Source organism: Malania oleifera, chromosome 5 (assembly GCF_029873635.1).
Source record: "Malania oleifera isolate guangnan ecotype guangnan chromosome 5, ASM2987363v1, whole genome shotgun sequence".
In the NCBI taxonomy this organism is placed as follows: Eukaryota; Viridiplantae; Streptophyta; class Magnoliopsida; order Santalales; family Ximeniaceae; genus Malania; species Malania oleifera.
Window position 1 is genome coordinate 30,458,432 of NC_080421.1, and position 72,089 is coordinate 30,530,520.

The 72,089-nt window shown below is 37.4% G+C and overlaps 4 protein-coding genes across 4 annotated transcripts; all 4 read right to left on the minus strand.

Moving 5' to 3' along the window:
• Positions 1-284: 284 nt before the first annotated feature.
• On the minus strand, positions 285-17,486 carry LOC131155768 (uncharacterized). Its single transcript, XM_058109157.1, has 7 exons — positions 16,926-17,486; positions 15,721-15,875; positions 14,604-14,852; positions 10,231-10,365; positions 2,233-2,415; positions 1,331-1,492; positions 285-976 (listed from the first exon to the last, which is right to left on the minus strand). Exons 1-7 carry the CDS (start codon positions 17,290-17,292, stop codon positions 557-559), a joined length of 1,671 nt encoding a protein of 556 aa, XP_057965140.1. The 5' UTR covers positions 17,293-17,486; the 3' UTR covers positions 285-556.
• A 4,153-nt stretch (positions 17,487-21,639) lies between these two features.
• LOC131155909 (alcohol acyl transferase 1 allele GSa-like) lies at positions 21,640-24,097 on the minus strand. Its single transcript, XM_058109357.1, has 3 exons — positions 24,085-24,097; positions 23,258-23,697; positions 21,640-21,717 (listed from the first exon to the last, which is right to left on the minus strand). Exons 1-3 carry the CDS (start codon positions 24,095-24,097, stop codon positions 21,640-21,642), a joined length of 531 nt encoding a protein of 176 aa, XP_057965340.1.
• Positions 24,098-25,657: 1,560 nt separating this feature from the next.
• Positions 25,658-27,980, minus strand: LOC131155769 (methanol O-anthraniloyltransferase-like). The gene is made up of 2 exons (XM_058109158.1): positions 27,424-27,980; positions 25,658-26,839 (listed from the first exon to the last, which is right to left on the minus strand). The coding sequence occupies exons 1-2, from the start codon at positions 27,865-27,867 to the stop codon at positions 25,913-25,915; spliced, it is 1,371 nt and encodes a 456-aa protein (XP_057965141.1). The 5' UTR covers positions 27,868-27,980; the 3' UTR covers positions 25,658-25,912.
• A 41,605-nt stretch (positions 27,981-69,585) lies between these two features.
• On the minus strand, positions 69,586-71,614 carry LOC131155770 (methanol O-anthraniloyltransferase-like). The gene is made up of 2 exons (XM_058109159.1): positions 71,096-71,614; positions 69,586-70,691 (listed from the first exon to the last, which is right to left on the minus strand). Exons 1-2 carry the CDS (start codon positions 71,537-71,539, stop codon positions 69,765-69,767), a joined length of 1,371 nt encoding a protein of 456 aa, XP_057965142.1. The 5' UTR covers positions 71,540-71,614; the 3' UTR covers positions 69,586-69,764.
• Between the last annotated feature and the right edge of the window lie 475 nt (positions 71,615-72,089).

Here is a 72,089-nt window from a genome sequence, read left to right on the forward strand (position 1 = left end):
AGTTTGAATTTGAATAACCCACCATATCTACTCAACTGATTCAAGTACACCCCTACCTGGGCTTGTCTTTAAGCTTAAATTAAGCTATGAGATTATGAGTGTGGAAGGAACTTTGTACAAGTTTCTTGTAATGCAATTACCTTGTGAAGGTGGGAATGAAATTTCATCTTACCTCTTTTACGAATCCACAATATATATATATATATATATATATATATATATATATATATATATATACACAATTTCAAAGACAGTCTAAAACTTGTCCTAAAAATGCAGAGAAATAATTTAACGGTGCTAATTTCATGACTAGCAAAACATGCTCTCTCACAACACAGGGAAGTTTTAGGCATAAGATACAATACATCAGGAGCTTTTAATTACAACAATACCAGCGCATCTACTGTATAAATACACAAATTTAACCTTCCAAAATTTACTCAAGGGAAAAAAATCTGAATTTGGTATAGAAATCTGAAATTGCTTCCTACGTCAATAACAGGAAATTTTCTGGCGATTATTACCAAGGCTTTCAAGAGTTGTAGGTTATTTTAGGTTACCTCAGCTGCAGCTTTAGCCAAATCGTCTGAATCATTTCAAACAGTGAGTGCCGCACACCATGGATCAAACCGTGGCCGTCAGGTTTATGCATCCCAGCGATCAGCCACTGACAGTCTGACAATGCAGCATCTGACAACGGCTCCAAGAACTCACACTTGGACAAAATTTCAGGGGGAGGTGCTCCAGCAATTAGGTTTGTTTCTAGCTTTGGCTTACCTTTGGTGTGTTGGTGTGGCAATTCAACTGTAGCGTGCTCGAGGGCAGAGGGAGTTGCCCCTGGGATTACCTCCTGTTTGAAAGGCAGTGCTCGTGCACCTTGTAAACAGAACTCTATCCATTGATGGATTAAGGGAGAGGGGCCCCTAAGTCTCCCTCCCATTCGGCTTGTATCAAACTTAGCGGCAGCTGGAATTGCCTACAAAGAGGATACAACTTCCACATTTAAACTTAGAGATGACAAAATTACCATCGGACAAATTTCTCTATGGAACTGATGACTTGCGTGGAACAATCTGTACAAGATGTATGAGCATTTCCTAAGAAGCACACATTTAAATTCTTATTGTGGTGCGCATTTATACATCCTAACCCACCCCTTTTCATTTTGGATGGGTATACACAGACCTCAGGGATCGCACTCAAAAAAATGACAAAAAAACAAAAACAAAGCAAACCAAATTACAGAAAACATCCCACCCCTTTTTTGATGTTAAGATCACTAATATTATGGATAAGACAAATGTTATGATATGATAAGGTCAAAACATACCCATAGATCTACCCATAAGCTAGCTCCAGACTTCGGAACAATTACTGCAACATTAGACATGCGTTTGGCAGCTGGAAGAATATCACTACTCCACCCAACAGCCACCCATACATCGCCCACTCCAAATGCTTTTAGATAGTGTACACTGTCAAACAGTCGAACCTACACAAAGTCATTGAATGCAGCAGAATTGTTATAATGCAAGTGAAAAAGAACAGTAACAATGGAATCTTCGAAACTCAAATTACTATTTTATAAGGATCATAATATATATTCAATATTCAATTACTCAGCCCAGGACATGCTCATGGTCCCATTGAGCAAGACTGCAAATTGTATGCACCATTATACAAGCAGCAACTAGACAATTGTATTAATCTGAATGCCATAATTAGGAAAATAAATGCTCAATTCAAACTCAGTGAACTCTAAAAAATGGGGATCAGTAATGCTACGTTATCAAAGGGAGAAAATTGTTTTGTCATGTCAAGTAAATTACTAAAATGTTCCATTACCAATGAATAAATTTATTTTCTTTTCTTTTGCCTTTTTTTTAAAATAAAGAATACCGATGGATATCTTGAGCTCCTGCATCAGACTAGATATTTAAAGTTCTTCACAAACGCTTTTGTTTTGAGTGAGATTTTTAAATCCATACGGGCACTTCAGACACAGAACGGCATATGCATTTGGATGATAATGGGCCTGAAGCTGGGCCAGGACTAAAATTTACGAATAAGTAGGGCACCAAGAATGGTTGGTCCATGTATATCAGCATCATGTAGTGGTTGCCAATCTCAGCTCCTTTGCTAGTTGTTAGACATACCCAGCAATGAATTTTATTATTCTCTCCCAGTTGAACAGCTCACAAAAACTCATATCATGAGTTTTCATCACAATACCTGCTTTCTGAGCAATGCAAGATTCTTCTGGACTGCAGCCCTCCCACCAGCAACTTGTGATTCAAAATTTTTCGTATTGTATGATGCCCCCATATATTTCAAAACTGCACCAACCACCTCTCTGGGAGAATCAACCATTGAGATCCTCCCAGCAAGCTCTGGTCTCCATAAATCTGCCCAATCCTACATTTTATACAATGACAAAAACATAGACAAGCTTAATATAAAACACATCTGTAGAAAATATATTAAAATATACACATGCACAAACGCACATATGCCAAATGTAAAATACACCATAAACATGTTCAACATCATAAAAAATCTGAACCAATTCGCCCATTTATGAGGAACTAAAAGCCGAAACAAGGTGATCCTTATAGAGAAACACCTTTCTTAATCCTTCATTTTATTTATATTGATTTTTTTATATTTATGTCTAATGTAAATGTTGGAAAGTTTCAAATCTGTTTAGTCAACTTTCCTATTTTTCTAAGAGAATCTCGGCTGTAAATGTGTGAATATCCTAGAATATTTAGTTTCCGTAGAAGTGAGCATCTTTGGTTCTTTCCTTCTATTCTTCTCCTGTACATCAATTTATACAGACTTGTACCTATGTTACAATAATGAGAATTATTTCCACAAGAAGCTATCTCATTCTAGATGCCAAATGTAAAATACACCATAAACATGTCCAACATCATAAAAAATTTGAACCAATTTGCCCATTTATGAGGAACTAAAAGCCGAAACAAGGTGATCCTTATAGAGAAAGACCTTTCTTAATCCTTCATTTTATTTATATTGATTTTTTTATATTTATGTCTAATGTAAATGTAGGAAAGTTTCAAATCTGTTTGGTCAACTTTCCTATTTTTCTAAGAGAATCTCGGCTGTAAATGTGTGAATATCCTAGAATATTTAGTTTCCGTAGAAGTGAGCATCTTTGGTTCTTTCCTTCTATTCTTCTCCTATACATCTATTTATACAGACTTGTACCTATGTTACAATAATGAGAATTATTTCCACAAGAAGCTATCTCATTCTAGATGGTATCAAAGCTAGGTCCGGCTCTTGGCCTTGTGTAAACCCTTGTTTCCCTTGGCGGCTCCAATTTGACCCTAATCTTTATAGGGTTTTCTTCCTTGTTCAACTCTACCCTAATCTCTTCTGTTGCTGTAACCATGGCTATAGCCAAACCTGAAACCAGACCTACCCATTCTGAACCTTACTCTATCCAAATTACCAATATACGATTGAATGAGGCCAACTTCCTGCGGTGGTCACAATCTGTCAGGATGTATATTCGTGGAAGAGGGAATATAGGGTACTTGACTGGTGAAGCTAAGGTGCCCGAGAAGACAGACCCATCTTATGCTATATGGGATGCTGAAAATTCCTTGGTGATGGCATGACTCGTGAATGCTATGGATGAAGAGATTAGTGCTAATTACATGTGCTATTCTACTGCAAAGGAACTCTGGGGCAATGTGAGTCAGATGTACTCTGACCTTGGGAATTACTCTCAGATTTATAAACTACAGCAGAAGATCAGCAATACTTCTTAAGGAGACAGCAGTGTAACAAGGTATTTCTATGTTCTTAAGGGCCGATGGCAAGATCTAGATTTATTCAATGATTATGAATGGAAAAATCCTGCTGATTGCAATCACAATAAGAAGATGGTAGAGAATGCAAGAATTTTTTAATTCTTGGCTGGACTTAATGATGAGTTTGATGAAGGGGAAGAATCATAGGGAGACAGTCTCTAACCCCACTCAGGGAAGTATTTTTTGAAGTACGACGAGATAATTGTCGAAGGAGAGTGATGATGAAGAAAAAGAAGGATGAGACTCTGGAAAATTTTGTTCTACTTGCTGCCAATAATCCTGCTCCTCATGCTGCTAGTAACACAAATTTGGCTACTGCCAATATTTCTGCACAACGGCCTTACTCTCATCAAAGGTGGTTGGAAGATAAGCCTCGAGTATGGTGTGACTATTTCAATAAGCCTCGCCACACTCGAGAAAATTGTTGGAAGCTTCATGGAAAGCCAGCAAACTGGAAGAGCAACAAATTTGAACCCTCTGGTAGCAATCATGCAGTCCCTAAAGCCAATGAAGCTAATTTCCTAAGTGCTCAGCAAATGAATCTTCTTCAACTGCTGAAATCTACTTCTGCCTCTAGTCTTTCTACTGGTTCATTGGCCCAAATAGGTGATAACACTAGTGCCTACCCTTGTTGTTTAAATCTGGCACCACGGATTATTGATTTTGGTGCATCTGATCACATGACCAATACCTCACAATTGTTTCAATCTTATTCTCCTTGTTCTGGTAATAAAAAGATTAGAATTGCAGATGGAAGTTTTTTATCCATTGCTGGAATAGGTTCTATCCAAATCTCTGAAAAACTAGAACTCAAATTTGTCGTTCACATCTCTAAACTTGCTTGTAACGTGTTGTCTGTTAGTAAACTCTCATGGGATTCTAATTGTTGTGTCATTTTCTTTGATTCCCATTGTGAATTTCAGGACCAACTCTCAGGGAGGATGATTGGCAGTGCTAGGATGATTAATGGACTCTACTACTTTGATGAGACTTTATTCAACAATAAACAAGCTCAGGGTTTGAGTAGTACTACTTATGTTTCTGCACGTGAACAAATAATGCTTTGGCATCTTAGACTAGAACATCCTAGTTTTCTCTATTGAAGACATTTGTTTCCTAGCTTATTTAAAAAACTGGATTGCAATTCTCTTCATTGTGATGTTTGCCATATATCCAAAAATCACCGAAGCACCTATCAATCAAAAGCTTATCATTCTTCCAAACCTTTTTATTTAATTCATAGTGATGTTTGGGGTCCCTAAAAAATCACTACTACTTCTAGTAAGAAATGGTTTCTTACGTTTATTGATAATCATACACGTTTGTGTTAGGTGTACTATTGATTGAAAAATCTAAGGTTGAAAAATTTTTTAGGATTTTTATAATATGGTTGAAACCCAGTTCCAAACGAAAATCAATATCCTTAGAACTGATAATGGTACTGGATATTTTAACAAATATTTAAGAACGTTTCTTTCAACAAAAGGTACTCAACATCAATCTACTTGTCGTGACACCCCACAACAAAATGGCATTGTTGAGAGGAAAAATCTCCATTTGTTAGAGGTTGCACAGGCCCTAGTGGTTTCAATGCAAGTTCCTAAATATCTATGAGGTGATGCTATTTTAACTGCATGTTATCTCATTAATAGGATGCCTACTTGAGTGCTAAAATACATCACCCCATTAGATTGCCTAAAAAAAACTGTTTCCTACATGTCAGATAACATCAGACCTGCCACTAAAAGTGTTTCAATGCACTGTTTTTGTTCATATACATACCAATATTCGATCCAAGCTTGATCCTAGGGCAGAAAAATGTGTTTTCCTTGGATATGCTCCTAATAAAAAAGGGCACAAATGTTTTAACCCTCTGACCAGAAAAATTCATATCAGTATGGATGTTGTTTTTATTGAAAACTAGCCCTTTTTTGGCCATAACTATCTTCAGGGGGAGAAAAAGGAAACTGAAGATGAGTTTTGGCAAACCTCTAAGCCTCTTCCAAATGTTTTCCTTGACATTGACATCCCCTCTTTAAAGGATCAGGAAACCGATACTTTAACTGGCGAAAATAATGGAAATCCTAGTCTACCTATACAAGGCATACCTGATTCACAAACAAGGGGAGAAGTACTATCAAATATTCCCTCATCTGAGCTTCGTGTTTATACCAAAAGAAGAACTCATCAGAATAATAGAGCTCTTTCTTCAAATCTAGAGCAAGGCCAATCATTATCACCTACACAAGTTGGTCCTCCTTCACATGCTCTAGGTACTTTTTCTTCTCCAAATCCTTGTTTTGATAATTCTTCTGATCTTGACTTGCCCATTGCTCTAAGATATCATAGACTCTAAGATTCTCATAAGGCCTTTACTTCAAATGTTTCTTATCTGTTTATTCCAAGAACCATTCAGGAAGCACCAAATCACCCGGAATGGAGATTGGCCATTCAAGAAGAGATGCATGCACTGATTGCTAACGGCACTTGGGAAATTGGTTACCTAACGGAGGGGAAGAAGACTGTTGGCTGTAAATGGGTATTTACAGTAAAATTCAAGGCTAATGGGAGTACAAAAAGGTACAAAGCAAGACTTATGGCAAAGGGGTTCACTCAAACATATGGAATTGACTACTAGGAAACATTTGCTCCTGTAGCCAAGATGAACACAATCCGTTTGTTGCTCTCTCTAGCAGCTCACTCTAACTGGCCCTTATATCAACTAGATGTGAAGAATGCCTTTTTAAATGGAGACTTAGAGGAGGAAGCCTTTATGGATCTACTGCCAGGATTTGAAGGGAAAGGTGGCAAAAGCAAGGTGTGCAGCTTGAAGAAATCATTGTACGAATTCAAACAATCTCCTAAAGCTTGGTTTGAATGCTTTGGGAAGGTAGTAAGGAGTCATGGCTACAGCCAAGGTCAAGCCGATCATACTATGTTCTATAAACACATGAGTGAAGGTAAAATGGCTATCCTTATTGTCTATGTAGATGATATAATTCTAACAGGTGATGATAGCAATGAGCTAGAGAGGTTAAAGAAGATCTCTGCTCAGGAATTTGAGATCAAAGACTTAGGCAACTTGAAATATTTTCTTAGTATGGAATTTGCAAAAGGTCAAAGAAAGGAATTTTTGTTTCCCAACGCAAGTATATGCTTGATTTACTTGGAGAAATAGGTTTGCTACGGTGCAAAGCAGCAGAAACACCTATAGAGTTGAACATAAAACTCCAACCAGCTAAGGCTGAAGAAGTGATCAACAGAGAGCAATACCAAAGATTGGTAGGGAAACTCCTTTATCTCTCTCATACACATCCTGACATAGCCTTTGCAACAAGTGTGGTAAGTCAATTTAAGCACACACTAGGAGCCGAGCATTTTAATGTCGTGTACAGGATTCTAAGGTACCTAAAAGGGACTCTAGTTACTTGGAGAGCATGGGAATTTATAGGTTGAAGTATACACTGATGCTGATTGGGCTGGAAGTATCACTGATAGAAGATCAACTTCTGGAATTTACCGGTTTAGTATACACTGATGCAGATTGGGCTGGAAGTATCACTGATAGAAGATCAACTTCTGGCTATTGCGCCTTTGTTGGAGGAAATCTAGTAACATGGCGCAGCAAGAAACAAAATGTGGTGGCAAGGAGTAGTGCGGAGGCAGAATTTAGGGTTGTTGCTCATGGAATTTGTGAAGCACTATGGATCAAAAGGTTGCTGGAAGAATTAAAGATTACTAATTCACTACCAATGAAACTGTATTGTGACAATAAAGTTGCAATAGCTATCGCTCACAATCCAGTTCTTCATGATAGAACTAAACATGTGGAGGTAGACAAGCATTTTATCAAGGAGAAAATAGATGAGGGAATAATTTGTCTATCATATATCTCGACAATTGAGCAAGTAGCAGACATACTGATAAAGGGTCTGCGAAGAAATAGTTTGAAAACTTCAGTAGCAAGCTGGCCATGGAAGATATCTTCAAGCTAGCTTGAGGGGGAGTGTTGGAAAGTTTCAAATCTGTTTAGTCAACTTCCCTATTTTTCTAAGAGAAACTCGGATGTAAATGTGTGAATATCCTAGAATATTTAGTTTCCTTAGAAGTTAGCATCTTTGGTTCTTTCCTTCTATTCTTCTACTGGACATCTATTTATACAGATCTGTACCTATGTTACAATCAATGAGAATTATTTCCATAAGAAGTTATCTCATTCGAGAGTAACATAGTAATTATCCCTTTTCAAATGGGAGAGATGACTGAGCAGCCTAAAGAGGCAGTTTGCTAATCCGCTGTACGAGTTATTTGTACCAAGGGTTCAAACCCCTCTCTTTACCTTTTCATCATGTGTAATAATGATGCTGTGAAATCAAGATGTGATGACCTCTATGCATTGTCAAGGACCGATTTTGCAACTACCATGTGCTTCAGTTGCTAGTAGACTTTATACTACTGCAATTGAAGTCCAAATGGCTTATCAAATGGAAGACGAGAGCATAAACTTTTTTCATGCAAGAAAATGACATTGAAAGAGCTTCTTAGAGAATACAACCTAATGTGAGCAAAATGTTGCAGAAATAAATCAAGGTAGACCTCAACCAAATTCCCATGTTTCCATTAAACCAACTCCTCTAGGTATTTTAATTGCCAAGTCTACTTTCTCCCGATGAAAGAAGAAATATTATTAAGACTAAGAAAGAAGTGCAAGATTTAGAGGACAAATAACCTGCATACAAACATCTTTAAAAAAAGGAAAGAAAAGCAGAAAAAAGAACAAAAAAGACTATTATCCTAATAAAGCCCTCCAATCAACTAGCTACACCACGTGGACAAATACATGAGCACTAGAGAGAAGCCAAAAAGATCCCTCTACCCCATGCCAAGAGTCAAGATATCTGCTTAAAAATTCTAGAAATTCATTCAGCTAAATACACCAGAACACCACACAAAATTAGCACACCTCCAAAGCATCCTCTTTACTTACCACAAAAGCCCTTAAACTTCTAAAGAAAAAAATCCTCCAAAAGAAGGTCACAAGCTTCATAAAACACCATCCTCCAAATGCATTAGGAGAAAGAACAATGCAAAAACAAAATGCATTTGTCTCACCACTAGACAACACTTTAAAGGGCCTTCTAGCCTGAATTTATCATTTATGTTGATCCTATAAAATATGTAGATCAAGTTGTTAAGGCTTGACATGCATTGTTGGCTCACAACCTAAAAGATTAAACTTTTAGGCAAAGTGGTAATCTAACATGGTATCAGAGATATGGTTGCCAAGAGGTCATGGGTTCTAGTCTTGTTGCCCGCGCTTACTGTTTCTTCATGAAGAATTACCTAATACCTTGTAATGGGTATTGTTTATCATTTGTTTTACCTCTCCACATGCAATTTGGCTGCATGAGTGGGGAGTGTTTAGGGCTCAATGTATATTGTTGGCCCACAACCTAACAATTTAAGCCTTAAGGTAAGTATTATCTAACACAAGTAAAGGCTTGGATTTTGGAAAGAATTATAGCTATTCCAAATAGGATAGGCTAAAGGGAATTAATTACCATCTAAATCAAGAATAAGATGATCGATGAACAATTTATTGGAAAAATCTCTCCAAGAATTTAAGGTCTAAATGCTATGATCATGCCTTGTAGAAAGAGGAAAATAATTAAGCATCCCTACAGTCGAACAAAGTCCACTATTTCTCTCTCATTCAGATTTCTCCAAAATAAAAACTGCTGGAATCTATATGCCATTAGAAATCATAAACTAGAAATAGAATCTTTACAACAATACAAGGAAAAGTAGTTCAAAAAGACACATCCCCAATCCAATGCTCCTCCTAAAACGAAATACCCTCCCTATCACTATTGCAGAACCTCACCAAAGAAGAAAGAGAGAAAATCTAAGAAATAAACTTCATATGAGTGGCATTAGCACCAGTCACATCATCCCAATCATTCTATTCAACAGTAAGATGAATTTAAAACTCCAACAACAATTTTCACTTCTTTTTTTTTTTTTTTTTTTTTTTAACAAGAAAAATCCACCTGCGATGTTGTTTTATTATTGTTATATTGAATATCTCACAAGTCTCCTAGGAGTCATTGAACATGGGACTTTCATATCGGAGGTCCCGTGTTCGAATCTTGGGATGGATGGGAAGAGGTGTAAATATGGAATAGAAGATGAGGTACCTCTCATAGTGTAGCCCAGCCCAGTGTGGGGTGTGGGCCTCCAACTGAAGCATATCCCACAACATTTAAACAACTAAAATAATAAATATTTTATGTTACAATCAAACCAATAACATAGGATGTCATCTTGGCTTTAATTTATAACATAAAAAATAGCTTAGAGAATCATCACAGCTTTAAGAACAAGGTACCTCTATAGGTGCCAATTTATACTTCTGAAATTTGCTTTTCTTGTATGCTATAACCATGCTTCCCCATCGATATGGGGCAGCCCATATTTTACCCTCAGAATCCAGTTCCCCCTTATCATTCCTGCATAAATACACCTGAAACTGTTTTAGTGGAAGTAAAACAGTACTATCAACAAGATGATAAATGGAACAAAAAATAAATAGCAAAAGATATTTCAGTACAATATGAACACAACAAGACCCATTAGAGATTAGATCATTCTCATCATTCAACAGCATTTGCATAAAAAATATATACAATTAGGCACACGGATTGAGAAGTTCTAAGAGATGGGTGCATAAACATTTAAAAAAGGTGTTGGGCAGTCTATAGGTTAAACTATATGCCTATAGAATGAGTGTAGATGAATGAGTATTCAAAAAAATGGGTAAAATTCAAAATGGATGTACCCATGAGAAGATAGCATTAGGTGAGAATTATGTAATTTCAGCTTATGAAAAAACCAGCAGACAATCCTATCTAAGCAAGATGATATACTTTAGTTCTATCCCCCTCAGTTGGGCAGAGTTGGACCAAGTAAGATCTGTTTATCTTATGCTAGCTCATTGTTATTGACCAAGTTGCCATCTTGTAAAGATAACTGTTGAGTAATTGGGTAAAACGGAAGACCTAAACTCAATGATAGGTCTCTCCCTCTATTTATAACACATGTAAGTGCAATAGGAATGACCATAACACCCTTACTTACTCACACTTATTACTAACAAAACTCTAACACAAAATAATAATAATGCTAAAAGAGTAAATAACCATTAACACTCCTCAAACTGGAGCAAATATATCATATGCTCCTGGCTTGCTACAAATGAATTTCACATGAGCACCTCCAAGGCTTTAGTGAACAAATCAGCAAGCTGAAACGCAGATTTCACATGAGTGGTCGTAATGAGCTTCTATACAAGTTTCTCTCGAATAAAGTGGCAATCAACTTCAATGTGCATTGTCCACTCATGGAAGACAAGGTTCGAGGCAATATGAATAGTAGCTCGATTATCACACATCAATTCTATAGGCTGAGAATGTAGAAAACCTAGTTCTTTCAACATGTTCAAGTTCACATGTAGTGTGGGCCATAGACCTATACTCTTGCTCAGCACTCGACTTAGAAACCACAGTTTGTTTCTTACTTTTCCAAGACACCAAATTACCATCGACAAAGATACAATGCCCAATTGTGGATCTTTGATCAAAAGGTGATCCGACCCAATCTGCATTTGTATATCCCTGAATATGAGTGTGACCCCGATCTTGACATAGGAGACCTCTCCCTGGTGTACCTTTGAGATATTTTCAAATGTGAATTATTGCATCCTAGTGACTTGTTCTTGGGGAATCGAGAAACTGACTCACAACACTTGTTGCGAAGGATATATCTAGTTGAGTGACTGTGAGCTAATTCAACTTCCCAACAAATCTCTGGTATCAATCTGGGTTAGGCAACAAATCACCCATATCTGACATTAATTTACTATTGGGATCCATGGGTGTATCAATAGGTTTGTATCCCAACAACCCCGGCTCATCTAGAAGATCAAGAACATACTTCCTTTATGATAAGACAGTTCTCGTACGAGATCTCGATACTTCTATACCCATGAAGTACTTCAATGGTCCCAAGTCTTTGATCTGCAACTTATTCCATTAAATAAGATTTAGACCCTGGATGCCATGATCATCATCACCATTGATCACAATGTCATCCACATATAAAATAAGCAAAATACTTCCCGATGGAGTATGACAATAAAATACAGAGTGATCTACTACACACCGATGAAGGCCAAACTCAAGTACTACAACACTAAAACAACCAAACCATGTTCTTGGAGATTGTTTTAACTTTTAATCTATACAATGACTTCTAGAACCAACATACTAAGCCTGACTCCCCATGAGCAACAAACCTAGAGGGTTGCTCCATATATACCTCCTTATGAAGATCACCATGTAAGAAAGCATCTTTCACATCTAGCAGATGTAGAGGCCAATGACAAGCGGTGGCTAAAGAAATGAATAAACATACTGAGGCAAGTTTAGCAACCGAGGAGAATGTGTCTGAATAATCCAAACCATACACCTGAGTATACCCCTAAGCAACAAGGCAAGCCTTCGGACGAGCCATAGAACCATCAGGATTGACTTTCACATTGTACACCCAACGATAACCAACCATAGACTTATCAGGAGGAAAAGGTACCAAATCCCAAGTATCATTATCATGTAGTGCACACACCTCTTCAACCATTGCTTCCTCCACCCATTGCTTGCATAGTCTCAGCCACACCGCTTCAAACCCATTGTCACCTTGGTCATTTGTCCTTGGACAAGTTGAAACAGCTAGTTCCTACATTGAGTTATGTCTCTAATCTTGAGTGTGAGTCCTGTCAATTGGGCAAGCATCATCGTGTTCCATTTGCTCCCCGCGTCAACGAACAGGTGATTAGTCCTTTCATGCTTGTTCATTCTGATATTTGCAATCCTAGTCGTGTGACATCAAAGTTGGGGTTTCGGTATTTCGTTACATTTGTTGATGACTACTCTAGGATGACTTGGTTATATTTAATGAAAGATAAGTCGACTCAAAGTAGTAAAGTCCACGAGCCTCACGTCCTGTGCCAATTGTCTTTCCCGTCTTCAAATCCTAAATAACCTCAAAATCAGGAAGGAATGTGAGAGAACAATTTAGTGACTTCATAAGCTTACTATTTGACATAAGATTGAAAGGAGATTTAGGAATGTCTAAAGCAGAAGAAAGAGAGATAGAAGGAGTAGGATTTACTATTCCTATCCCTTTAACAGCAATAGTGGACCCATCAGCAAGGGTAACTTGAGGGAGATTTTTAGGATATTGGAGATTAGAAAAGAAGTTAGTTGCACCTATTATATGGTCAATGGCAGCAGAATCAATAATCCAAGGACTAGTAGGAAGGATACCAAATGACATGCATACTGTAGGACTACCTTTTTAGGCAAAAGAAGCAATGTGATAAGATGCTTGTTGAGACAATTGATACTATTGAAACCTTGAATACTCCTCTAATATAGTCACAATAAGCGGATCACTCAAACGAGTGTCAAACGAAGGAATCATTTGGGATTTGCAAACGTCATCCAACATTCACAAACTCAAACCAATGATCATAAGATTAATTGCTAGAACAACTAGAAAACCCACGAACAAGGTGACCCACCATGAACAGGCCACCAACAACCTTAGATGCAGCACCAAGAAAGCAACACTTCCACAACCTTGCATGAAAAAAAAAAAAGGAACAAAAGAAAACAGCTCATGAGCACTACCACTGCCCCATGAAGGTCACCAATGACCGTTACTAACACCGAACAACAACTAAAGAATTACCATGAGTGCATTGTCACAACAAAGATTGATCTTGGAGCAAAAACACATGCCTAATAGCTTGATATTTTGGTATATAAAAGGAATTAGGATAAGGAAAAAAAAAAAACCAGCAAATCCCACTGTTTCAGACCCAATAAACTCATTAAAAATTGATAAACAGCTTCACGAAGCATCAAACAACCATTCCTTAGGTGCCGCACCGCCACGGCCAAGGTGAACAACTCACCAACAGATATAGCACTGCCACAGCCTCACAACTGAACATATGAATGCCACCATGGCTCCAAAAAACTCACAAAGAAGCCTTCACAAGCCTTGAACAGACATTAACGGAATGCCATGAGCGCATAGTCAGAAAAGGTTGAATTTTTTAGCAAAAAAACTGACCTACAACTTGATAATATAGTCTAGAGAAGGAATCAGAGCGTGGCAGAGGAAAAAAAGAAAAGAAAAAGGCGGCCGGAAATTCAATCATGCGCTGGAGCGTGGGGTCTGCTCTGCTGGCATTTGACCGGCGCATGGGGACGCCTCCGGCGATGGGGTTTTGTGGGATGAGTCGTCCGGGGGGGGGGGGGGGGGTAGCTATTTATTGGTGGGATTTATGAAATAATATAGGATGGAGGTGAAAAGGACAGCCACAGGAATGGTGTTTTCCTACAACAGCTGAGGAGAGTAGGGTTTAGTTTGGATCACGCTCTGATACCATGTTGAGTAATTGGGTAAAATGGAAGACCTAAACTCAATGATAGGTCTCTCCCTTTATTTATAATATATGTAAGTACAATAGGAATGACCATAACACCCTCACTAATTTACGCTTATTACAAACAAAACTCTTAACATAAAATAACAATAATGCTAAAAGACTAAATAACCATTAACAATAACATATGAATAACTTCAATAACCACTTATAATAACCAGGAACAAAAGAATGAGTTGTATAATTACCTTCCATTTATCACTTAAACCTCTAAACCAATCTTGGTCTTCAAGCCCTTTTATAGGCTCAATCATAGCCCTCTCAATGGCAAAGTTGAGCCAGGAATCACCAATAGTAATGAGGTCAGCAGCCACCACAGACTTAGGATCAACTTTGCATTTACTACAGGGCACAGACAACTTGGAAAAGATGTCCTCAAGACTTCCACGATTCTCTAAAGACAACTTTAATCTCTTTCCTTGTGATTGCATGAAATCCTACATATCAAAAAACAATGTCCAAGAAATGTTTGCATAAATTCAAAAAAAATTGATTACAAATAAACAACTAATAGTACCGACAAACATTGCTAAATTTGTGGGGAACTGTTTCTAGATATAACGAAAAACTAACCCAATGTATCATTCATATGTCAAAAATAGGCGCCCCTAAGGGTTGGCTTAAGTGAACACGGGTAGGTTGCCAAGTTTTCTAGTAATAGGAGGTTGTGGATTCGATTTCACATGAAAGACAATTTTTTATTTATTAAGAGGGAGCTGTGGGGAAGGTCACATCCTCCCCTAGTTTGGTGCCACTTGGGGAAGGGGGGTTCCGAAGGGTTCGTCTAGGTTGAAATTCCGAGTGATTAAAAAAAAGAAAAAGTGCCTATGGGCAAACATAAAGGAAGACTTCATAGGTTATCATCACGTGAATCATGATGGAAGCTAGTGACCACCCAAAGCACGTAGGCATGACTATATGATGATGGCCTACTAATTCAAAGACATTAATTTTGGAAAAGAAGGAAGAAGCCCTTACTAAGTTACAACTAAAAACAAGTTTTCCTATGATCTCAAAAAGTTTATCCCCTATGTCCTTTCTATCAAGGTCGAAGATATGACAAGATGCTCTATCTCTCCCCCTCTTAATAATACTTTTCATTATTTATTCAAAATGATCATATGGCTTTCTCTTCTTAAAAAAAGCTTTAGAATCCATAAATCTATCAAAAAAATTAGGCAAATACACAATAAATTTCTTACATGTATAATTTATTTTATATTGGGAGGGGGAGGCAAAAAAAAAGAGTCAGTCAAGTCATGGAAAAAAAAGGGATACTAAAATTAAACATTACGTGCCACAGACCTTGACCCATGAAGGAGGTATGGAACCATGCAAACTGATGATTCTTAAAGGAACAGTCAAAGCAAATGTTTTAGACTTCCAACTTTCAAATGCTGCCTTCAATTCCTCATCCTCCAATTTTTCAACATTCCCCAATTTTCCCACATTTTGGTCATCTGTATCCACAAAACATTGATTGATTACACCAAACAAGCACATAGGTAAATCCTTCTTGGTGAAAATCAAACATACAACAACAACCAAGCCATAAGTACCACCAGGTAGGGTTGGCTATATGAATCAATCCACAAGTTCTAGGAGGAAAAAAAGAACTGTAAATTTTGGGAAGGAAAACCTATAAATGAAACTAAAACAATATCAATAACTCCATATTCTGCTCCTTAACCATGAAATCAAAACCAAAAAGGCAGTAGTTCACACTAAAAATCACCCAACATAAAGGATAACCACACAATCAATCTTGGAGAAAGGAACATGGTAGAAAATTTAAAAGTGCTAGTCATTGTACTATCCTCATCAGATTTTTCTTGTATGTTATCCTTTGTAGTTTTCCAGGAGTTGGATTGAAAAGGCTTAAATTAATAGCACAACTACGCTTTATGACCAGTCTAATCTAAATTGGCCTCTTCCAAATAGGCATGTCAGTTCAGCTTCAGCGCGATACTGCGACCTAGAAAAAAAAATTTTAAATAGAAAACACCCCAAACAAAAGATGAAAGACCAGCTAACAGGTCTTACCCGAATCATGAGTATTAAATCTTTGTATATTTTTCTAATTTGCCCAATCATTGCTAGACAATGTAAAATTTTTTAAAGCTCTTAATCATAGCTTTTAAAATTACTTTTTTCTAATCTGCCCTATAATATTTAAATGCTTACAAAAAATCCAAATAGGCCAAGGGCTAGTTATTTTCTAAGCAAAAGATTTCGGATTTGTAGTTTAAAAATACTGCATGCTCTCTTTCTCTTATTCATTAATATTCACTTCAAATTTCTGTTCATGTAAACAGTATTTTCATACGCAAAAAAAAAAAACAAGAGAATATTATAAATTAACGAAATAAAAGAAGAGAGAAAGTAGCTAATTTGTATAGTTTACCCTCCAACTATAATTAGCTAATTCACAACAACAACAAAAGCAGCTACCTCGCACACACCACACAAAGTGATCAAATTAAATTTAGAAGATAAGGAAAATTAATCACCATTGAGGTTGCTTTGAATTGTCTCTTCCTGCACAGTCTGACACTGGGCAGCGGAGGCCAAGACACGGGCCGAGGCAACGGAGCAAGAGCGAGCGCCAAAGCCAAGCAAGACCACGGCAGAGATGGCGAGCTGAAGCCAAGCGGAAGACAGCTTGGGCGATGCTGCAGTTGCCGGAGATAAACCGGCCGGCGAGCGTAGGGTCAAATTCGGGCCGCTATAAGAGCGGCAAATCGCCAGGGAGAACCTGGGTTTCCGGGTTAGGACAAAATGGGGTCTGCGGAAGCAGAGGCGACAGGGGTAAGGGCCAGGGTTTGGGAAACGGAAACTTTGGTCCGGAAGACAAGGGAACGACGATGGCAACGACATTATACCGCCGAGGGAAATGAAGAAAGCAACCTTCACAGTTCAGTCCACCGACGTCCTGCGAAGGATAATAAGGGCTGAATCGGCTGATTCACTCAAATTCCTGCCATAATGAAACTTGAGTGATGCAATTAGAGATTAGCTAGGGAGGTGAAAGGATGAGTTTAACTAGCTTAAAATTTGAGTTTGGGAAAGATTTTGGTAGAATCCAACTGAAAGCATTCAATGTGATTAAGAATTACTAGTGCTCTTCTTCTATTTGGTTCAATAGTAAATGATTTAATTTACAATAACTGAAGGTGTATTTAATATCCTTATTATTTTCTGTTTTTTATTTTTTTCTCACTCCACAATGAATAAATAGATTATAAAAACACCTTTATTTATGTTATCAATTTTTTATTTATGTTTCCGATTTCCAATTATTTGTCAAAAACTAAAAACCATATTTTATGATTTTCGATTATTTTGACAATCTATTGCCAAAAATTTTAATATCCAGAAATAGATTTTTTTATTAAATTATTATTTTATATATTTTTAAATTAAAATCAAAATTAAATTATCATATGAATTTAAATATAATTAAAAAAGTACATAAATTTCAAAAAAATAGTAATAAAGTCAATTACAAAGTAATTTTACTATTTATTAATTATGATGTCCAATAAAATTTTTATTATAAAGTAAAATTTGAAAGTAGAATAATTAAGCAAAATAATTTAAATAAATTTAATTTTTATTATAGTACCTTTTTTAATGTGTATTATTTGTAATTTTGTTATTTTAATTATATTTTTATAATATTATTTGATTTAAAGATGAAAATGAGTTTTTTTTTTTAATTAAATTTTTTTAAATTGTATTAGTTTTACAAATATTAACCAAACTTGTTGCTGGTTTTTAGTTTTTGGTTTGTGTTTTTGTTTCTGGTTTTTATTTCTCTAATTTTTGACAATAATACCAAACGACCCCTAAATCGTTCATTTTGAGTACAATTACTAGAAGGTAATAAACTTACAAATTAGATGTCAAACAAGCATTCAAACTCGAACTGGGTCTTTACATTTTTAATCCCTCCACCCCTGACCTAACTGGGTTTCGTTCTATTTTTCTATGTTTTTATCTTTTGTTCTTTGTCTTCTTTTTAACCAAAAAAAAAAAAAAAAACAGAGAGAAAGAGAAGTGGAGTTATAGGTATTTTTAGTCATAAGACTTTTTTTAAAAAAAATTATCTTAATTGTAGTATTACTTTTTTTTTAAAAAAATAAGATCACTATATATATAGAATTATTACAAATTTTCAATTCAATTCAATTTAAAGCTTTATGATCAGCCTCTTGGAATGCTACTAATGTGGAATCCTAGTTAGTTCATATGCCATATGCAAGTTAAGTCAGCCATATGTTGATCACGTGATTAGGGGAGGTGTCTCAAAAGGGGCACAAATTAACTTAGTCACATATTATCCATGTAACTTGGAGAGGCACCTTAAGAGAGGTGCAAATCAATACAGTTATGCACTAACCACATGATAAAGATAAACACCTCAAGAAAGTTGTAGATCAAGTTAAATAAAGGAATATAAGCAAAATGTATACCCCAAACATGAGGTTGACCTAAGCATCTGCCCTTACAAAGGAAGAATTTCACCCCACAAATATAGGAAGTTGGGAGGCAACATTATGTGATTGCCATAAGGCATCCCTCAACAAAATGACAAACCTCCTTGTGACAAAGTAAGATTGGAATTTGGGGCAACTAACACCTTCTCCCCAAGTTAGTTGACTGTTGACTTTTTGGTTAGATCCCTATTTTGATTATGACAAACCACGGTATCTCATTTGTGTACTTTTAGTATTTGAGCAGATTTATGTTTTAACTAACACAGATGATGATACAATGTGAAAACCGTAAAAGCACTTAAACAAGCATATCTCGACGTATTCCATGAAATTGTAAAGGAGTCGGGCATGAAGATCAATTTATATTTCAAGTTGTATTATATTTTTATATTTATCATTTTGCGTCTATAATCTTATATAGTCTGTAATAATTAATGCATTGCATGTATGATAGGACTGATAAGCTTAAATGACCATAGGGATCCGAATGACCTTAGGGTTCGGTCGACCGATGCCAGATTTTTGGGATTATCTCTCAAAGACCATAGATTGACTTTAGGACCCCAAAATATCACATGAAAAGTTCCTTATAACTTAGAAATGAGAAATTATGTGAGAAAGTATGACTTTATATAGAAATCAGAACTTAAATGCATAGTTTTTGTATGTTCGATCGACCAAACCAAAACATACAGAACACTTTCAGTCGATTAAACCAGAACACACATAGATCTTCGGTCAACCGAACCTCCCCGGGATCAACAAGTTGACTCTTTGGTCGACTGACCAAAAATGAGTTGCAATGCTCCAATCAATCGAACCACATCAGAGGAAGTCCCAACGCTCTTGTAACACCCCGAACCCTAAAACTCGGTCCAGTGTGTTATTCCTAATTAAATCCTAATATTCCATAAATAAATACATACGCAACAAAAAACATAACTATGATCCTCATTCATACAAATATACCAAAGTTTACAATTTCTATCCATAATCCATCATCTATAATAACCAATCATCGCTTGTATTTTCATATGTACACATATCTCCAAAACATAACTAACACTTCCAGTATTCACAACCATCCAATTTTCCAGAAGACTTAAAACACAAACATAAAACATAAAACATAACTTATTTATATCCTAAAATATCATCAAAATGTTTATACCCCTTTTCTCTTTCTATAACCCCAAAAATGCTATCAACCTCGAGCTTCTCTAAGCTCGTTTGCGTGCTGGTCCTGAAAAGATAAATTTGTAATCGCGTGAAACACATCTTAGTAAAGGAAGAAGCAATATATATTAAAACAGTGTGTGGCCAACATAAGGCTTACAATTAACATATTAATATCATTTGCAAACCATTAACATAAATTCTTAAAACCATTTTCTGATCCTATTCAAACACATGTAAAGTATTTACCCACGAGACTACTCAAGGATAAGGGTGATTGCCCGTCCATACAAGTAGGACCCCTCTGCCCTGATATATTAGGCAACCCAAAGGTTACGACTGAAGCATACCAGAGCACTCACCTTACTCAGTAATTCCTCAAGTGATAAATTAATCTCGTACTCACACAATTCATACCACGTTTACCAATGAAGGCCCCCAAGAATAAGGAAATCTACTCACCCATATAAGTAGTTTCCCTTTGCCATAGTACGTTATGTAGTCTACTCCTACATCTGATACTACTAGTGCACTCGCCTTTCTCAGCAAGCACTCAGGCGAAGAGTTTGCCCTGCCCTAGCATAACATGTTCTACTAGTATAAATATTTGATAATACCATAATACATTATTATATCTTCCGTTATTCAACCATCCATAACTGTTCATGTTCATAACTTTAACATTTCATAACATTTCACTTTACGTAGCCTTTCACATTTTATATCGTTCACATTTCATATTTCATTTCCATTTCATTCTCATTTTCATTTCATTTCATAATATACCCAGCATCTTTCAGCTGTTTTTGTATTAGTCCCAGCATTTTTTAGCTGTTTTTGTGTTGGTCCACATAGAAATGAACTAGTCTGCTACCTAGCATTTTTCAACTGTTTTTGTCCAGCATCTTTCAGCTGCTTTTGTTTTCATGGTTGCATTAACACCCACATGCAGCATATTGCATATATCGTTTTCATACTCAGTTCATTTCCTATATATCCTGCATCTCATACATATAATATAATTCCACACATAATTTTATTTTACTCATGTCACACTATTTAACAGTAAAATTTGTTAGCTTTGGTGTATTCCCAAGAAGGGTGGTGAATTGGGTATTTAAAAATTATCTTTTAGGTTCAACTAATCTAACAACAGTATTACTCAACCTAGGGTCTGTCTAAGCACGTACCAATACCTCAACAAAATAATACTGAGCAGATATATAAAACAAATGCAATAGACTCAGTATTTCTCAATCAATTTAAACTATTTAAAACATGTACAACATTCAAATATCAATTCAAATATAAACATACATGTGTATAAATTAAATTGCGAAAATATAAAGAGTATAGGGAAAGAAAGAGCCGACACAGGATATGTTATCGGGGTTAGGCCAATTGTGTCTATGTCCCTGCCTCTAACTCGCTAACCCGAGGGTTTCAATAATGCTCACTTAATGGGTGGAGCGGCACCTAATACAAATAGGTCAATTAGCACAGGGCTCACCTCAACCTTTACAAATTATCCTTGCAGGGCGAAGAATGCCTAGGTCAAATTCGCAGGGCTGACCCCAACCTTTACACAATCCTTACCGGGTTGGATTATCGCCCCCTTAGGCCACACCTGGAAATACAATAGATTTGAAATATAATTTTTGCGTACAAGGAAATGCTTCTTACATTAAGAAAATTTGTACCAATATACTCAACCAAATAATGCACTCACATATGATAGGATATTAAACTTTAGTGAGATTTTGTTAACTCAAGTGTTAACTCTCAATCAAATGTATATTAATGTGTGTATGTGAGAGTGAGGCTTTTGATGTCAAGCGGATATGCTTGTGATGATTAATCAAAAGCTCTTAATAACCCTAACACATATCTCAAATAATATTTCTCGAGTAATAAGCACAGTAGATAGTAGGGTTTTTAAGTTTGCTGAATATGTTATCATCAAAGCACAAATCAAGCTTATGATAATTGCAATGAGGATGCAAGATCTTAAGTCACACAAGGGTTTTTCCCAATCAAATATTTATGGATGAAATACTATGGGAAAAACTTTAAGCAACTCTCTAAAAATCAATATACAATCAAATAAAAACTAGGGAGAGTTTAACCTATGCAAAGAGTATAAAGAATACTACCTTCTTTCAAAATAAATAATTGGATGAGTATAGGAGGTGGATTTTTACAAAAGGATTGAAGAGATGTGAAAATATAGAGATTTTGAATAAAAATATTTTTAAAGAATTTTTCCTAATCTCAAATCCTAATTCATGCTTAATCTTAGCAAATGAGGGACTATATATAAAAGTGAGAAGAATTATAGTTGTTGGGGACATATAGGGTATTATTATAAAAGTTTTAATACAATTTAACCAAATTAATCTCTTTTAAAAATATTAACCACGGTAAAAATAATGGGGCAACTCGAGAGCACTGGTCAACCAAAGTAAGTTCGGTTGATTGAGTTGTGCATGGTTCGGTCGACCAAACATGATTTGAACTAAAAGTTCGATCGATCGGACATGACGTCCTAAAGGCGACTTTTTCTTGTTTTCGCGGTTTAGTTGACCGAGAGCATTTGAACTAACTAGTTCGGTCGACTAGACCGTTGAGTTCTACACGTGGGAACTCGGTCGATCAGGGCGTTGGTAGCATAAAATATTTTATATGTTAAATGGAATTGTAACTTTAAAATATAAGGTAAAAGACACAAACCTTCTTCAATATCTACAAAATTTAAAAAATGAATTAGGAATAAAATTGTCATCTAGGAGGCACTCCAAAATTATTGTTAGTACTCCTTTTTTTTATATTAATAAACTAAATAACAACTTTATCCATTGATTTTTACTTTACAAATAAAATATAAAAAAAAATAAAAAGGGTCAAATTCATTATTTTTATAAAGAACAGGAACTAATTTCATTGTATAAGAAAATTGATAAAGTGTTTATGTCAATTCTTTTTAAGTGCCAATAAGTACTCCTGCATCATAATATAAGAATGTAATTGACAACATCGGGTTTTGAGGACTCATTTGGGTCGCTAACATTTGATGATCATTTTGGAATCAAATTAGATAACGGTTTTGTTAATTTTTATTTATTAATTTATATTTTTAGTAGGAGAAATATTTGAAGAGGGCAGATAACCTGAAACAAGAGCAGAGGGCAACCAATGATGCCGTCGGAGCCAGGCGCGTTGTACAGAAGCTCTTCCAACTTGGTACACGGCGGCATTATTTCGTCGCCGAGCTCGTCCAGGGTGACGTCGGCGTCAGCCTCGATGAACAGAACCCCTTCGCCGGTACAGTCCACCATGAGCTTCCGGTTAGGCCCTTCCACGAGCCTGCCGGCGAGTGGGTAGTAAAACACCAGCGCCGCCGCCAGAGCTTCCCTAATCACCTTCGCCGGATCCCCTATCGCCGAAGGACTGTTCCCATAAAACAGTATTAAAGGGCTCTGAAACCGGAACCCTTCTTGGTCGTCAATATCGGATAGCGGCTTTAATTTCCGCGGCGTGGGTTTCGCCGGGGCCACGAGCTCCGGCTCCCGGCAAATCACCGAGAAATCAACAGAGGAGGTTGAGACCGCTATGAATTATGTTTTGACCTTCTGATGTATACTCTTAACGGAGATTGGTGGAAATCCTTGAACTAGAAGTGTGAGATTTAGGGATGGCTTAGTGAACGCTTATAACGACTGCCCGCTCAACCGAGTATCAGCGATGATTTTTAAAATTGTGGTTAATAATGGGCTATTAATAACGATTTTTTTCCGTAAGGCTGTCACTGTAACTGACACAATTTTTGAGCTGAAAATCATCACTAGAGACATACTATCAGTGACAAGTTTGAAAAAATCATAGAATTACATAATAGAATTTAAGGACATATCTTGATCGTCTCTCATTGTAAAAGTTAGAGTATCAATAAAAAGTTACCTAAAATAAGAAGAATCCCTAGAAAATCCAAGCTTACATTTTATCCCCATGTTTTTTCCACATGAACTTCACATCTCTCTAAATGTATGTGTGTCTCCCCTCCTCTCTAAACTTATGCCTCCAACTTGGTCCCCCTGGATTGAGCCTTAAGCTATTTTAAATAAAGCAAGGTTAGGGCTTTTTATTTTAATACCTTATTTTTAAAAAATTCCCTTAATTGCATAAAAAACTTCATTCCTTATCCTAAATGAGCGTTTGGGTCCTCCCCTCAACCTATACTTAACCCAAGTTTTATTTAAAACAAGGATAATATTCAATTTTAATTAAAATAACTCCAAAACATTAAGTTGAGGTTCTAAAGTACTTTGGCATCTAGATGTGCGATTTACACAGTAGGAGGGAGAATAATGCTCTAATTGACTATTTTAGATTCAAACATACCCCTTGATCGCATGATAATTCTAAAATTAACCAATTATCACTACTAAAAAAAGGTATTTTTAGTGACGAAATTATTAGTAACAGAACGAAAATTGTCACTAATAATGGGCCATTAGTGACGAAAAATTATATTTGTCACTAATAGTCAACGTATTAATGACGAAAATCTTAACCGATACTAAAAATACATTATTAGTGACGAAAATGCAATCGTCACTAATACTTTGGTCACTAAAAGTAAATTTCTTGTTCAAACTATTGCGGAAAAATATTAGCAAAAATTTTTTGAGTATTAGTGACAAAAATTTTCGTCACTAATAGTGGCCTATTACTGACGGTTATTATCCGTCACTAATAGCCCATTGTTAGTGACGATTTTTGCTCTGTTACTAATAATTTTGTCACTACAAATACCTTTTTTATAGTGTCAATAAACTTAATGTTTGAATCAAGGTTGAAATCTTCATGCTAAGCATATCCATTTACCATTTTATTCACTTAGTACTATCCATATATAATAATTTTGCTCTTCATACTCTTAACTTATTTAATAAACTTGATAATCTAGAAATTTTGATTATTATTGCAGTGAATATATTGTCTCTTTAAAGGATATATTATTTATTAACTTCTGCATATACTGAGCTAATTGCATTATAAGGATAAAAAGTTTTTTATCACCCATTTCATCCCCCTCTTCAATGCCTACCAAGACCGATAGGCTCAAATTCCATATTATCACTCACAATAATCCGTAATAGTGTATTTACAACACTTACCTATGACTAAAAATGTTGAGTTTGGACAATAAATATATATTTTGTGTCGATTTGAATAAAAAAAATACAAATTTAAAATTGTATTGAATTTTGTCTAAAGTCATACAAATCCAAATTCGATGCTTGAAATTCTTGTCTTCAAAAACAACTTGGTTAGACATATGTAATGATTGTGTAGAGCTTTACCTATAATGTTGTGGCATAGGAAAATTTATTTTCCATCCTTCCAAATCTAGTAAGCCTAGAATATTGCAAACATTCTTTTATTATTTTAACATTGATTTTCAAAATTATATGAATTTTTACAAAATATTATATAGTTCATGTTAAATTTTTCCCTCGTTCATAACAAAATTTTGATATATTTAATGTTAGAAATTAATGAGGAAATTGGATCAATTTAGGACGTGCAAATTTAATTGAAATAAACCAAACTTTTAGTACTCCTGCTGGAGTTACTTGTGGAAAGAAAGACTTGCAAATAGCTCACATCCAATGCTTTTCACAAGTAAGGCACGCCATGCACATTGGTTCCCCACATCCACTAATACAATACAAAGGCTTACTAGTACGCAATGCATATTGGTTCCCCACATCCATTAGTACAATGCAAAGGCTTACTAGCCAGTTAATTTATGAACCTACTTAAATTCTGGATACGATGGTGGAAGGAACATCACATGAACCTATCAAAGGTTGATCTTGAGTTATTTTCCTTATCTCCTCTATAAACCTCTCCATGACTGGTTGTGGCAAGATTATGGGCACCACAATTCCGTCCTCCCCCTTCCTATTCCTATACCTCGCGTAGGTGCTAATAATAGACACTGCTGCTGCAGGCCCAGCAAAAATCGGCTTCCCCCACCCCAAATCCACCTTGCCAAACCCTATAATTGTTGTGTCGGAAACAAGGAAGTTTCTCGTCTCTATGTACATAGGCCTTCCCCTAATGACCATGAGATCAGCCACGGATTTTATGTACTCTTCACTCATCTGCGCCTTGGCCTTCTTTACTAGCTCCACTGCATACCCCAGTGGGTTTCTACATAGCAACTGTGCCTCGGAAACTTGTGCCGGCCATGCACTTGCATTTCCGTAGAACCCACGGGGAACGTGCATCATTCCTTTTTTTCTTACGCTAACAACGCATGAAACGCGAACCTCTTCGCGGGGGTGAAGCTGGAGTGCAGCAGTGCGACATCTCCAGAGGCAAGCAGTAAGCAACTCAAATGTGGAGGAAGCTTGGAGAAGGGGCGGGAGTTGTCTTCGGAGGGATTTCAACTCTTTGGGCCCAAAAAAGAAAGACTTTTGGACCTCGACGTTTGTTGGTAGCATGATCTTTGATTCAGCCACCGTCGATGGATTAATGTATTCATGGTGAGAGCATGTAGTGTTGGGTGGGTGTCGAGCGCTGAAGATGTGACGTTGCCAAATGGGCAGTACAGAGGGCATGGATTTGCCTTTTGCCATCTCGCCAATCGTGTTCAAGAGCTGGACCATTCCAAATGCATCACTCACTGTGTGATTTTGGCGCAATGCTATAATGAACCCACCGCATTTTAACCGCGTGACCTACGCATAAAAAAAAATATTAATTACAAAAGGGTTTGAGATGATATAAGGGAGTAGAATGAAGAAAACAATTAAAATTATTTAAAAGAAACTAATAGAGTTTTAGGGAAGTACTTTTTTTTAAAAAAAGAAATAGACTACTATAATAGCTATCTTTTAAAATATTTTATATGTTAAATGGAATTGTAACTTTAAAATATAAGGTAAAAGATGGAGACTTTCCTCCATATCTACAAAATTTAAAAAATGAATTAGGAATAAAATTGTCATATGTGAGGCAGTCCAAAATTATTGTTAGTACTCCTATTTTTTCTATTAATAAACTAAATAACAATTTAATGGGGATTCATTTCATTGTATGAGAAAATTGATAAAGTATTGATGTCAATTCTTTTTGAGTACCAATAGGTGCTCTTGCGTCATAATATACGAATGTAATTGTCAACGTCGGGTTTTGATGACTCATTCGGGTGGCTAACATCATTTTGGAATCAATTTAGATAAGGGTTTTGTTAATTTTTATTCATTAATTTATATTTATTTATATTTTTAGTTAGGAGAAATATTTGAAGAGGGCAGATAACCTGAAACAAGAGCAGAGGGCAACCAATGATGCCGTCGGAGCCAGGCACGTTGTACAGAAGCTCTTCCAACTTGGTACACGGCGGCATTATTTCGTCGCCGAGCTCGTCCAGGGTGACGTCGGCGTCAGCCTCGATGAACAGAACCCCTTCGCCGGTACAGTCCACCATGAGCTTCCGGTTAGGCCCTTCCACGAGCCTGCCGGCGAGTGGGTAGTAAAACACCAGCGCCGCCGCCAGAGCTTCCCTAATCACCTTCGCCGGATCTCCAATCGCCGACGGATTGTTCCCATAAAACAGTATTAAAGGGCTCTGAAACCGGAACCCTTCTTGGTCGTCAATATCGGATAGCGGCTTTAATTTCCGCGGCGTGGGTTTCGCCGGGGCCACGAGCTCCGGTTCCCGGCGAATCACCGAGAAATCAACAGAGGAGGTTGAGACCGCCATGAATTATGTTTTGACTTTCTGATGTTTACTCGAGTGGAGATTGGTGGAAATCCTTGAACTAGAAGTGTGATATTTATAGGCGAGCCCCTCCTGGGCACAAAATGGTTGCACTCACTTTTTGCGAGTTTTTTCCCGTTTTATAATTAAAAGTATATAAAATATAAAATAATACTCTGAACAGAGAATTTTTTTCTAAAATAATGCTCACGTAATCTCACAGCTTCATGCTGCGAGATTTAAACTGGTGGCCACTCCGCCATCGACGCGTGGCAAAGAACGAAGCAGGGGTAACGTGACGCGTGGCGACGGGTGAATAAATCTCGCAGGTCGAACCTGCGAGATTTTAGAAGGGAGGGAACAGAGACGACGCGTGGCTGGTAAGCGATCGTGACACGTGGTGAATCTCGCAGGTCGAACTTGCGAGATTTTAGAAGGGAGGGAACGGAGGCGACGCGTGGCTGGTAAGCGATCGTGACACGTGATGAATCTCGCAGGTCCAACCTGCGAGATTTTAGAAAGGAGTGAACTTAGATCGTGCCACGTGGTAAATCTCGCAAGTCCAACCTGCGAGATTTAAGGAGCGACCCTACCGAGAACCAAAGGAATGAACTTGGAGCTTTTTCCCATTTTATAATTAAAAATAAATAAAATGTAAAATAAGACTCTGAACAGGGTAACTTGTCCTCGTTGCATCATAAATTATAAAAACAGAGGCTCATTTTAAGTCACGTGGGTTGGCATTGTAAATTATCAACAATTGTTCTTAATTTCATGCATCGGTTTCCTTACTAATATTGTGATAATGAACAACTTCAAAAGATCTGTCAAACTCTTTTACATTTAAAAAATTAGCCTAATCATTCCAGAACTTGACCACATCTTCCCTGGTCTGTAAATGGTCATTCCAAAAGATATGAACTTAAAAATGTTTAAACTTAGAGAATCTTTTCAACCAATATTCAGTAATATTATTATATATAAATGACATCTCTTCCAATTTTTTCATCCACTATGTTAATTAAGAACAATCTCAGTTTCGAATTGGCCAAACATAGATCATTCCGCTTTGGAGTTTGAGAAGTCGAACTCATTAACTAGGTCAGTTTCAAAGTATTTTGCCAAGATTCTCTTAATTAATTGTGATTAATATAGTTAAAATTTTTTTTTTTATATTTTTAAATAAAAAACACTAGTAGTGACAGTTTAGTAAATTCATCGCTAATAATAGAGTATTAGTCACAGTTTCAATAAATCGTCCCTAATAAGAGACTATTAGCGACGGTCTTTCTAAAAAGTCAGTAATATAGTTAATAAATTCTTTATATTTTTTAAATAAAAAACTCTATTAGTGACAGTTTAATAAATTCGTCGCTAATAATAGACTAAAAGCGACGATTTACATAAATCGTCACAAATTGATTTGACTTTTTTAGTATCAACAAATGCATTCTTAGTGACAGTTTTATAAACCGTTACTAGTACAAGACTAATAGGGACGGTTTAGAAGAATTGTGACTAATATTGTAGTATTAGTAACGATTTCTTAGAACCGATACTAATCGTGTTGACTTTTTCTTAGTCAACTATTATTATTTGTAACAGCTTATGCAATCGTTATTAATATGATGCTATTACTGACGGTTAATAAACCGTCACTAATATACCAAGAAACGTCGCCAATATATTTGCGGGATAATTTTCGCGCAAAACCCTGAATTCCCACAATGGTTTGAGGAGGAAAACTGGTTTTTAGTTACGACAGTATTAGTGACAGTTTGAAAATCTTCACCAAAAGTGCATTACTAGTTATGGTATTTAAAAATCGTGACTAATATGCGCTTGTAGTAACAAATTTAGAACTGTCACTAATACTTTCGTTACTAAAAATCATGTTTTTTGTAGTCATTATGAATTACAATAAAATAACACAATTTGCTACAAAATTTAAAAATTTGTCAAAATTTTAAATTCATAAAAAACATAATTGCAATATTTTTTCTTTAGAAATATAATGTCTAAATGTGAACGTATCCAAAGCATGCTCAAGTTGTTGAAATAAAATGAAGTAACACGTGCATAATTGCAACTAGGACTATTATTAAAAAAAAAAAAAACAGGTAATACTAACAATTACAGTAAAAGACACAAACCTACCTTGAGGTTTGGCAAACCGATAGGAGCTCCCCTAAGTTTCCAAAATCCTATTTATTTGCCCTAAAGGTTTCAAAATTGTTAGACCTCCGTTGAAATTTACTAAAAATAGATAAATCTTCCTTAAAAGACTTATTTTTTTACAAAAGACGAGAAGAGGTACATGTTTTTTTAATAAACCGCAAGGGAGGTTATCATAATTCTTGAAAGCTCGGGAAAGGTCCTTAGAATTTTTTAAATCTCAATGAAACTAATAAATTATTATTATTATTTTAAGGATAATATTAAATATAAATTCATTAAAAATCAATAACAGTACTAAAAATGTATAATAAAACTATTAATAATCACTATTACAAATAAAAAAGAATAATTATAAAATTATTTGATTATGCTTTAGGGGTATTTATTAAAAAAAAAAACTTATTTTTTATACCATTATAAAAAAGAATACAAAATGTTGGAAAGAAATAAAAATTTGAATTACTTACTCCATGTCAGTAATCAAATGCGGTAATTGCATTCCAAAAATAGTTCAATGCCTGCCTTAATTACATTCCTCCCTTGAGCATCATCCTTTGGTAAGGTTCAACGAAAAATTATTCCCTTAGAAATTTTATTTTTTATGCTAATTGCTTTCACTATTTTGATTCATTGGACATCAACGCTTATAATATAGAATTATTACACATGCGAGGGTTTAAAGTGCTGAAACACGTTTGCATCTGACGACGCACGTAAATGCATGCAGACATACAAATTTTAGCAATACGAATGTTGTAGTAAAAGACAACTGAATTTAAGGAATTAACTTAACTAGACATGCAAATTTAGACGATACGAATGATGTGTCATTATTTAGATTTGGCAGTATTGAATTCTTTAAATATACGAATTATTAAATGATATATACAAAAGAAAGAAAAAAGTAATCAATTATATACAAATGAAATCAAAACAATCAATGATATACATACAAATAAAATGCAACTAAAGTAATGCTAAACTACTCCGTGCCGCAGCGAGGTCATCTCCGGGGTCGTGCTGGCTGCTGTCTGCGTCTACCCTCTCCCTGCTCGTCAACATCATCAGGTGTCCTGGCCCGTGATGATGGATGTGAATCCTCTCCCCCAAGAGGTGCTGCATCATCATCATCAGCCATGCGTAGCGCACGCGGTGAGAAATGATACGATGTCTCGGGACGAGAACGAGGCGGCCTAGAGGGTGCATCGACCTCGACCCCATCGAAAAGATCGTCCAATAAAAATGACATCGATGGGGTAGCAGCAAAGTCGGATAGGGCATCAGTCGGTCTGCTCGATGGTCCGGCAATATCAGCTGCAGTGGAAGGCGCTGACGGGCCGAACAAGTACTCCGCCTGTACGACTGGTGGGGAGGACATGGGAGTCCCTGGACGACTAGAGGAAGCATGTCGTCCTCCGCGGACTGGAGCTGGTCGACCTCCTCGTGGTGGTACATCAGGTCGCCCTCCTCGTTGTGGGATCCGTCGACCGTCCTCGTGGACGAGGTCCAGTCCAGCACGCATCAATCGGTGGATCGTAGGATCCGACGAGATCTGCTCTGCCTCAATGACTATGTCAGCCTGCAGGAGATGAACATATTTTATTAACGCATTCAAATTGGAACGTATATATAAAAAAATGAGTTGTGTCATTAATCTTCTTACGAGGCTCAAATATACAGCTGCGGTCCTGTCGACGAAGCAGCGTGTGATAGACCTATACCAAGTGAAGTATGGGTCATCTGGACGCATCGGAATGTGCTCCGCCACTCCTCGTACGATGTAGTCTCGCCGATGCTCCCACGCAGTGATGAATATCGCGTGAGTAGTCGACCAGTCTGTGATCCCTCGACCGCGTCCATCCATACCGTGGAGATCGTCTCCAACAATATCTACCCCCAAAGTCATAAATGGGGCGGGAATGACCTGTCGAAACCCAAACTGCCGCATGAGTCGATCAGGGAGATACCACTCAATAATATGAAAGCATATGAGTGGCACTCGCGCTACCCACAGGTCCCTCCCGTCTGCATAGTCAGGCGGCATGTCGGCTAAAATCTCATCCGTGTATGGCATCCATATAAACTGCAATTAGACAAAACACAAAGTTATGCGGACTATACACAACTGAAAGTAAGAAAGAAATGCTTTCATGTGCTATACTTTAACTGATTTATACCTCATGCTCCCGGTGCATGTCCAACTCGAACCTGTACCAGGGCAATGTGTGAAGCGCAACCATCGATGCCCTCAAGTCGTCCCTCCATCTGTGTAAGATGAAATCTAAGTTCCCAAATGCAAGACTACTACATATTACGAATTAGTATTCGTAATAGTTATTGAGTGAATATAAAGGGATAGATAAAATATCTACTAACCGATATGCGAGCGGGAGAGGATCAACCGGACGACCGTCCTGACCCCTCTCAATCTGCAAGAAACCTCGCCGTGTAGGCGCGAATGAAGGAAATCTCTCCCAAGCCCAAACCTGGAGTAAGCGAAGGGGGCCCGCAATCTGTGTCTTCAAGTGGTGCGCGGCGCGGCACATCTCCCTGTACAACCACGCCAAAGTGGCCGACCCCCAACTGTACGAGTGACACGCTCCGAAGTCCTCAAGCAGTGGAAGGAACATAAGATGCGCATAACTGCCGGAAACATCCGAGAAGATGACCCCACAAATCAAACGCAAACAAGTGGGCTCGTGCGTGGCATGCTATGGTCTGAACATCTGCATGTGCCGGGAGCTCACGAAACGCATCCCCCTCAAGGAACCGCATACGGATGCGTGCACCAACCAACTCGCTGTTAGGTGGAACAACGCCTAACAAATGCTTGCACATAATACGCAGGGCGTGTCGACCCTGACGGTCTGTAGGTCCCTCCACTGGTCCGGCAGTGCGACCTATGACAGCTCGCCCATCAATCGGCAACCCGAACAAAACAGCTACGTCCTGTAATGTGACGGTGGCCTCACCATGAGGTAGGTGGAACGTGTGCATCTCGGGTCTCCATCGCTCCACCAATGATGTGACAAGATGCCAGTCAAGCTGGATATGAGCAATCCGATAAATGCCATAAAACCCCGCCTCACGTATCAGCTGGACAATACGGGGGTCCGCCTCTAACCAATGCTCGGCGAACTGCGTGCCCCCTCGGCAGCACAGGGGCTCGGCATGCCCCTCAGCCCACGCTCGGCTAGCCCTGTGATGATCGCCCATCGTCAAGACGCTCGGATCAGAAGGCCCGGGATCAATCCTGGAAATGCACAGTTGCATCAACATAGGTATGAATAAAAAATAAACGGTGTGAAATACTATAAAACTGCATACGAAATCATCGCGACGGTCCCGCTGCATCGCCCGAGTGGGTCCTTCTTGGACACCTTGTGCGATTATGCCCTTCTTGATGACATATACTGCACGTGCTCCTTTTCCTACCTTCCCTAGCGTCCATCTCATTGTGTATACGGGAGCTCCTTGGACGACCTTTATGTCGAGCATAGGCTGGATTTGCCTGTATAGTCGGCAAAAACGATGCTGGCCAGTACGCCTCGTGCATAATCGGCTGAAAATCCGCCGCATATGTCGCATAATGTTCGGCGGTGGTCCAACAAGGCTCAACGTACTGCATGGGGTTGAGTCGTGTCTCCACACATGCAGCGAGAAGGTGGGAGCATGGAAAGTGTAAGGCTTGCCACTTCCCACACGAGCAGCCGTGCAAATCCTGAATGCGAAGCGTTTGCACGTTGTTTCCTTTATGAGGTCCCAACTGCGCGGTCGTGATGTTGAAAGTACCTCTAGACCGGTTGAACGTCGTCATGCGATGTCCGGTTGCCTTCAACTTCCTTCTTTCCATCGCAAGCAATATATGAGGAGTTAATGCATTTCCTCCTGATATTGCATTACGAGCAACCTCACGTCGGCTATTGAAATAATGTGCAACGCGATAAAATGTCAGTTGCACAAGGGCAGTGATTGGGAGACTACGAGCGCCCTTAAGGACGGCGTTGAAACATTCGACGAGGTTGGTCGTCATGTTCCCATACCTTCTGCCCCCGTCGTGGCACTGAGTCCACATATGAGGAGCGATTTGATCAAAGAACGTCTTTGCGGGTTCCCCACCCTCATCGAAGATCTTCTCCATCCACATGTTAAAATTTCTAACCTAATGCTCCCTTCCCCCGCGCTCAGCCATTCGCTTAAGATTGACACTGTGCACTTTCGTGCTAAAGTTGCTTACAACGTGTCGAAGGCAGAATCGGTGGTGCGCACGCGGTGGCTGCCAATCGGGATTGTGAGACACTGCGGCGATGATCCCTGGATGCCTATCTGATATGAGGCAAATGTCGTCCCTATCGGTAATGGAACGAAGACAACACAGAAACCAATTCCATGTGTCCAAACTTTCCTCTTGCACAATAGCGAATGCAAGGGGAAATATTTGCCTATTTGCATCCGGGCACGTCGCAATAAGGAGTTTTCCCTTATACTTACCATACAAGTGTGTCCCATCAATACAGATCACAGGAGGACAGTGGGGAAAACCCTGAATAGATGCTGTGAACGCCCAAAAGACTAATACAAATGTTACGGTCTGATCGTTGCCCAGTATAGGGTTCCACCTCCACTTTACGACAGTACCAGGATTATAAGTGCACATTGCTTCCATCCACCTAGGCAACGTCTGATAAGACTTCTCCCAATCGCCGAATACTTGGGCAATTGCCTTCTGTTTGCCTAACCAAATTTTCTTATATGAGATGGAATAGCCAAAACGACGATCTATGAATTCTTTCAATGTAGCGATTGAGGTCTACGCATCACCCCTTATCATATTCACAACCTCACTAGCAATAAGGGACGACGTGATTTGGCTATGGTCTTGCGAGAGGAGTTCATTCAAGCATGTGTGCGGACCACCATATTGAGTGATTTCGAAGAATCGATGTTTTTGACGATACATCGCACGCAGTCTCCAATAGCATTCAGAGTTCTTACACCTAACAACCCATAATAGTGGGGTCGACTGCAGGACGTAGAAGTCATGGTGCGTTCAAGCGTGGTATATTCGCACAGCAGCTATCAATTGATCTTTCGACCCGAATAGCATCCCTTGACTGAGTTCTGATGATTCATCCCAACGAGTTACCCGTATAGGAAGCTCGTCACCATGGAACAAATCTGCAGCCTCTACGTCAATTACACCATACATAGGAGGTTTGTCCATGAAATCTGCCGTATCTGTGCCATCGTTCGATTGACGTGTGGGTCGGTCGACATCATCGGGGAACTCGTTCGTCCCTTCACCAATTTCCTCCTCGTACGTGTCATCTTGTAAATGAACATCGTTTGTGATGTTCATCCCCACGTCCAGCGCGTTGTTCGCTATTGCGAACAACGATCCTGGTTGTTCTGCTGAAACATCCTCGCAAACACCATGAAAATTCGTATGGATAGTAGTTCCTTCATACGTCTGCGCCTCGAATGACGATCGTGGACATTCATTCATATCCACAACAGGCATCCCACCAACATCTGCATCTTCTTTCGCCGCTTCAACCACGTGCTCAATAGACGTTCCCGGCTGCCCATGTGCGGCGACACCCATTTGAGGAATGAGTTCAACATACAGTTGCACAATCAAATATGTCGTCCCTACGCAGTGTGCATCCAACACCATGCGTAAACCGTAATCACTAGTTACGGGAACAACCTCATAGAAGATTGTATCATGATGCCCCTTAATCGGGTATCTCGCGGTTAGCCGCAATGCATTTTGATTTTGATCAATTTGCAAATACTTGTATATCTTCGTATGCAATTTAGTTAATTTACACCTATGACCAATTCTAATAGGTTGAACCGGCAGAATACTATAACTAACACCGGTTTGGCCGGTTATAATGTTACCCCCCATGTACAACAATACCGGAACCGGAATACTGCTTGAACTTCCTGTCATCTAGATTGACGCCCGGTAAATATAAACGACCTACGCAAAACAATAATTTTATGTATAAGTTGTATGCTAAGTGAATAGTGAACAAAAATAATTTTCAATACATTAATGTGCACATTATATTCTTTAAATGGGTTAGGGTACACTCATGTAATTATATGGGTCATAAATGGGTGACCCATTTAGACCCAAAAATTAAATTAATAAAACGGGTCTACCCACTTAAACCATCGGCCCATTTAAATTTTCAACCTAATCATTTATAATAGTAATTTATTTAATGTATCACATTTAAAACTATACTACGAGCAAGTAACTAGTATAATAATTAAAATCTCTACGTGCATAACATAATTATGGATTGTTCAATTCGAACATTTATATAATTACATAAACAATTATGAACGTAGTTTGACTTCGTTCGACTTTCTCTTAATTAATATGCATGCATATTCATAATTGCATCATTCGTTCAGTTTAGATATGCCCGTAAGTATGTTGGTTTTTAATTCTACTATTGGTTATACCTATTATTTGTAATTAAATGACATAATTAAATAATTAACATTATAATATTAAAAACTACATGCATGATTTTATAATTATGGACCATTAAAATATAATATATGCATAATTACATAATTACGTGTACGCATGTAATTTTATTTCGTTCGATTTTCCAAATAAAAAAAACTAATAAGCATGCATGAACATACATTACATATTTGGTTCAGCTTAGATATGCTTAAAATTATGTACCTAATTATAATATTGGCTACACCGAACTATCATTTGAAATTAAACTACATAATCACTTAATTAACATAATAATTTGAAAATATATGTACCTAATTGTTTAATTATGAACAATTCAATCTGATTATGTACGTAATTATCTAATTGGTTTGATTTAGATAAGCATAATTAATAATTTGGTTCAATTATCAAAACCATCTAACATGCATGCATGTACGTAATTATATAATTGATTCGATTTAGATACGTCAAAAATATGTAGGTATGTAATTATAGTAGTAGGTACATATCATTAGAAATTAAATTACGTACATAACTACATAATTAAAATTATTATTTAGAAATCTAACCACATACATAACTACATAATTAACACTATTATTTATAAATCTATGTGCATAATTTTGTAATATGAACAATTTCGTCTCAACATGTACGTAACTACACAACTATATAAATATATATATATATATATATATATATATATATATATATATGTACGAAATGGTTTCATTCAGTTTTCCAAACTTTTTTTTTTCAAACAAAAATAATTTATGTTCTAATCTCATTTGAACCTCCTTTGTTATTTCAAATTTTCAGATTATATTGTTTCCGCATATACAAATACCATTAAAGACATAAACTATAATGACATTATTAATTAAAAAAAACTAACCTTCCTCTAGATGCAGCAACGAACCAAAATACTCAGAACGCGGCGTGTGATATCAAACCAACAGAAAACATAAACAATTATCTCATGTAAATCTAAATAAAATATTCACGTTATTTTTCAAAATATTAAATCACATACCCCATCTTCGGCTTTTAAATAGTCTCGCCGCGCCTACGCCTGAGCCCAAACGGTCACCTGCACCTCCAACGGTCACCTGCAGCACGCAACGGTCGTCTGCAATCGAAGGCTTCGTCTGCAACAGGTCCTCTCTTCTTCTCTGCCTAAATGAGTTCTGAGAAGCATTAACAAGGATTTTACCGCGCAAAACAAATCTCGCAGGTCCAACCTGCGAGATTCAACACGTGTCAAGTAGCACGTCATTCACCAGCCACGCGTCGCCTCCCCATTCGCTCCCTCCTGAAATCTCGCAGGTTCGATCTGCGAGATTTACCACGTGTCGCCTCCCTGTTCGCTCCCTTCTGAATCACCAGCCACGCGTCGCCTCCCCGTTCGCTCCCTTCTGAAATCTCGCAGGTTCGACCTGCGAGATTTACCACGTGTCGCCTCACCGTTCGTTCCCTTTGAAATCTCGCAGGTTTGACCTGCGAGATTTATTCACCCTTCGCCACGCGTCCCGTTACCCCTGCTTCGTTCTTTGCCACGCGTCGATGGCGGAGTGGCCACTAGTTTAAATCTCGCAGTATGAAGTTGCGAGATTACGTGAGCATTATTTTGGGAAAAAATTCCCTGTTCAGAGTATTATTTTATATTTTATATACTTTTAATTATAAAACGGAAAAAAACTCACAAGCACTTATATTAAATGATAAATGCTATAACCATTTAATTTTTAAGTGGAGATTAAATAGACTTAAAAAAGTTTTTCGCTGTATTATTATAACAAAATCAAATAATATATTATTTAGATTTTAGTTAGACAATATTTACTCCAAATTTTTCTAAAGTCTCAATTCTTTTATCTAATAATGGAGATTTCATTCTTGCTACATTCCCTTTGCTTTGACTAAATTTCGGTAACTCCATTTTCTATGACCAAGCTCTAGTAATGGTCAGATCACGAGTAATAAGATAGATTTTTCTTCTTGGTGAAATTTTGCTTACCCTGTAAAGTTGTATGAACTAAAGTTTATAAAGAGAAAACAAATATTTCACTAGGTATTGCACAAGTGACAAAGGAGGATAGAGTTTAATAGCATCACTAGTACACCATATCAAATGGTGAACCTCTTTAGTTAATTAGAATGTTATGCATTGACAAAAAAAATAAAAAAAACGTTGAGGGTACAACCATAGAAAATTCATGTTTTCATTCAACATAAAGTTGGTCGGACATATGTAATGTCTATATAACTCAAGTATCGTGAGTTATCCCATTTAAACTGTGATTGTCCTTAGCATTTCATATAATTTTGCGACATAAATGAATTTGTTCTTCATCCTTCCGAGCCTAACAAGCTTAGAATATTGCAAAGATTTTTTCATATTATAACATTGATTTTAAAAAATAAAAATTTAAAATTTAAAATTATATGAATTTGTTCAAAAAATTATACAATTTGTGCTATTTTGTTGTTTTCAAATTCAGATAATATTTGTTAAATTCACAAATCTAAATTCTTATTCTCAGCAAAATGCTTATATATTTAAAAATAAAAATATAAAGGACGGTTAATGTTTTTTTTTTTTTTTATAAACTTATGGAAAGATTTTTGTAATTCTTAAATTCTCACCGAAGTTATTTAATATTTTTAAGATTTCAAGAAAAATTAATAATTTTTTAAAAAATCTTAAAATAAATAAATATCTTTTGTCCAAAATAAAATAACATAATTTTTTTAACATAATTTGAATAAATTTTATATCTATTTAGGGTGGCCACAGTCCACAGGCGGTGGCACCACTAAAATTGCATTTTAAAAAACGTGTTTGCCACGTGGATCAATTCCAGCCAATGAGTTTAAAGCAAGGGTTCGTACGGAGGGACGAGGATGTCCTTGGTCTGACCTTTCCCAACAATGCTTTCCATGTGCACAGCCCCCTTTCTTCCAAAGTACTATAATTCCTATTCCTTATTCATTCCCTCTTATGCCTAGGGATTGGGATAGATGAATTTTTAGGAAAACGTAAAATAGGATGACAATCATCCTTTGAAATGGTGACGATAGTGTGCTGATTTGTCAATGTAACCGTCCTCGTGCATAATAAGCTCCCGAATTTATTTTATTTTATTTTTTTGCATACCATCTTTCTGAATTAAATAGTTTCTTTTTTTTTTTCATAATAAAGTATGGTGGTAACTCTAAATTAGTTCAAAATCATTTTCACCACTAATAGCAAGCTTGTCCTATTAAAAAAAATAAATTTTTTTTAAAATTTCCATGTTTCTTGTGCAAATACCCTAATTTAAATCGGACCTCTTTTTTTCTTTTCTTTTTTTCTCAGTGTGTAGGCCCCATGTTGTTTATTTTCTTGTATTGTGAAGAGTTTGTAGGGACTTTTCGTAACAACGTTCTAATTTACATAAAGAGAGGTCAATTTTATATTTCGAAAATTTAAAGGCTCTTTTGAAAGTAAAAATCTTATTAGGACCTTTCACATTCACCAGTCATTTTGTGTTAAAATTAAGTCCTCTTTATTAAATTCTTGTGATTTAAAATTGAGTCCTTTTCTTATTGAGTCCTTTAAGTCCTTATTATTTTAAAATTGAGTCCTTTTTATTTTGAAATTAATTCATTTTTTAAAATTGAGTCATTATTGTTTAAAATTGAGTCCTTTTATTTTCAAATTAAGTCATTTTTATTTTAAAATTAAGTCATTTCTTTTTGAAAAAAAAAAATTTGAGTCCTTTTGTTAGTGAGTCCTTGTTGTTTCAAGATTGAGTCATTTTGTTTTAAAATCAAGTGCTTGTTATTAAGTCCTTTTGTATTTCGAAATGTGTTTGCCACGTGGATGAATTCCAACCAATAGGATTAAAATAGGGTTGAGTCAACTTTCGTACGAAGGGAATTACACTTATAGCACGTGCACCGCATTGTTCTGGGTCTGACCTTTCCCAAGAATGTTTGCCGACGCGTTCCACACGTGCCCCTTCCTATCCATTCATTCCCTCTTTTGGTCTATATATACATTCGAGGGAAAGATAAATTTTTTAGTGGCCGCCACATTGTTATAAACTAATTTAATAAAATAGTTATTACCTATATATTAATTAATAAATAAATTATTAATTTAATAAAATAGTGATTACCCATATAATAATTAATTATTATCATTTTTTCAAAAAAAAAAAATTTATTAGCAGCCAATGTTTTATTTGGTTAATTTATGAATGATGTAATAGATTTAATCTATCTAATAATTATTTTGTGGTGAGACTAATCCCTAAATTTTCTCCACTCCTAAGTCTTAATAAACAAAATTGAATAACAATTTCAATATATTCATCCCAAGGTCACAGGTTTGATTCCTCCTTGAGAGTTTACTCTGGTGATTTACCAAAGGTGCATCAATGGGCGGGTGACTTTCAACCCTGGATTTAGTGTAGCATTATAGTGTTCAAAGTGGTGCGATAATAACTGGAGTTCCTAAGTTATAAAAAAATAAATAAATAATTTCAATATATTCACACCTTACTACATAAAAATCGAAATTTGAACTTTGACTAAATTCATATTAGTTTGTTTTTTTACTAGTAAAAATATATTAAATAAAATACTATATGTTAAATATCTACTACATGTCTAAAATTTTAATGATTTTAAGTAATTTTGTAAGAGTTGTATGCCTGTCAAATTTCATAACAATTTGTCTTTCTATTTACCATACAAACAAATTTACCAGAAACCCAAACCTTTTCATGTATGCTAGACTCTGGCATTTGGATTGAGTTGGGAAATTCAACTTTTTATTGGGATAATATGTCATTACTTATTTGAAAAAAAAGATGGTCCAACCCACTTCTATACTTTTGTTCTTCAAAAAAAAAAAAAAAGAAGAAACATGTTAGGTATGCTCTTTTGGAGTTTGATATATATATATTTTTAAAAAGGGCGACACCTCAATTTATTTATTGCTAAACCCTCACTTTTGGCGAAGAAATACCATGGTTACAAGACAATCAAAGGAAAAAACAAAAGACAAAACTTTAAAGGTCTCCCAAAAAACAACACCAACATCCAGCCAAAACAGGATTAAAAGTTCAAGCAAAATAAAACAAAACAAGGACCTACAAAAAAAAAAATCTCACACAACAAAAAAAACAACAAATAAACAACATAAAATATAAACCAAAACCAAAAGGAAATCAGTTAAACATACATCATATAAGTCGTACCCATCTTCTCTAGTTTATACGACCCATTGACAACTCTAGGGAGTTAACCACTATTTATAAATAAACTATTCCTCCCCATAGCACCTTGACGAGTCAAGGCATCTGCCACTTTGTTCCTTTCTCTATACCAATGTTTTATCGAAAAGTCTACTCCCTCCAATAAACCAATCAGCTGCTCCCAAAAATCCCACAAATACCACAAGGAGCACCTACTGGATCTTATCCAATTTACAACAATAATCGAATCACATTCAATATCAATACTAGTATGACTCAAATGTTTGCAAATATTTATTCCTTCCAACACAACTCTCAATTCATCTTCATTATTTGAACAAGAACCAAAATATTTTTAAAAACCAAAAACAAAAGAACTTGTATGGTCTCTAAGGATGCCACCACCACCCGCCGGCCCTGAGTTCCACAAGTTGCTCCCGTACAAATTTAGTTTCAACCTTCCTTGCACCGGCTTTAGCCATCTCACACATTGTATTGTTTTAATTCTTTTATTCACAATTTGCACTTCCAGATTCTGCAATATTCGAAAATCAGCATCCTTTAACTGAGTCATTCTTGTCATGTTCCTGCTCAAAACCCCTACCAAATACTTAATCGACAGCCACACATCTGTACTACACTCCAATTTCCTCTCTATTCTAGCCGCACATTTCATTCTCCACAGCCTCCAAACAACTAAACAAGGAATCAAACCCATCAATGATACCAATTGAGAAAATCTGGAAGCCCTATTAAACCACATTTGGACTCTTTCTTTCCAACTTTGTTGTCGAAGGAAAGGAACACATATCTCCATCGAAACCTTCCTCCAAACCTCAGTAGTAAGGTCTCCCTTATTTAACACATGCTCCATATCTTTTGGTTGCTTCATCTCACAATAATTACACGCCGACGCAAGCGAAACCTATAACGACTTGAATTTTAAAATGTGGAATTTAAATAATAAAAGAAACGAAAAAAGGAAATTGGAAAAAGGAACAGAAAGAAGCTACCAAGCTTCGTCGACGAACACAAGGTTTCATCAACGAAGGCTTTAGAGATTTCGTCGACGAGAAAATGCCAAGAGGGGGGTTTCTAAGTTAACTAAATTTCGTCGACGAGGAGTGGATTTCGTCGACAAAATTTGTGAAGGACTCGTCGACGAAGGTCAGGCTCGTCGACGATCCTGCTGTCTATATATATGAAAAATCCGATTTTTATTCATTTGAAGTTTCCTTCTCTCTCTCTCTTCTTCGGCCCTCTCACTCTCTCTCTTCAATTTTGGGTTAGTTTTACACCAGATCGAAGATTTGAGACAACCACGACGCTCCTGGCGAAGTTCTCTGCGAGTTTGCCGGAGCAGATCATTGGGAAAACGAAGTTGGAAATCATCCCAGAGTTGAGGTAAGGCTTTTTAAGCCAAATTAGACTTTGTGATAGTTATAAAAATTGATATACGCATGAAAATATAGATGTTTAATACTGGAAATTTTGAGTTTCAAGGTATTGAGTAGGAAATCCTACGGCGGTCAGGTTAGGAAATTTGAAGAGAATAAACTAAAACAGTAATTTTCCATGCATGTTATTATTAGTTATGAGCACATTTATTTTCAGAAAAGCCTATGCTATCTTTGTATATTACATATGAAATGTATGATTGGAAAATACTGCTATTATGATGAAAATATATATGTATGTATAAGACGCCAGAAATGATGATTTTAAAATATGAAGTAAGACTTAACGACATATGTGTGGCATGAACATTATTTTTATGTGAAGTGAATCACGATATGAAGGATTTATGAGCAAAGCATATTTTAGGTATTTTGAAAGACGAGTTATGCTATACTGAGTTTGACAAATATATAATAAATGAGTTATTTTCAGAATGTAAATACCTTAAACGATTTGGACGCGAGGCCACATGTATGTTATCAGCACGGCGTGAGGCCGCATTTACTATGTTTTGGCGTGAGGCCATATTTATATTATCAGTGCGAGGTTGTATTCACTATGATTTTGGCACGAGGCCACATGTATGATTTCGGCACGAGGCCGTATCTATGTTTTCAGCACTAGGCCGTGATGATATTATGTATGTTCATGTATTATATGTTATTACAATCAGGATGTTAGTTTAATTCAGTTCAGGGCTCGATACCGTAGCTATATGTGTAGATCAGATATCTACTTCAGATTAGTGCTAACTGTCCGACGAGGGGATGGGAGATGGGATAGTCGATGTGACTTTCAATAGAGTGTGGACGTTCACCTGGCAGTCCTGACCAGGGTGTGGTGGGCCCATCATACTTACAGACATATTTGATTCGGCAGTGGTCGGCCAGCCATTGTCAAGTCCCGCCTTCAAGCTACACAACCCGTCATGGGAGGTAATACATGACATTAGCTAGCTATTCATCCTAGGTATATTTTAGTACTACAGTTACAACAGATGTTTTTATGTATGTTATTACAGTTATAGCAGATGCTTATGTATGTTATGATTTATTAACAAATATGAAAGTACATGATTATCTAGTATGATAGTATGATTATTTCCAGAGTTATGAAATGTACTATATATGTATAAGCACTTTAAATGTTCATGTTGCCACACAGCTGTATTTAGTTTATTTTCCCTTACTGAGAAGTGTCTCACCCCCAACATTAATATATTTTTCAGGAAACCCAGAGAAATCGGCAGGTCAAGGCCACCGTTAAGTGAGTGGAGCTTCCCTACTAGAAGGGTAAGCGTTGAGCTAGGACTAGGAGATTTTGTTGCATAGTCCTAGAGTTATTTTTATTTTTATTTTAGAGATTGTACATATGAACAGTATATTGATGTTAATAGAAAGCTCTGGTATTATGTTTTATGATTGGATGTTGAGATTTTACTTTACTACTGCTAGGTTTTCCGCTGTGTTTGACAAATATCCCCGCTACCCACGGATATGGGTTGACCATTTCATTTATTATGTGATATTTTATATTAAGAAATTGAGGGACGTTACATTTGGTATCAGAGCCTAGGATACTAGGTTCTGCAGACTCTAGAGTGTAGTAGTAATAATACCAGAGTATAGGATAAAGGAATTTAAGGTCTGGTTTTGTAGTCTAAATGCAGGACTTCCGTGGTGGTTTGTATGATTTTCCTAGGGTGACGATTTCAGGAAATTCATTGTAAACTATCATTGGGTCGGGTATCTAGGTTGCAAGATTGAGCCTTGAATAAAGATCAGGAATGACGAGTTAATTAGGAGAAAAATATTATATGAGTTGAGTGATAAGTATACAGAAGGAGGTTTTGAGTTAAGTTACTTGTTTTTAGGATGGACTTTGGTGGTAATAGTGCCCACGCCAGTGGGAGTGAGGGTGCTGGACCCTCAGGCGCTGTGGGTAGTGATTCAGATGCCGTTTTACGCAACATAGCACAGCAAGTGATGGCAGAGATTGCCAGAAGTTCGAGGGAACAGGGTGGTCCGTCTGTAGGCCACGGTAGTACGATTGAGAAATTCCTAAAGATGAGTCCTCCAACTTTCTCGGGAGGGAAGAATCCTAAAGTCGTTGAAAATTGGGTGTAGGAGATGGAGAAGATATTTGCAGTACTACAAGGTTCAGAGGAGCAGAAGGTACTGTTTGCCACCTACAAATTGACTGGAGAGGCTGAGAGATGGTGGTCAGTAGTAAGATTGTTAGAGCAGTAGAGGACTGTTCCTGTGGAGATGACATGGGAGCGATTTAAAGAGATATTCTTCGACAGATATTTTCCAGCCTCTTCCAGGGAGGCTAAGATTGCAGAGTTCCTGAATCTGAAGTAGGGACAACTATCAGTACAGCAATACGCGGCGAGGTTCATTGAGTTATCCCGCTTCACCCCGTACATTATTCTAGATGAGGCGAAGAAGGTACGACAGTTTGAAAGAGGCCTGAGGAGATAAATATACAAGCAAGTATCGATACTAAAGTTGCAGGACTTCGTTGAGCTAGTGGATAGAGCCACTATAGCCGAGATTGGTGATCGGTTGGAGGCTGAGGAGCAGAGACAGAAGAAAGATCCATACCTTCTGGTTCCCAGCAGGGGGGTGGACGTGGTACATGGAAGAGAGGTGGCTATTATAGAGGCTAGCGGTAGGAGACCAGGAATTGCGGTTTCTAGGGTGCGCAGCCATCTCCAGCTTGCCCATCTTGTGGGAAGAGGCACCTGGGGGAGTGTTGTGTCGGGCAAGGTGTCTGCTACAGGTGCAAGGAGCTAGGGCATATAATGAGGGAGTGTCCGACACAGACTGGTACTGCTCCTGCTCCTAGACCTGCACTAAGAGGTCACCAGGCACCACGAGGAGGCCATTAGAGGAATACGGCCCCAGCTAGAGTTTTTGCTTTGACACCGGGTGAAGGCGGCTGGCGATGTGGTGACAGGTGCTGTTAGTATGTTTTCATTTAAAGTTATTACACTTTTCGATTCTGGTGCCACATATTCGTTTGTGTCCTTAGAATGTGTAAAATTATGTGGAGCGGAAAAGCAATCATTAGATGTCGAGCTATTAGTGGCTACACCGACCAGGTCAGCAGTGAGATGCAGTAGGGTACTCAGTGGTTGTCCAGTTGATGTTCTGGGGAAGATTTTATCTGCTGATTTGGTGGTGTTAGATATGCACGGGTTTAACGTTATTTTCGGCATGGATTTGCTAGCGGCTAATTCTGCCATTATAAATTGTCGTGCTAGAAAAGTGATATTCAGACCTCCAGGAAAACTAGAATTTAGATTTACAGGGTCACGAGTGGGATCCTTACCTCAGATGGTCTCAGTTGTTCAGGCGAGGAGACTGCTTCAGAATGGCTGTCTAGGATTTGTGGCTTTTGTGAAAGAAATATCAGAAGATGAATTGAAGCTTATCAATACGCCTGTGGTGAAGGAATTTATAGATGTATTTCCAGATAAATTACCAGGTTTGCCACCTGATCGTGAGGTAGATTTCCCTATTGATCTACTTCTTGGTACAGCGCCTATCTCTAAAGCCCCGTACCGAATGGCGTCGGCAGAGTTGGCGGAATTGAAAAACCAATTATAGGATTTGCTTGATAATGGTTTCATATGACCTAGTGTATCTCCGTGGGGAGCTCCAGCGCTGTTTGTAAAGAAGAAGGACGAGACTATGAGAATGTGCATAGATTACAAAGAGATTAATAAAGTGACCATCAAGAATAAATATCCTCTACCTCGTATCGACGATTTATTTGATCAGCTCCAGGGTACACGAGTATACTCTAAGATCGATCTCAGATCAGGTTACCATCAGGTGAAGGTGAGAGTAGAAGATGTATCGAAGACGGCTTTCAGGACCAGGTATGGGCATTACGAGTTTCTTGTTATGCCATTTGGTCTGATGAATGCTCCTGTGGTATTTATGGACTTAATGAATAGAGTCTTTCACCAATACCTAGACCAGTTTGTGGTTGTTTTTATTGATGATGTACTGGACTATTCGAGGAGCTATGAGGAGCATGAGATACATTTGAGGCGGGTTTTACAGATGCTCAGGGAAAAGAAGTTATATGCCAAGTTCAGAAAATGTGATTTCTAGCTCAAGAAAGTTGTGTTTTTGGGGCATGTCATCTCAAGAGATGGAATTTCTGTAGATCCCAGTAAGATTGACATGGTGGTGAACTGGGCTAGACCGAGGAACGTCCAAGAGATCAGGAGTTTCTTGGGTTTAGCCAGTTATTATCGCCGTTTTGTCGAGGGGTTCTCAGCTTTATCTGGGCCTTTGACACGAATGGCGAAGAAGAATGCCAGATTTGAATGGGACGACTGTTGTGAGCAGAGTTTTCAAGAGTTGAAGCGGAGATTAGTCACAGCGCCAGTATTGATCATCCCATCTGAGGGTGAGGGGTATACTATTTACAGTGATGCTTCCTTGAAGGGACTTGGCTGTGTGTTGATGCAGCATGATAGGGTAGTAGCGTATGCATCTAGACAGTTGAAAGAGTACAAAAAGAACTACCCTACCCACGATCTTGAGTTGGCTGCAATGGTACACGCACTGAAAATTTGGAGGCATTATCTGTACGGTGAGCAGTGCAAGATTTTCTCTGACCATAAGAGTTTGAAGTATTTCTTCACTCAAAAGGAATTGAATATGAGACAGAGAAGGTAGTTAGAGTTGATTAAGGATTTTGACTGTATGATTAGTTACCACTCAGGGAAAGCAAATGTGGTAGCTGATGTATTGAGCAGGAAGACCGCGAGTCCAGTGTTAGCAACTATGGAGATCCAGCATCCGATCATGATGGATTTGGAGAGACTAGGCGTAGAGTTGGTGGAGAGTGATCTTCCAGTGTGTATTGCCAGCTTAGTAGTACAACCCACTTTGTAAGAGAGAATTAAAGTTGCTCAGAAGAAAGATCCAGAGCTAGTGGAGGTGATGGACAGAGTACAGAGTGGGCAGGGGGGGAGTTCAGTATTGTAGATGACGGAGCTTTGCGGTTCCGTACCAGACTATGTGTTCTTGCAGATACTGAGATCAGGAAGACCATTCTAGAGGAGGCCCACAGATCCTTGTATACAATTCACCCTGGTAGTACGAAAATGTACAGGGATCTGCAAGAGAGTGGAATGAAGAGAGAGATTGTTGAATATGTAGCCTAGTGTTTGACGTGCCAGCAGGTCAAAGCTAAACACCAGAGGCCGGTAGGGCAGTTGTAGCCATTATTTATCACAGAGTGGAAGTGGGATCATATTTTTATGGACTTTGTTTCAGGACTGCCGATAGCGTTACATGGCCAGAATGCCATCTGGGTGATTGTTGACCGTTTGACGAAGACTGCCCACTTTATTCCTATCAAGATCAGCTACCCCCTCAGCCGTTTAGAGGAGATTTATATTTAGGAGATAGTTCGTTCTCATGGGGTGCCAGTATCGATTGTGTCAGATCGAGACCCACGTTTTACATCACGATTTTGGAGGAATTTGCAGGAGGCTCTGGGGTCTTAGTTATCGTTTAGTACGGCATTCCATCTTCAGTCAGATGGGCAGACTGAAAGGACGATACAGATACTAGAAGATATGCTCAGAGCATGTGTTTTAGATTTTGGGGGTAGCTGGACTTAATTCATGCCACTCGTAGAGTTCGCGTATAATAATAGTTATCAGTCCAGCATTGGCATGGCACCGTTTGAAGCCTTATACGGTAAGAGATGTCGTTCTCCTTTATATTGGGATGAAGTGGGTGAGCGGCGAGTTGTGGGTCCAGAGTTAGTACAATGGGCATATGATAAGGTTCGGCTTATCAGGGACAGGATTGGTGTAGCACAGAGCGGACAGAAAAGTTATGCTGACCATCGCCGCAGGAATTTAGAGTTTGACGTGGGTGATCATGTATTTTTGAAGATAGCTCCGTTGAAAGGAGTTATGAGATTTGGTAGGAAAGGTAAACTTAGCCCTAAGTTCATCGGTCCGTTTGAGATTTTAGAGAAAGTGGGGCCGGTGGCCTATAGGCTAGCTTTACCGCCTTCATTATCCAGAATTCACGACGTATTCCACGTATCTATGTTGAGGAAGTACGTCCCAGATCCTTCTCATATTATTAGTTATAATGAGTTGGAGTTTAGTGATTCACTGGGGTATAAGGAGGTACCAGTTCAGATTCTGGATAGGAAAGTGCAGAAGCTACGTAATAAAGAGATTCCTTAGGTAAAAGTTTTGTGGAGGAATCATGCAATAGAAGAGGCTTCTTGGGAATTTGAGAAACAGATGAAACAGAAATATCCACAACTGTTCTAAGAAGTTTAAATGTAATAAAAAAATATGAATAATATGTAGTTTCTTTTGTAGGTACATGTAATGTTATAGATAGTATGAGGCAATTTTAGTTTTGGGAGAAGTTTTCTTTTGGTATATGTAATCTCCCAAGACTTGAGTTGTAACCACGGTATTCCTTCGCCATAAGTGAGGGTAAGTAATAAAACAAGTAGACCATTTTGCCTCATAAGGGATGATGAATTATGTGAATAGTAAATTTCGAGGACGAAATTTTTATAAGAAGGGGAGGATGTAATGACCTGAATTTTAAAAGTGGAATTTAAATAATAAAATAAAGGAGAAAGGGAAATTGGAAAAAGGAACAGAAGGAAGTTGCCAAGCTTCGTTGACGAACACAGGGTTTCGTCGACGAAGGCTTCAGAGATTTCATCGACGAACACAGGACTTCGTCGACAAGAAAATGCCGAGAGGGGGGGGGGGTTTCTGAGTTGGCTAAATTTCGTCGACGAGGAGTGTATTTCGTTGATGAAATTTGTGAAGGACTCATCGACGAAGGTCGGGCTCGTCGACGAATCCTGCTGTTTATATATATGAAAAATCCAATTTTTATTCATTTGAAGCTTCCTTCTCTCTCTCCTCTCTCTCCTCTTCGGCCCTCTTACTCTCTCTCTTCGATTTTGGGCTAGTTTTACACCGGATCAAAGATTTGAGGCTACCACGACGCTCCTGGCAAAGTTCTTTACGAGTTTGCCAGAGCGGATCGTTGGGGCAATGAAGTCGGAAATCATCCTAGAGTTGAGATAAGGCTTTTTAAACCAAATTAGACTTTGTGGTAGTTATAGAAATTGATGTATGCATGAAAATATGGATGTTTAATACTGGGAATTTTGAGTTTTAGGGTATTGAGTAGGAAATCCTACGGTAGTCAGGCTAGGAAATTTGAGGGGCTTTCTCAGTAGTCAGGTAAGGGAATAAACTAAAGCAGTAACTTTTCATGCATGTTATTATTAAATATGAGCACATTTATTTTCAGAAAAACCTATGCTATCTTTGTATATTACATATGAAATGTATGATTGGAAAATACTGCTATTGTGATGAAAATGTATATGTATGTATAAGATGCCAGAAATGATGATTTTAAAATATGAAGTAAGATTTAACGGCATATGTGTGGCATGAACATTATTTTTATGTAAAGTAAATCATGATATGAAGGATTTACGAGCAAAGCATATTTCAGGTATTTTGAAAGATGAGTTATGCTATACTGAGTTTGACGAATATATAATAAATGAGTTATTTTTAGAATGTAAATACCTGAAACGATTTTGACGCGAGGCCACATGTATGTTATCGGCACGGCGCGAGGCCGTATTTACTATGTTTTGGCACGATGCCATATTTATAATATTGGCGCGAGGCCATATTCACTATGATTTTGGCACGAGGCCATATGTATGATTTCGGCACGAGGCCGTATCTATGTTTTCAGCACGAGGCCGTGATGATATTATGTATGTTCATGTATTATATGTTATTATAGCGAGGATGTTAGTTTAGTTTAATTCAGGGCTCGGTACCATAGCTATACGTGTAGATAAGATATCTACTTCAGATTAGTGCTAACCGTCCCACGAGGGGATGGGAGATGGATAGTCAATGTGGCTTTCAGTAGAGTGTGGACGTCCACCTAGCAGTCCTGACCAGGGTGTGACGGGCCCATCGTACTTACAGACATATTTGATTCGGCAGTGGTTGGTTAGCCATTGTTGAGTCCCGCCTTCAGGCTGCACAACCTGTCATGTGAGGTAATACATGACATTAGTTAGCTATTCATCCTGGGTATATTTTCAGTACTACAGTTACAACAGATGTTTTTATGTATGTTATTACAGTTATAGCAGATGCTTATGTATGTTATGATTTATTAACAAATATGAAAGTACATGATTATCTAGTGTGATAGTATGATTATTTCTAGAGTTATGAAATGTACTATATATGTATAAGCACTTTAAATGTTCATGTTTCCACACAGCTGTATTTAGTTTATTTTTCCTTACTGAGAAGTGTCTCACCCCCAACATTAATATATTTTTCAGGAAACCCAGAGAAATTTAAGGCCGCCGTTGAGTGAGTGGAGCTTCCCTACTAGAAGGGTAAGCGTTGAGCTAGGACTAGGAGATTTTGTTACATAATCCTAGAGTTATTTATTTTATTTTTTTTGGAGATTGTACATATAAACAGTATATTGATGTTAATAGAAAGCTCTGGTTTTATGTTTTATGATTGGATGTTGAGATTTTACTTTACTGCTGCTAGGTTTTCCGCTGTGTTTGACAGATATCCCCGCTACCCACGGGTACGGGTTGATCATTTCATTTATTATGTGATATTTTATATTAAGAAATTGTGGGATGTTACAAAACCCCCACCCTTCTCACCTTTTCATCAACACTTAAGCACTCAAAAGTGGTCTTCCACATGCAGATAGCAATTTTCTTCGATAATCATTTATTCCAAACCCACTTTACCCAATCAAACTTTGAAGCTCTAACTCTAAGAACATCCCATGCGGACTTTGTATTAAAGCAACCATCCTTTTTTGGGAGCCATAGTAGTATGTCCGAAGAGTTTCTAAGATTTCCCACCTTTTCCATTACTTCTTCGGCTTTATTATACCCCAGAATCCTCTACAAATTTTTCACATCCCACGCATTATTGATAATCAAATCTTTTAATCTGATATGTGAATGTGCACCATCTGGACACTCTGCAAACAAAGGTCCCGAATCTAGAAACTTATCATACCACAATTTTACATCTCCTTCTCTATCCTTCCACTTAAATTTACTTAACAGTTCAGACATACCCTGTAGAACTTTCCTCCAAAAAGAAGAATCTGATCCATGAGATCTGCAGAGAGCAATATGTCCTCCTTTCACATATTTAGTTTTAAAAAATCTAACCCATAAAGAATTTTGAGTTAATAAATGTCAACCAAACTTCATGAACAAAGACTGTTGCACTTCCGAAATGTCTCTTACTCCTACGCCCCCCTCCTTTACTGGAACACACAATTTCTTTCAAGCCCTCCATTTCATTTTTTCTTTTCCATCCTTAAAACCCAAAAAAAAAAACATACCTTGTATCTTTTTTATCACCAGTTTCGAGACATTTAAAACAGCTAACAGATGTAATAACACACTCGAAAGCACATGTCTAAACAAAACTAGACGACTTTATTAAGACAACAGTTTATTTTTCCAGCCTTCAACTCTCTTACTTATTTTTTGAATTAAAGGGTCAAAATGACAACCCTTCAATTTACCATCCACTATCGGCACACCTAAATACGTAAAAGGAAATTTACCTTCACTATAACCAGTTTCTTGAAGAATTCTCCCTTCCTCTAAACACCCAATTTCTTTGAGAAAAAAATAGTTGATTTATCTTTATTCACCCTTTGGCCAGTTAAGTTTTCATACTCCTTAATCACCTCCGTTATCTGTTTAACAGATTTTTTCACCCTTTGGCTAGTCAAGTTTTCATACTCCTTAATTACCTCCATTATCTGTCTAACAAATTTTTTTTCCAGCATTAGAAAATATAACAACATCATTCGCGTACATTAAATGCGATATAATAGGTGCACCACACGGATGTGCAAATGGTAAAATCTGCTTCTCAGACAGCTTTTTTTGAATTAATTTAGAAAGAACTTCTTCCATAATAATGAAAATATATGACGACAACGGATCCCCTTACCTCAAGCCCTTTTTTGACTTGAAGAAACCTCTATAAGTGTCATGCATCATGACAGAAAATCATAGGGTAGAAATACAATTCTGAATCAACTTTCAAAATCAATCTGGAAAACCAAGAGTATGGAAAATCTGATCTATCACCTGCCACTCCATTCGATCATACGCTTTGTTCATATCAAACTTTAGCATTATATTACCTCCTTTCACCCGCTTATATAATAATTTTATCATATCTTGAGCAAGCGTTATATTTTCAAAAATACTCCTCCCTTTTACAAAAGCATCTTGTTCTAAAGATATTAAATCACCCATCACCAACGAAAGCTTACTAACAAGGATTTTGGAGAAAATTTTATAAATTACATTGTAAAAGCTTATCGGCTAAAATTTATCAAAAGACTGAGGATCATTTATTTTAAGAATAAACACTATGTAAAAGGAACAAAAAAAACAAGGCAACATATCACCTCTGAAGAATTCTCTTACCGCATTCATCACATTATTTTTAATAATCTTCCAAAGATAATATAAAAAGAAGACTCAAACTCATCCGGTTCTAGGCTACTATTCACAGAACATCCCCAAGTCCTACACATGGTCTATATATATATATATATACACACACACATAAGATTTGTTAAATTTAGATAATATTTGTTAAATTCAAAAATCTAAATTCTTATCTCACTGAAATTATTTAAGATTTTTAAGATTTTAAGAAAAATTAATACTTTTTTAACGAATCTTAAAATAAATAAATATCTTTTGTCCTAAATAAAATAACATAATTTTTTTTACATAATTTGAATAAATTTTATATCTATTTAGGGTGACCACCGTGCACAGTCGGTGGCACCACTAAAATTGCATTAAAAAAAAACGTGTTTGCCACGTGGATCAATTCCAGCCAATGAGTTTAAAGCAGGGTTCGTACGGAGGGACGAGGTTGTCCTTGGTCTGACCTTTCCCAACAATGCTTTCCATGTTCCCACAGCACAGCTCCCCATTCTTCCAAATACTATAGTCCTTCCTTATTCCTATCCCTTCATTCCCTCTTTTGGCCTAGCTATAGGGATAGATAAATTTTTAGTGGCTACACATTATTTATAAAATAATTTGATAAAATAGTGATTATTCATATATTAATTAATAAATAATTTATAATTATTATTTTCAAAATTAAAAAAAAATTTATGGATAGTCAATGTTTTATTTGGTTAATTTATGGATAATGTAATAAATTTAATCTACCTAATAATTATTTTGTGCTGAGACTATTTTCTGAATTCTCTCGACTCTTAAATTTTAATAAACAAACTTGAATAGCAATTTCAATATATTCACACCTTATACTATAAATATCGAAGTTCGAACTTTAACTAAATTCATATTAGTCTATTTTTTAACTTGTAAAAAAATATTAAATTAAATACTATATTTTAAATATCTGTCATATATCTAAAATTTTAATGATTTTAAGTAATTTTATAAGAATTAAACTTAAACTATATATATATATTAATTTAAAATTAAAAATATAGTTGATTATATAAAACGTGAGTGTCATAAAAAAAATCAAGTCATTTTTTTTTTCTCAGTGTGTAGGCCTCATGTTGTTTATTTCCTTGTATTACGGAGAGTTTGTAGGGACTTTTCGTAACAACGTGCTAATTTACATAAAGAGACGTCAATTTTATATTCTGAAACTTTAAAGACCCTTTTGAAAGTAAAAATATTATTAGGACCTTTCACATTCATAAGTCATTTTGTGTTAAAATTAAGTCCTCTTTATTAAATTCTTGTGATTTAAAATTGAGTCCTTTAAGTCACCGTTGTTTTAAAATTGAGTCCTTTTCATTTTGAAATTAAGTCCTTTTTTTAAAATTGAGTCCTCATTGTTTTAAAATTGAATCATTTTATTTTGAAATTAAGACATTTTTTTTTTAAAAAAATTATGTCATTTAAAAAAAAAAAATTTTTTGAGTCCTTTTTTTAGTGAGTCCTTGTTTTTTCAAAATTGAGTCCTTTTTGTTTTAAAATCAAGCCCTTGTTATTAAGTCCTTTTGTTTCTTGAAATTAAAATCATCCATTTTACAAAAGGGTCTCTCAAAGCAATTATTGAAAATCAAAGTAAGTCCTCATATTTATTACAAATACAAGAAAAATACACCGTACATCTAATGATCTTCACAATTAGCGTAACCCATGCATATTGGTTCTCCATCCACTGTTTCAATTCAAATTTGTTATCCATCATCCATTAATACAAATGCAAAGATTGACTAATTAATTCATTAGAAAAAATAAGTAATAAAAGTAGGCCTTTATTATTAACTACATTATTTTTTAATTGGATAAACTCAATGGGGGAGTCAGTCTCTCATATCATATCCTTTCTTACTCAATCTAAGATTCGATCATAACACATACAACAAGGATAGTTCAAGTCAATTTTTTAATTATAAACTTTTCTACAAAGTGTATCCTACTTAAAGTATAGTGATAACAGTGGGAAGCACATTACATGAACCTTCAAAAGGTTGATTTTGAGTCATTTTCCTTATTTTTCTCTATAAACCTCTTTATGACTGGTTGTGTCAAGCTTATTAGCACCAAAATCCCATCCTCACCCTTTTTATTCTTAAACTACATATAGAAGCTAATAATAGACACTGCTGCTGTAGAGATCCGGATAATTATCGTAATTTAATAATAGGAGAAGGAGAGAAAAATGAATTAAATTTGGAATTTAAACGGGGTCTCGTCGACGAACATGCTTGAGGGGATCGTCGACGAGGACACGTGTCTCGTCAATGAGAAGATACCGAGAGGCTATATTTCAGTTCTGAATTTCATCGACGAGAAGTAAGCATTTGTCGACAAACTTCCTTCTTGACCTTGTCGACGAAGGCCAATATATAAATTGTCTAAACTCAAATTTTTTGCAGATTTTTCATACGAAAACCCTCCTCTCTCTCTCTCTCTCTCTCTCTCTCTCTCTCTCTCTCTCTCTCTCTCTCTTTCTCTCTCTCTCTCTCTCTCTCCTGTTCGTCCCTCCCCCTTCTCTCTAAGATTTCGGGCCGGATTCTTACCGGTTCGACGATCCGAGGCCACCACGACACTCTTAGGAAAGTTCTCTCAAGTCTGTTAAAGTGGATTGTTGGTGGGGTTAACTTGGATTTCCTCCCAAATTCAAGGTAAGGTTTTTTATTCAATATTTGTCTTTCCAACAGTTACAAAAAATATAGTATTTGAAGAAATACTAAGATTTTATTCAGGGGAATATTATTTTCAGGGTATTGAGCGGGGAACCTTACGATAAAATTTATCATGAAATTTTAGTATTTGAAGAAATACTAGACACTATAAGGGCATTTCAATACTCAGGTAAGGGAAATATGTTATGCTAGGAATTTTAGAAAATTTATCATGAAATTTTACATGTATCAGCATTATTAATCAGTTTTTCAGAATTTTTTTTTATTATTGTCGCAATGTCCCGAACCCTACCTAGAGAACCACTCTAGAAAAAATGTGGGTACGACTACGACCTGGGAAAAATGGATGTGTTATTTTGAAAATGTAATTTTTCGTGAAAAAACAATGTGTGATGGAGTCGCCACTAACCTTTGAAGTGCGGTTAGAACACTTGATTGCTACCCCGTTAGGGGTAGAATCGGTCTGTGTCACCAGAGTCGGGCTCAAGAGTATGGTTACGTGGGGGGAATTATCACCCCCTAGGCGCCTGTTCTTACGAACGGTACCAGATTAATCGGAAATTATCCCCAAAATAAATCAAATAAGACTGTCAAGATTATTCCTTTTCAAAAATCAAAAGAATGAAAATGTTATATACGTATTCCCTCATAATCGGGGCAATCTGACACTCTAAAGAGTCTATGCCCTTTGTTGCAATTATTGGAAAGGAAAATCAAGAAAATAGAGTACGAAATATGCTCCTGAGGATTTTGAAACCTGTAGGTTTTTCTAAGTAAAAAAATATTATTCCGGGAGGTTTTTTTGAAGTTTGTTCAGGATGAAAATGATTTTCTGGGCTTAAAAATATTTTTGTGATTTTTTAAGTGTGTAAACATTTTTTATGATTTTTTTGGATGATTTTTCAATATTTTTCCCGAACTTTAAAATAGCACAAATAAAATCATGGAAATCAAAGTATAAAAATATTTTTTGGGATTTTATGAAAATTTTGTGCGTTTTTTTTTTTTGTGAATTTTCTCAATATCTAAATAATAATACAAAGTGAAATGGAGAAAACAGGTGTGAACTGGTTTCGGGAATGATGAACCAATCGAACATTGACCAATACGGGGGGAAATCAGTTTGAGGTCTTGTTCGAGACCATGAATCAACACGCATTGCCTTACGCGTGGGCTGTGTGTGTTCAGGAGTATGTTAGTGTGCTTGAATGATGCATAATGCATGTGTGATCACGAATGCATGACCATTGGTACACATGGATGAACACGTGCATGGATGCGCGTGCATGCACGAATGAGCACGTGCAAGAATGTGTGTGCATGCATGATTGGGTACGTGCATGAATAAATGAGCCCGTGTGTGAATGTGTTTGCGGATGAGCATATGCACATGCCTGCATGTGTGTGCATGCATGATTTGGGTGCGTGCATGTGCTCGTGTGAAATTGCAAGCATGTATATGCATGTGCATGTGACTGTACACGAATGCATGCATAAATGTGTATGTGTGAAGTGGCACGCGTGTGTATGCATGTATGTGGACGTGGGTTGATGTGTATGCAAGAGTGTGTGGAAGTGTGTGTATATATATGTATATGTGTGAGTGTGCGAGTTCACATGAACAAGTGTGGACATGCATGAATGTAAGTGTACGTGTGTGGGGGTATTCATGCATGTGCATGTGGGAGTGTTTGGTATTATTTTCAAAATGACTGAAAAATTTTATGGGAATTTTTCTTATTTTTCTTCTAGATTTTTCAACATTTTTCCTAAACTTTTATGAGTTTTATTATATTTTATTTGAATTTGTGATGAATTTATTGAAATTAGACCGGTTACACACCGGTTAATGGACCCAACTGGTTCGGAGGCATGAACCAGTCAATCCAAGGACAACCCAGTTTAAGGTTTGGGTCAAGTCCAAACTGCCACGTGGCATGATGCGAGCGGATGGACAGGGTAAGTGGATCCACGTGACATGATCTGATCCGTTCGATGGGGAAGTGATCTGATGGTTTGCGAAGAGAACTCAGGGGGGTTCTGAGCACATTAATGACGATGGCGATGCGCTCGCCAAGTGTTGCTCGAGGGGTGAATCATGATAAAGACTTCTGAAACTGATGATCCTATCTGTTGAAATCTTGCGAGGGTTGAACGTTGGCAGATTTGAAATGCCTCCGGGGCTGAAAAGCGTCGTCAGATGAACGAAAACATGTTGAACCTCATGAGTGCTTGTGACATGGATCAATCTTGGCCATTAAAGGAAATCGGAGATCCAACGGGCATTAGGGAGTTAGTACACGACTTGATCCAACGGGCCAATCTTCGCCGCGTGTTCAGATCTGGCTACCTTGAGATAAGTCAAATAAAAGCTGGAAATTTTTCTGGTTCTCATTTTTACTCTCACATGTTTGCAACTACTTTCTTTCTTTTTCCCCCTTCTCTGCTCTTCCTCTTCTTTGAAAATCCACGAGCAGGAACCCACCTGTTACAGGGTGAAATTAGCAAGGTTGCTCCTTCGACTTTCGCTGACCTGAAAGGGGAAGAGAAGAAAGGTTTGGAGGACCCGGGGTGAACTCCGGGGGATCACTCTAATGCCTAAGTAAGAGAAATGATTTTAGAGAGGCTGAATGCAACAGTAGAATGAGTTGAATGACTTACCTTAGCCTCTTCCTCGCCCCCCTTCTTATAGAAGTTAGAGTTGACCCTTCGGTTGATTTGCCTTTATTGCGCGAGACTTGAATTGCACCTAGGTCATAAAGTGTTTGCGTACATCACTTGGTCATTTAAGCTGCTAGCGTAGATCTCTCCTCCTCTTTATTGCATTAGAATTGATTGCTCTCATCAGATTGTTTGAGTTTGAGGGGGACTACAGGCTAGGTGTTGTCTTGTTCTTATTGGCTAATTTATTTTGGGCATATTAGTTGTCCCCCCCTTAGTTTCAAATTTCTGGATGGAATTTTGAAAAATTGTTGTGTCTGCACTCCTAGTCCCCAGATGTGTATATATATATATATATATATATATAATGCTCCTCCACCTTTCCTCCTTTTTTTTTTTTTTTGAAGTTCTGAACTGATTTTCCAAGCTGAGGTGGAGAACATTTTCCAAGCTAATGTTTCGAACTGAGTGGTGGAGGAGATTTTCTGAGCTCATGTTCCAAGCTGAGTGGTGGAGAACGTTTTCCAAGCTCATGTTCCAAACTGATGTTCTAAACTGAGTGGTGGAGGACATTTTTCGAGATCATGTTCCGAGCTGAGTGATGGAGAACATTTTTCGAGCTCATGTTCCAAGCTAATTTTCCAAACTGAGTGGTGGAAGACATTTTTCGAGCTCATGTTCCGAGCTGAGTGGTGGAGAACATTTTCCGAGCTCATGTTCCGAGCTGATGTTCCGAACTGAGTGGTGGAGGACATTTTTCGAGCTCATGTTCTGAGCTGATGTTCTAAACTGAGTGGTGGAGGACATTTTCGAGCTCATGTTCCGAGCTGAGTGGTGGAGAACATTTTCTGAGCTCGTGTTCCGAGCTGATCTTACTGAGTAGCTTCATAGAGCAATTTCTTTTTTTGGGCAGGGCTTGTCAAGCAAGTTTGTCGAACTGTTCGTGCCGAACTGATTCATGGGGCGAATTTTGCCGAATTGATCTTACCGAGCACTTCGTGGCCTTTTATACCTACTGAGTCATGCTCATCTGTCGGACTATTTTTGGCCTTCTGAGTCGTGCTCGTCAGTTTAGCCTCTGTGCCTAATGAGTCGTGCTCATCTGCTGGGCTGTTTTTGGCCTTACGAGTCATGCTCGTCATTTGGGCCTTTGATGCTTAATGAGTCGTGCTCATCTGTTGGGCTGTTTTTGTCCTTCCTAGTCATGCTCGTTAGTTTGGCCTCTATGCCTTATCTGTTGGACTGTTTTTGGCCTTACGAGTCATGCTCGTCATTTGGACCTTCAATGCTTAATGAGTCGCGCTCATCTGCTGGGCTATTTTTGGCCTTTTGAGTCGTGCTTGCCGTTTGGGCCTTTGATGCTTAATGATTCGTGCTCATCTGCTGGGCTATTTTTGGCCTTCCAAGTCGTGCTTGTCAATTTGGCCTTTGTGCCTAATGAGTCGTGCTCATCTGTTGGGCTTTTTCGCGTCTTCCTTAGAACCAAGTCTCCGGGCTGGAAATTCCGCACTCTGACGCGATTGTTGTAGTTTTTTGCTACCCTCTGTTGGTATGCTGCAACTTTTAGACTAGCCTGATCATGTCTTTCCTCCAGCAGGTCTATTTCTGATCTGCATCAATAATTTAGAGCGTGGTACATTCAGGGGTGTGTAGTTGGAGAACTTACTGGGTTGCCCTCTTATCTTTGGGCTTGCATGTAGTGTACTAGTCTCTTGTCTTTTCACAGATCTATAGGATTCTCCCGTCTCCCTGTTACTACTTTTCCTTTTCCATTCTATGCGACTTCCTCTTGTGTCCATCATCTCCTCCAGATTGATGTATTTCTGTACTCTAGCTATCAGCTCCCCCATATCCACCGGCTGCTTTTTTCCTAAAGAGTATAAGAAACTTCCGGGCTAAAGAGCCGTTGTCAAGACTGCTAAAGCCACCCCCATGTCTAAGTTGCAGATTTCTAGGGTTGCCGTGTTGAAGCGGTGCATGAATTTATTTAGAGTCTCCTGCTCTCCTTGCGCCATACTCATGAGATGACCCATTGTTTTAGCAATTCTCCGACTACTAAGGAAGTGGCCAGTGAACAGTTGTTCCATCTTTGAGAAGAAACTGATCGATCCGGGTCGCAGAGTTTAGTATCAGTCTTTGGTAGTACCCTTAAGGGTTGTTGCAAAAGCTCGACACATGATAGCGTCTAGAGCACCTTACAGCTGCATCACCATCCTAAAGGTATCCAGATGATCAAATGGGTCAGACAAACCTTTGTACCTTTCGAAGGTGGGCATCTTGAATCTACTTAGAAGTGGAGCCTCTATGATCTCTTTGTTGAATGACAACTCTGAGGACCTTAGGGACACTTCCCCGTAGAAGGGTTTGGTTCTGCCCCCTTTCATCATTTTTTCTATGTGATCTATTTTTTTGATCCTTTCTTCGAGCTCTGTGGATCTTTGTTGGTTGACGTCTACGCTATTGGCGTCCTCTACCTTCTTGTTGAGCTAGATTTTTTCCTCGTTCTCCTTTGGTTTGTCAACTTCCTGGTCCGTACTAGGGCTCTCTTGCCATTGGTGGACGATGTGCCCTTCCTGACTCGCTAGTTGGGCATGTCCTTCATTTCCTTTTGGAAAGCAAGGAATTCCTCCCTTCTGACACCCGATGGTTGTGCGGTGTGGAGTGGATGGACTGGGACGATTCTTTTCTCGCAGCAGGGATGAAAGTAGAACTGTGTGAGGTCGGCATTTCCTGAATTTTGAAAGTTGAGAGTAAGATATGATCGCCTCGAAAAAGCAGCTTCCCATAGACGGCGTCAACTGTTGCAGGGTAAAATTAGCAGGGTTGCTCCTTCGACTTCCACTGACCTGAAAGGGGAAGAGAAGAAAGGCTTGGAGGATCCGGGGTAAACTCCGGGGGACCACTCCGATATCTAAGTAGGAGAAATGCTTTTAGAGAGGCTGAATGCAACAGTAGAATGAGTTGAATGACTTACCTTAGCCTCTTCCTCGCCCCCCTTCTTATAGGAGTTAGAGTTGACCCTTTGGTTGATTTGCCTTTATTGCGCAGGGCTTGAATTGCTCCCAGGTCATAAAGTGTTTGCGCACATTACTCGGCCATTTAAGCCACTGGCGTAGATATCCCCCCCTCTTTATTGCCTTGGAGTTGATTGCTCTCGTCAGATTGTTTGACTTCGAGGGGGACTACGGGCTAGGTGTTGTGTTGCTCTTATTGGCTAGTTTATTTTGGGCATATCACCTCCTTCTTCGAGTTTTTTCCTATTTTATTATTACTTTATAATAAAATATAAAATAATACTTTGTTTAGGAAAAATTTTCCCGTTTTGATGCTCATGTAATCTCACAGGATGGAGTTGCGAATTTTAAACAAATCTCGTAGGATGGTCCTGCGAGATTTAGAAGGCTGGGCAATTTAGATCCTGACACGTGTGCAACCAAATCTCGTAGGACCATCCTGTGAGATTTGCCTGACAAATACGACAACCTCTCCTCCTCTATCTTAGTTAACGTGCCCATCTCCATCTAGGTCTCCCTCGTTTATCATCTGCTCCATCTCTTCATCCGTTAGCTTCTCAACTAATCATCACTTGTCGCAGCTGCATCAGTTGGGTTTGTACATGGTTCCAGTAGATAATAATTTAATAAAATAGAATTAAAGCAATTCTCCCATCACCATGAGAGTTCGGTGGGCAGGATTCCTAGTTGGATTTAGGAAAAGGAATTCCCCCTCTAGAAACTTGTTATGGTATGATTTCCCCCATTAAGAATACGACAAGTTTATAATTCCTTGAAACGCAACTTAATTTAATTAATTACTTAAAACATGAACCATTTTAATTTATAATAATTGGAAACTTTTACCAGTTTGCTGATCTCAATTTTTCTTCTCATTAATTCCTTTTTTTTTCTCCAAACCCAAGACATCAAGCTTCCAACTCACAAAACCCCTTCTAAACCCAACTACCATGTTCCCATTCTCCTCCCCCGCTGAACCAGGAGAACCCCACTTGCATATCACTGCTCCTTTGATCCCAAAAACACCAATAGAGAATCGCCATGATCATCCTCATCGTCTAAACCAAGAACAGAGTCAAAGCCCTTGCAAAATTCTAGCGCAGGAGGATCACTGCCATGGTCGTCAGCATCATCATGACGAAAACCCAGAACAGACCCAAAACCTGCGGTGTTATAGAGAATGCAAAAACTCCAACAAAACCCATCTCTTTATCGCCATTATAGAAGCAGGGCGCGTTGCAAATTAAAATGGTTCCACTGTTGTAGCTACGGCAATCTACGGGAGAAGCTAATGGATGAAAATTAGATGAATTGTCCAGTTTAAATCTCGTAGGACCATCCTGCGAAATTTGTTTAAAAATCGCAGCTCCTTCCTACAAGATTACGTGAGCATTATTAGGGGAAATTTTTTCCTCAGCAAAGTATTATTTTATATTTTTTTTATAAATTAATAATAAAAAAGGAAAAAAAACTCAGATAAGCTCTCTGTCCCTTTTTATATTTTTGTCATTTTCTGCTTCCTATTCGAACTGTTGATCAAATGCTGGATTCCGTTTGGTGTTTCTTGTGACTTGGGATGGCTGATTGCATTTGAGGTATTGTATGCGTGCTTCCGAGCATGATTTCTGACCAGTGGGGGTTGAGGTAGTTAGGTTTCTGATGGAAGACGAGGTAACTCGTCCTGTCTTGTGGGGTGGATGTTAGGTTGACTCGTGTGAGTCAACCCGGGTGATTTGGGGACTTGGGTGAGTCACGTGATAGTCACGTGTGTTCTTTCGCGTGTCTAGTACACGTGTGAGCTTTTATGGCTCGAATGGGCTTAGTTTGAAGATGGGCCGACCCGGCCAAGGTTGATTTTAAAAACATGCCATGATTTCTTTAAAACAGTGGGCCTCGGATTAATTCTTTTTAAAATGGGTTGGCCCGCTTGGGACTTTACAATGAAGGCCCAAATCTAATTTTTCAAAATGTGCCAATCCAACTAGGATTTTAAAAACAAGGCTAGCCCACTAAGCTTCTCAAAGCAAGGCCCAACTAGATTTTTAAAACAGATTCTGGGTCGGCTCAAAACAAATATTAGGCTGGGCCAAAACATTTTATGGTCCGATTTAAAAGACTGGATTAGTGGGTTTATTAAAAAATGGGCTTTAGGTTCATTTCTTAGGGCTAGTTTAAACCCAACTTCCAACTTGGGTTTGGGCTAGACAATCCGAGGATTCGAGACAATGATCCGAACTTATGCTTGGGTCTGGGGAAACTCAAGTTCAAAAACCTGAGAGGATGGAGAACATATGTATTCCTACTTGCACACACATAGATTGAACATCTTTGAGAATTGAGGTTTAGACATTTACCCTCTTACTTTCCTCCTTCAATCTTCTTTTCCAACTCTCCGGGTCTGTCTATGCGTGAATTTCCGTGCAAATTGTTGCTCTACTGCCCCCAGCTCCTCTACTCTATGTAATTTGAGCATAAATCTGTTTATGACTATCACTATCCACTTTAGTAGAGGTTCCTGTTCTCAGATGATTTTCTGCAAGGTCCCTTTAACTCTCCCCTTAATCTTTCTCCATTTGGTATTGAAATTGTAAATGAATTTTAATTTTATATATTCCTCAAAAAGTATTACAAAAAATGTTTATATACACATGATAATAACATAATTTATAACTGAAAGAATAAAATGTCAACATAACAACAAATCTACAACTGAATATATATTTAGCAGATTGAATGCGAGAACACTTTGTTTTGCTAACTGAAAGAATGCTCTTGCAGGTAGCTGGTAATAAAGTTGCGGCAGGTGACTGGCAATTGGTTTGCTGGTTGTTTAAACTAATAACTGAAATACTGCAGCATTGTGGGATGAAGAGGTGGAAGGTACTGCTGAAGATGATCAATTGGGTGTGAAATCCTGAGATTCTTTTGGAAAATGTCCTCAAGTGTGGGGTTCAGAGTTACTCCACTGGGGATGGTTAATTGGGAGCTAAATCCCGAGATCTCTTGGGCCACAAGCATTCAAGTGCGAGGTTCTAAGTCCCGAAAAATGTTGCCATATTGGGGATGATCAATTGGGAGCCAAATCCCGAGATTCTTTAGCTATTTTAGGTTTCCGATTTGAAGCTTAAAAACCAATGCCTTAATTGGTTCCTGGGGGTCAGCAGCCCTAGTCTCAAAGTATGTCAATCTGTGTCCGGGGTTGGCTGACCCAGTTTTAGGTATTGTCAAGACAAGGATGGTTCAGTCAGGGACACCAAAAGATTATTCAAAAACCTACTCCATAAAATAAGTATGGATGAAATGATTTTTGTGGCTATATATATGCATGTTACTAAATTGTGATGCGTGAATGCAGAGGCATGTTGTCATATGTATATGATACTTGTTACATGATATATCAGTATGCCGCTATCTATAATACAAACGCCTTTCCTTAAATGCATGAAATGCAAGAGGATGCATGAAACTTTTAAGGATCAAGCTCGTAGGTAGAGGATTTCTTGCGTTGCCCTTATTAGAAGTGTAGGTGTTTCTATGGTGTTAGTGGTTTGGGGAAGATCCTAGGATTTTGATGACATCACTAGGTATTTTTGTGATATATATTTTGGGATTTTTAGATTTCTGGTATTTTATATAATTGTTTATAGTTTCATGGTTATCGCTATTTAGGAATGTATTGCGTACAAAGTTTCCTTAATGCTCATTTGGGCCTAGGATGTCTTAAGTAGTATTACAAACATATTTTCTATATGTTATATATATATAAAGGAAAAAAAATGGAATTAATTAGCAGGTTGTTACAACTGCTGCAGGTTCGGCAAGAATTGGCTTCCCCCACCCTAAATCCACCTTGTTGAACCCTGTAGTCGTCGTGTCAGAGACAATGAAGTTCCATGTATTTATGAACATAGGTCGGTTCCTAATGACTGTGAGATCAGCCACATATCTTACGTACTCTTCACTCATTTGTGCCTTAGCCCTTCTACCTAACTCCATTGCATACCCCAATGGGTTTCTACATAGCAACTGTGCCTTATAAACTTGTGTTGGCAATCCAAATGCATTGCCATAAAAGCTGCCAGACAAACACATCATACCTTTTCCACGCACATTCACAATGCATGAAATGCAAACTTCCTCTTGTGGGTGAAGTTGGAGTGCAGCAGTACGACATCTCCAAAGGTTGACAATGAGAATCTCAAATGTGGAAGATGCTTGGAGATGGGTCGGGAGTTGTCTTCAGAGGGATGCTAGCTTGTTGGGCCCAAAAAAGGACTTTTGGACATCGGTGTTCATTAGTAGCATGGTTTCAGGTTCAATCATCGCTGGAGGATTAACGTATTCATGATGAGTGCATGTGTTCTGATGTGGGTGTCGGACATTAAAAAGGTGACAACGCCAAATAGGCAATGTCGAGGGTGCAAGTGGGCCTCTCATCATCTCGCTGATTGCATTTAAGAATTGGGTTAGTCCGAATGCATCACTAATTGTATGGTTTAGGCGCAAGGTTAAAATAAACCCACCACATTGTAGATGTGTGACCTGCAAAACTTGAAAGGAATATTATTTACAAAAGGGTTTGTGATGATATAAGGGAGATCAATTAAGCAAATAATAAAAAAATATAAGAAAAGCTAATAAAGAGGTTTTTAGGAAAGTAATTTTCTTAATAGTATTTGAAAAAAAAAAAATGGATGGATTAAATGTATGTGACGAATTGCGTTGGACGTATCCATTGGATACTATCCAAGACCACAGGCATTGGCACCACTGAAATCGCATTTAAAAAAAATGTGTTTGCCACGTGGATCAATTCCAGCCAATAAGATTAAAACAGGGTTGAGTCAACTTTCGTACGAAGGGAATTACACTTATAGCACGTGCACCACATTGTTCTGGGTCTGACCTTTCCCAAGAATGTTTGCCGACGCGTTCCACACGTGCCCCTTCCTATCCATTCATTCCAGGGAAAGATAAGTTTTTTAGTGGCCACCACATTGTTATAAACTAATTTAATAAAATAGTTATTTTCCTATCCATTCATTCCCTCTTTTGGTCTATATATACATTCCAAGGAAAGATAAAATTTTTAGTGGCCACCACATTGTTATAAACTAATTTAATAAAATAGTCATTGCCCATATATTAATTAATAAATAAATTATAATTTTTTAAAATAAAAAAAAATTAAGTGTCTAATTTAATAAAATAGTGATTACCCATATATTAATTAATTATAATTATTTTTTCAAAAAAAAAAATATCGGCAACCAATATTTTATTTGGTTAATTTATGAATGATGTAATAGATTTAATTTATCTAATAATTATTTTGTGGTGAGACTAATCCCTAAATTTTCTCCACTCCTAAGTCTTAATAAAAAAAATTGAAAAACAATTACAATATATTCGTCCCAAGGTCACAGTTTCGATTCCTCCTTGAGAGTTTACTCCGGTGATTTACCAGGGGTGCATCAATGAGTGAGTGACTTTCACTCCTGAATTTAGTGCTATTTTACTTTAAAAAATAAAAAATAAAAAATTAAAATTATATGAATTTGTTGAAAATATTATACATTTTGTGCTATTTTGCTTTCAAATTCATATAATATTTGTTAAATTCACAAATCTAAATTCTTATTCTCTGCAAAATGCTTATATATTTAAAATTAAAAATATAAAGGAAGGTTAATGTTTTTTTTTTTATAAACTTCAGAAAAGATTTTTGTAATTCCTAAATTCTCACCGAAATTATTTAAGATTTTTAAGATTTCAAGAAAAATTAATAGTTTTTTAACGAATCTTAAAATAAATAAATATCTTTTGTCCTAATTAAAATAATATAATTTTTTTTACATAATTTGAATAAATTTTATATCTATTTAGGTCGGTCGCACCACTAAAATTGCATTTAAAAAAACGTGTTTGCCGCGTGGATCAATTCCAGCCAATGAGTTTAAAGCAGGGTTCGTACAGAGGGACGAGGCTGTCCTTGGTCTGACCTTTCCCAACAATGCTGTCCAAAGTACTATAATTCCTAATTATAATAAAATAATAAATAGTATAGAAAAGAGAGCTAATGAACAATTTTTTACTCATTTATTTTTTCTTATATAAATAATTTCAAAGAAAATCATTTAATTTTAGATTTTAAATTTTTTAGTTGCTCATTTATCAAGCCCTCACATTATCTCTTTCAAAAATGGTATTTAGAGGAGCACCAATTTAATGGAATTAAAATGATATGAGAACAAAATAATATTTTATTATTTTCTATCTCCTCCTATTGATAGGAGATACAATAATGATCATTGGTTGCCCTAATTTGCTAAATGATGTTTCCCAAACCCTAGGGATATGTTTTTTAAAATTTTGTCTCAAAATTCTCCCAACAATTCTCCAAATTAACATCCAAATAATTTTTAAAAATATTTTTAGGTAAACATAAAGTATGATGACAATCATTCTTTGAATGGGTGATGATAGGAGTGCTGATTTTTCAATATAACCTTCCTCATGCATAATAATCTCCCGGATTTATTTTATTTTTTTTGCATACCACCTTTTTGAATCAAATGGTTTTTTTTCCCCCTATTTTTCCATAATAAAGGAGGGTGGTGACTCTAAATTAGTTGAAAATCAATTTCACCTCTAATAGTAAGTTTGTCCTATTAAAAAAAAAACAAAAACATTTTTAAAAATTCCACGTCCCCTGTGTAGATACCCTAATTTTAATCGGACCTCTTTTTTTTTTTTTCCTCAGCGTGTAGGCCTCATGTTGTTTATTTCCTTATATTGTGGAGAGTTTGTAGGAACTCTTCGTAACAACGTTCTAATTTACATAAAGAGAGGTCAATTTTATATTATGAAAATTTAAAGCCCTTTTGAAAGTAAAAATCTTATTAGGACCTTTCACATTCATAAGTCATTTCGTGTTAAAATTAAGTCCTCTTTGTTAAATTCTTGTGATTTAAAATTGAGTCCTTCTTGTTCTAAAATTGAGTCATTTTTATTTTGAATTTAAGTCATTTTTAAACTTGAGCCATTTTTAAAATTGAGTCCTTATTATTGAATCACTGTTGTTTCAAAATTGAGTTCCTTTTGTTTTAAAATGAAGTCCTTGTTGTTAAGTCTTTTGTTTCCTGAAATTAAGATCATCAATTTTACAAAAGGGTCTCCCAAAGCAATTTTTGAAAATCAAAATAAGTCCCCATATTTATTACAAATACAAGGGAAATACACCGTACGTACAATGATCTTCACAATTAGCATAGCCCATGCATGTTGGTTCTCCATCCACTCATATAATTCAAATTGTTATCCATCATCCATGAATACAAACGCAAAGATTGGCTAGTTATTTCATTAGAGAAAATAAGTAATAAAAGTATGCATTTATTATTAACTACATTCTTTTAGTTAGATAAGCTCAATGGGGGAGTAAGTCTCTCATATCATATCCTTTCTTACCCCATCTAGGATTTGAGCAGAACACATATAGCAAGGACAATTCAAGTCTATTGTTTAATTATAAACTTTTCTACAAAGTGTGTCCTACTTAAAGTGTAGAGACAATGGTGGGAAGCACATTACATGAACCTTCGAAAGGTTGATTTTGAGTCATTTTCCTTATTTCCTCTGTAAACCTCTTCATGACTGGTTGTGGCAAGCTTATTGGCACCACAATCCCATCCTCGCCCTTTTTATTCTTAAATCGCGAATAAAAGCTTATAATAGACACTGCTGTTGCAGGCCCACCAAGAATTGGCTTCCCCCACCCAAAATCCACCTTGTCGAACCCTGTAGCCGTATTGTCAGAGACAACGAAGTTCCATGTATCTATGAACATAGGTCGGCCCCTAATGACGGTGAGATCAGCCACAGATTTTATGTACTCTTCACTCATTTGTGCCTTGGCCATTCGGACTAACTCTATTGCATACCCCAATGGGTTTCTACACAGCAACTGTGCCTTAGAAACTTGCGCCGGCCATCCAAATGTATTACCATAAAAGCCACTAGGTAGACGCATCATACCTTTTCCACGCACACTCACAATGCATGAAATGCGAACTTCCTCTCGTGGGTGAAGTTGGAGCGCAGCAGTACGACATCTACAAAGGCAGGCAGTGACAATCTCAAACGTGGAAGAAGCTTGGAGATGGGCCGGGAGTTGTCTTCGGAGGGATGCTAGCTCGTTGGGCCCAAAAAAGAAGGACTTTTGAACCTCGGTGTTCATTGGTAGCATGGTTTTAGGTTCAATCACCGTTGGAGGATTAATGTATTCATGATGAGTGCATGTGATTCGAGGTGGGTGTCGGGCATTAAAGAGGTGACGGTGCCAAACAGGCAACGTAGAGGGTGCAGGTGTGCCTCTTGCCATCTCGCCGATTGCACTTAAAAATTGGGTCAGTCCGAATCCATCACTCATTGTGTGGTTTAGGCGCACAGCTAGAATAAACCCACCGCATCTTAGACGCGTGACCTACAATACTTGAAAGGAATATTATTTACAAAAGGGTTTGTGATGATATAAGGGTGATGAATTAAGCAAATAATAAAAAAAATTATAAGAAAAACTAAGGAAGAGTTTTTGAGGAAAGTAATTTTCTTTTCCGAATTATATAAAGAAAAAAAAATATTTTTGATTAACAAGTCAATAAACACACAAATATATATATATATATATATACACACACACACACACACACAATACATAGAATCTTCGTAGAAATAAATAAATATTAAAAATAATATGATAAGCTTATGCGAGTTTAAAAGGATCATAAGACCTTTAAAATTTAATTAAAAGTATAGTTGAAAATAAAATAAAATAACAAAACAATATAATGCCATTTTATGGGGCGAGAAATATTTGAAGAGGGTAACCTGAAACAAGAGCAGAGGGCAACCAACGATGCCATCCGAGCCAGGCACATTATACAGAAGGTCCTCCAAGTTGGTACACGGCGGCATTATGTCGTCGCCGAGCTCGTCGAGGGTGACGTCGGCGTCGGCCTCGATGAACAGAACCCCCTCGCTGGTGCAGTCCACCATGAGCTTTCGGTTAGGCCCTTCCACGAGCCTGCCGGCGAGTGGGTAGTAAAACACCAACGCCGCCGCCAGAGCTTCCCTAATCACCTTCGCCGGATCTCCTATTGCCGACGGACTGTTCTCGTAAAACATTATTGTGGGAACATGAAATCGAAGGCCTTCTTGGTCGTCTAGGTCGGAGAGCGGCTTCAGCTCCCGTGGCGTGGGTTTCGCCGGCGCCACCAGATCCGGCTCCCGGCGAGTCACCGAGAAATCAACTGAGGTAGTTGAAACCGCCATTAATGATGTTTACTCGACTGGAGTTTTGTGGAAATTCTTGAACTACGAGTGGTAGGATTTATAGGCGCCTGGCCGGCTATGCCAGCCACTCATTTATGTTTTAATCAAAAAACATGTTAAGTATGATATGTTAGCGTGGAACACATGTCAAATACTGACATCCGTCCAACATTCCTAACATAAGTTTTTTACATGATATCTATTTAATTTCCAGCAAAGAGGAGTTGATGTATTTTTTTTCTTTTTAATTACACACCGAATTTCCACATGCCCATTTTATGGCTCACGTGACTAATCTCGCGTCCCTTGAAGCCGATCCTATAATTCCAAAAGGAGACAAATTTCAGAAATTCAGGACGGAAACGAACCCAAGAGTTGATGTATTTCTTGAATTATAGACTTGTGGCATTTTTAGTTTTAAAACAATTACAAAGGCTTAAACCAAAGAATATGGTAATATTGTTGGGCTTTATTGTAATTTATACTTCATTATTTATTAGGTTCTTTTCGTGAGTGCTTAGTATTTATGAGATTAAGATGTAAAACCCAT

Coding starts and splice junctions, on each gene's coding strand:
- LOC131155768 (XM_058109157.1), bottom strand. CDS start 17,292: ATGTCGTTGCCATCGTCGTTCCCTTGTCTTCCGGACCAAAGTTTCCGT. Junction 14,853..15,720: donor TACCTCCTTCATGGGTCAAG/GTCTGTGGCACG, acceptor TTTGATATGTAG/GATTTCATGCAATCACAAGG. Junction 2,416..10,230: donor ATAAATTGGCACCTATAGAG/GTACCTTGTTCT, acceptor TATAAAATGTAG/GATTGGGCAGATTTATGGAG.
- LOC131155770 (XM_058109159.1), bottom strand. CDS start 71,539: ATGGCGGTTTCAACTACCTCAGTTGATTTCTCGGTGACTCGCCGGGAG. Junction 70,692..71,095: donor GCCCTCTGCTCTTGTTTCAG/GTTACCCTCTTC, acceptor CAAGTATTGTAG/GTCACGCGTCTAAGATGCGG.
- LOC131155909 (XM_058109357.1), bottom strand. Junction 21,718..23,257: donor GCCCTCTGCTCTTGTTTCAG/GTTATCTGCCCT, acceptor TTGTATTTCCAG/GTGTGGCCTAAGGGGGCGAT.
- LOC131155769 (XM_058109158.1), bottom strand. CDS start 27,867: ATGGCGGTCTCAACCTCCTCTGTTGATTTCTCGGTGATTCGCCGGGAA. Junction 26,840..27,423: donor GCCCTCTGCTCTTGTTTCAG/GTTATCTGCCCT, acceptor TTTTATGCGTAG/GTCACGCGGTTAAAATGCGG.